Here is a 72089-nt window from a genome sequence, read left to right as displayed (position 1 = left end):
TGAGGCAGTCAAATTTGAAACGATTTTCGGAAAATATGCTTTTTTTGAGCCAATATAGAGAGTACATTAAGAACTTCAGCTAAATGTTTAAATAGGAAGTCGCTACCCAACACTCCAAGTTAATTAATATTGCCACGTCTAAACCATAAGCAAGTCTAAATCCGGTGCCAAGGTCGTAGTACTGAAACCATGTTTATGACTGACAGCAACATACAGCCAGAACAGAACTGACCTCTTGCCCAGAGGGTGCAACTATTTACACAAACACCGATTATTCCACAATGCTGTTATATATACAAACGGTGAATATAGAAGCATTACAAACCACAAATTTCAAGAAATGATAAGTTCTAAATAACAAACTATTGCTAGTGGTCGGGTTTGAAATGGCACTTCGTAGCTATAAATGCACCACAGCGCGCTAATATTGTAGCATGATTCCAGCTAACATCCTACAGAATGCATACCTAAAATGCAAAAAATGGCTCTGAGCACTATGGGACTCAACATCTTAGGTCATAAGTCCCCTAGAACTTAGAACTACTTAAACCTAACTAACCTAAGGACATCACACACACCCATGCCCGAGACAGTATTCGAACCTGCGACCGTAGCAGTCCCGCGGTTCCGGACTGCTGCGCCAGAACCGCTAGACCACCGCGGCCGGCCCTAAAATGCAAGATCGGATTTTAAATGTATGTGGCTTATTTGGTATACACTTATGATATTACATTAATTTTATTACCACATCAAGATATACACTGACGCACTAGAAAAACAGGTATAGGCATGCGTATTCAAATAGAAAGATATGTAAACAGGCAGAATACGGCACTGCGGTTGGCAACGCCTTAAGACAAAAAGTGCCAGGTGCAGTTGTTACATCGGTTACTGCTGCTACAATGGCAGGTTATAAGGATATAAATGGGTTTCAACGTGGTGTTATAGTCGGCGCACGAGGGCTGGGACACAGCATTTCCGAGGTAGCGACGATGTGGGGATCTTGCAGTACGACCACTTCACAAGTGTACCTTGAATATCAGGAACCCGGTAAAACATCAAATCTTCGACATCGCTGCGGCCGGAAACAGATATTGCAACAACGTGCCCAACGACGACTGAAGAGAATCGTTCAACGTGACAGAAACGCAACCCTTCCGCAAATTGCTGCAGATTTCAATGCTGGACTATCAGCAAGCGTGTGTGTGCGAACCTTTCAACGAAACATCACCGATGTGGGCTTTCGGAGCCGAAGACCCACTCGTGTACCCGTCACGACTACACGACAAAAAGCTATACGCCTCCCCTGGGTCCATCAACGCCGACATTGGACTGTTGATAGGTCGAAACATGTTGCCTGGTCGGACGAGTCTCGTTTCAAATGGTATCGAGCGAATGGACGTGTACGGGTATGGAGACAACATAATGAATCCATGGACCCAGAATGTCAGCAGGGTACTTTTCAAGCTGGTGGAGGCTTTGTAGTGGTGTGGACCGTGTGCAGTTGCAGTGATATGGGACCGCTGATACGTCTAGATACGACTCTGACGGGTGACACATACGTGAGCATCCTGTCTGATCTTCTGCATTCATTCATGTCAGTTGTGTATTCCGACGGACTTGGGCAATGCGGGCAGGACAATGCGTACGTAGGTATCTACCGCAAACTCTTTATTAGAGTCCACAAATGAAACTGCAGCCTGTAAACGAGTGCATTAATATTCATCTACTACGTATCAACTTAATGTTCAATGGTTCAGTCATCATATAATCTGAGAAATTCTAAGTCCCAAATCAATGTCCTCTTCTCGAGTCCTGTGATACTACAGATATTCCTCCCAAAGTAAATTATATCATGGCATTACAATTGCGTAACTCCAAAGAAAGTTTCCTTTTATCTCTGTCCACATTTGTAAGCTCGCATACACAAGTTTGCACTCCCCTCCCAGCTACCTCACTCCTCATTAGCTGGTGCTAACATTGCTCTCCTCTCAGCAGTACAGTTATTAGCGACTGCTAATCACTAAACTTCGTCCAAATTACTGATCTCGAGCCGATTTAAGTGAATGTAATATAATGAAAGTGTGCTGGGACACTGATTAATTTCGTACAAATGTAGATATGGTTTTGTAATTCATTATTCGTGTAATATTAAGTATGAAGTCCGTAACTTTTCCAAACTTGCTTTTCTTTCATAGCCGGCCGGTGTGGCCGAGCGGTTCTACGCGCTTCAGTCTGGAACCACGCGACCGCTACAGTCGCAGGTTTGAATCCTTCCTCGGGCATGGATGTGTGTGATGTCCTTAGGTTAGTTACGTTTAAGTAGTTCTAAGTTCTAGGGGACTGATGACCTCAGATGTTAAGTCCCATAGTGCTCAGAGCCATTTGAACCATTTTCTTCTTCCATAAAAATCTTTTTAATACAATTTATGAATTAACTGAGGCCTGTTTTCCATGACGATTTACATCATGCGGCTGAACATCGTCGTTTCGCACAATATCCAACTTGTTGGCTAAAGCAATCTAACTGAGTCTAATTTGCGTAGATAAATAATGTTTAAACACAAGGAAAATGCGATTTTCATGAATTAAGAAGAAAGGTCACTCTTTCTGCATGGTACAGAGTGCGAGTGCTAACCTGTCGTTATATAATGAAAAACGTTATTATTTCTCAGAAACTAGTGTTCAGATTTAACAGCTACACTATGTCATTAAAAGTATCCGGACACCCCAGAAACACACTTTTTTCATATTAGGTGCATTGTGCTGCCACCTAATGCCAGGTACTCCGTATCAGCGACCTCAATGGTCATTAGACATCGTGAGAGAGCAGAATGGGGCGCTGCGCGGAACTCACGGATTTCGAACGTGGCCAGGTGATTGGGCGTCACTTGTGTCATACGTCTGTACGCGGGATTTCCACACTCCTAACAATACCTTGGTTCACTGTTTCCGATGTAACAGTGAAGTGGAAACGTGAAGGGACACGTACAGCACGAAAGCGCAGAGGCCGACCTCGTCTGTTGATTGACAGAGACTGCCGACAGTTGAAGAGGGTCGTAATGTATAATAGGCAGACATCTATACAGGCCATCTTGCAGAAATTCAAAACCGCTTCAGGATCCACTGCAAGTATTATAACAGTTAGGCGGGAGGTAATAAAACTTGGATTTCATGGTCGAGCGGCTACTGATAAGCCTCACATCACGCCGGTAAATGTCAAACGACGGCTCTCTTGGTGTAAGGATCGAAAACATTGGACAATTGAACAGTGGAAAAACGTTGTGTGGAGTGACGAATCACGGAACACGATGTGGCGGTCCGATGGCAGGATCTGTGTATGGCGAATGCCCGGTGAACGTCATCTGCCAGCGTGTGTAGTGACAACAGTAAAATTCGGAGTCGGTGGTGTTAAGGTGTGGTCGTGTTTTTCATGGATGGGGCTTGCAACCCTTGTTGTTTTGCGTGGCACTATCACAGTACAGGCGTACATAGATGTTTTAAGCACCTTCTTACTTCCCACTGTTGAAGAGCAATACGGGGATGGTGATTGCATTTTTCAACACGATCAAGAGCTTGTTCATAATGCACGGCCTGTGGCGGAGTGGTTACACGACAATAGCATCCTAGTAATGGACTGGCCTGCACAGAGTCCTGACCTGAATCCTATAGAACACCTTCGGGATGCCCGCATCTCGTGGTCGTGCGGTAGCGTTCTCGCTTCCCACGCCCGGATTCCCGGGTTCGATTCCCGGCGGGGTCAGGGATTTTCTCTGCCTCGTGATGGCTGGGTGTTGTGTGCTGTCCTTAGGTTAGTTAGGTTTAAGTAGTTCTAAGTTCTAGGGGACTTATGACCACAGTAGTTGAGTCCCATAGTGCTCAGAGCCATTTGAACCATTTGAACCTTTGGGATGTTTGGGAACGCCGACTTCGTGCCAGGCCTCACTGACCGTCGTCGATACCTCTCCTCAGTGCAGCACTCCGTGAAGAATGGGATACCATTCCCCAAGAAACCTTCCAGCACCTGACTGAACGTATGCCTGCGAGAGTGGAAGCTGTCATCAAGGCTAAGGGTGAGCCAACATCATATTGAATTCCAGCATTACCGATGGAATGCGCCACACACTTGTAAGTCATTGTCAGCCGGGTGTCCGGATACTTTTGTTCACATTATATACTAGCATGTCATAAAATTTCGTTGTGTGCATATTTCCAGCAGTAAATGGAGGTTCAAGATCGACAATCTGGCAACCCTTTAATCACATGTACAGTAATTATCTCTGTCACTGTTATCACATGTACAGTAATTACCTCTGTCAGCACATCGGTTTGGCGCTGTGCAGGTGGTGCAGTGGATAGCGTTTAGGATTAGCACGCAGGAGGTCGAGGGTTCGATTGTGGGTCGAGGCGTATTTGTTTTTTCTGCCAATTTCCTTCAGCCAAAGAATACCGTAGTATATAATTGTATTTGATTGACATGCATCCGAAATTTACATAGTACATTCCTAACGAAATGTAGTGGACCTGAGTGTTGGGTTGGGTGGTCTTGACGGAGGAGGCCAGACAGCGATGGCATCGGTCTCAGAGGATTAGGGAAGGACGGAGAAGGAAGTCGGCCTTGCCCTTTCAAAGGAACCATTCCGGAATTTGTCTGGAGAGATTTAGGGAAATCAAGGAAAACCTAAATCAGGATGGCCGGACGCATGACTGAACCGTGATCCTCCAGAATGGGAGTCGAGTGTGCTAACCATTGCGCCACCTCGCTCGGTGGACCTGAGTGTGGTAGGAATAATAATTGGTACTAATCGATGGGACCACTGGGGAAGCACACATAGAAAATATGTTTGGGGTCTAGTAGATGCAATGGTGCGAAACAGTTCGCGCTCACGACGTGCAGAAGTTTCCTTAAAAACTAACCAATGAAGACGATTGTACTTCAGTTTCTCTGTTCGTAGTATGTAAGTGCAAATGTTTTGTAGAAGACTCACTGTAATCGTTGTACAACGATTACAACGTCACATGCCGTAACTTGAATAAGAATTGAACCATAGACCTCCCACATGCTAACCCAAAACGCCACCCACTGCATCAACTGCACAGCACTGTTCCTACATACGGATGGAGGTAGTTGCCTACATGTGAGTACAGTGCTGCCAGACTGACTATCACTGACGTCCATTTACTGGTGGAAATATGCGCAGAAGAAAATTTTGTGAGAGGCATTTTTGTATTGTTAGTACAGGGTGACAGTTATTGAACTGTATGAAATAAAATCATCATAACTTCTGAACGGGTTGTGTTAGGACGTCCAAATTTCACGGTTGGCCACGGGACGTGATGGGAATTAGTATGGTTTGGTTTAGCAACGAAGCCCACTTTCATTTGGATGAGTTCGTCAGTAATCAAAATTGGCGCATCAGGGGGGGGGGGCTGAGAATCCGCATTTCGCGATCAAGAAATCTCTTCACCCTCAACGCGTGACTGTGTGGTGTGGAATGCCCAGTCACGGAATAATCGGTGCGATATTCCTTGATGGCAAGGTGACTACCGAACGATACGTGGTGATTTCATCCGCATTATCCAAAGTGACCCTGATTTCGATAAGATGCGGTTCATGCAAGACGAAGCTCGACCCCACCGAAGGAGGAGAGTATTTGATGTCCTGGAGGAGCACTTTGGGGACCGCATTCTAGCTGTGGGGTACCAGAGGCTTCTGGCATGGGCCTCGATTGGCCACCATATTCTCCGGGTCTGAACACATGCGACTCCTATATTAAAGGCAAGGTGTGCAGCAATAACCCCAAAATCATTGCTGAGCTGCAAACAGCCGTTCAGGAGGTCATCGACGGCATCAATGTTCCGACATTTCAGCGGGTGATGTAGAATTTTGCTATTCGCGTACACCACATCATCGCCGATGATGGTAGACGTATCGAACATGTCATAATCTTAATCCGAATATCAGTAGTGACATTTACATGTGTAAATGTAATGTGTACGCGCCGTGGTTTGTAACTAATTTACATTTATTCTTCATATGATCCAATAATTGTCACCGTATGCGAGAGGAATCGCTTTGCGAAGTCCGAGTGTGCGAATTGTTACACATACCGAATCAGGACTTTCAGCAAATGTCAGAACGTCGAGGAGCACTTTTTTTGTTTGTTAATTTTCAAATGTTTCTAATGGCTCTAAGCACTATAGGACTTAATATCTGAGGTCATCAGTCCCCTAGACTTAGAATTACTTAAACCTAGCTAACCTAAGGACATCACACACATCCATGCCCGATGCAAGATTCGAACCTGCGACCGTAGCAGCAGTGCGATCCGGGCTGAAGCGTATAGTACCACTCGGTCACAGAGGCCGGCCGTTTGTTAATGTTTTAGCCATGATATCAATGGAGATATTTAACTAAATTTTGTTTTAATGGAACCGTATACCTTTTATAACTCTATTTGTTAGCTCTTGGGAATACATTTCCGCGACATGAAGTGCGGCACAACGTTTTCATATAGATTACGGCATTTTGATTGATGGCTTTTACTGATCACTAGCAAAGGCCGATTACCTATATTGTACTATTCTTTATTACTTTTTCATACTTTATCGCATTAAATTTTGTTAATCACAGAAAATATATTTATGTTTCGGGAATGTTTTTTATACTATTCTAAGCGATTCGAATGACTGTACTGCCTCAAACATCTGCGGCTCGTTTAAGAAACAAGTCGTATTTCTGCTGCATAGCACTGAAAATACGCAGGTTGTTCCCATCTTAAAAGAAGATGCCGACATAAATTCCGATACGTTGATGACGAGTGCGTTACAACATGACATAATAAATCATGGGATTTACTCATAAATAATAATGGTTCTGACAGTTCAGAACGTTGAAAATCATTGCCGAATAACTCTCCAGAATTAAAAGAACTTGTTTCCTTCTAGAAAGTCTTCCAGTAATGAACAGATCGGTCTAAAGTTTTCACTGAAATGGAGTGACAATGTATTACAATTTCACTGAGAGCCATTGTTGTCATTATGAGCAGAAAGAATTGTTTGTGGGGTTACCTCGGAGTTAAGGCCAAAATTTGGGGAGGTGACAGTTAGGGCAACTGCAAATGTCTCGTTGTCATTATAAATTGACTTAATTTTAAAATTTAACTATATTCATTACATACCTTTACTTATTTTTGCTGCTTGATGTTTACAACAGATTATAATATATTTTCAGCAGTTCGCAGTAAGCATACATTTCAAAACAGATTATTAGTAGTACTCAATAAGCTCACAATCGCGCACAGGAACTTTTCAAGCAGTCAGTTAGTGATTTCAAAGTAGTTCTTTCTTCCGAAAACACCTTGTTGCGTTTTTTTTCTTAGTGCATCTCTACGTTCCGTTAATATGGTCGCAATGTCCTTAATTCCACCTAGCAGCTCATATCATCCATTTTTATTAATTCAGCCAACGTCATTAACAAATTTCTCTGTTAGATTTGACAGTCTTGGTTACCAGTTACTAATACATTGATCACTATTTGCTCAGAAAGACCAACATGATATTCACAAATATCGAATCATGTGAGTCACTAATGCAACAATCGAGGAAAGTGCGACTGAGATGTTATTTCACAGGCATTGTAGAATAGACAAAGGCTCCATCACACAATAACTGCATTATACTCCGTATTGCTTGAAGAACGTCTTCTAATTATTCAACTAACGTATCCTCTTCCTACAGCCCAAAAAAAGTAAATAGAAATATTTTTAGCAATTGTGTAAAGTTATTCGTCGTTCCAAAAAAAATGGAGGAAAAACATTTCCTTAGTTATTCCTCGTCATGTTTGGGTTGATGTCAGTTGAACAGCCTTCCCTTCCTTCCGAGAGCAACAAGTTCTGGCGAGGTGAACGGTTGCTGTTTTTTGTGCTGCGAGCCCCGCGTTTAACTTTTTCCGCCAAGCCGTGGCTCGCTTGCATCCCCTGCCCCTCCCCGCAAGCCGTTTGAAGTGCTAATCGATATGCGGTACGCTATTGTTTCCAGCGGTGCACCGCGGCCGAGATGCCGCATCGCGTAAGCATGCCGTATCTGACGCCTCTCCTTACAAAGGAAATCGCTGTTTTCATCTTCCTGTTACTTTTAAACTTGCTGTTTCAGACAAGGCTTTGTGTTCTCACTGGATGTGTTTTACGTTTGCATCTTTTAGCTACTGTTTCGTAAATCTATTCTTTCATTTTAGGGTAAATCTTATTTTCAAAAGTATTAGTGAGGAATGTTTCGCATTCTTTTGGATTCGAAACTAGTTGAAAATATTTCTTTGCGTGGTTTCTATTAAGGATTAATCTGTATGTTCTTTGCCAAAGTTCTTTCTTCACTAACAGGTGTAAGAATTCAAAAACGAATATTTTTTTGATCATTCACTTATAGTAAGCGTGAACGGTAATTCCCATTTTTCGTCTTGAAATATATACACTCCTGGAAATTGAAATAAGAACACCGTGAATTCATTGTCCCAGGAAGGGGAAACTTTATTGACACATTCCTGGGGTCAGATACATCACATGATCACACTGACAGAACCACAGGCACATAGACACAGGCAACAGAGCATGCACAATGTCGGCACTAGTACAGTGTATATCCACCTTTCGCAGCAATGCAGGCTGCTATTCTCCCATGGAGACGATCGTACAGATGCTGGATGTAGTCCTGTGGAACGGCTTGCCATGCCATTTCCACCTGGCGCCTCAGTTGGACCAGCGTTCGTGCTGGACGTGCAGACCGCGTGAGACGACGCTTCATCCAGTCCCAAACATGCTCAATGGGGGACAGAGCCGGAGATCTTGCTGGCCAGGGTAGTTGACTTACACCTTCTAGAGCACGTTGGGTGGCACGGGATACATGCGGACGTGCATTGTCCTGTTGGAACAGCAAGTTCCCTTGCCGGTCTAGGAATGGTAGAACGATGGGTTCGATGATGGTTTGGATGTACCGTGCACCATTCAGTGTCCCCTCGACGATCACCAGTGGTGTACGGCCAGTGTAGGAGATCGCTCCCCACACCATGATGCCGGGTGTTGGCCCTGTGTGCCTCGGTCGTATGCAGTCCTGATTGTGGCGCTCACCTGCACGGCGCCAAACACGCATACGACCATCAATGGCACCAAGGCAGAAGCGACTCTCATCGCTGAACACGACACGTCTCCATTCGTCCCTCCATTCACGCCTGTCGCGACACCATTGGAGGCGGGCTGCACGATGTTTGGGCGTGAGCGGAAGACGGCCTAACGGTGTGCGGGACCGTAGCCCAGCTTCACGGAGACGGTTGCGAATGGTCCTCGCCGATACCCCAGGAGCAACAGTGTCCCTAATTTGCTGGGAAGTGGCGGTGCGGTCCCCTACGGCACTGCGTAGGATCCTACGGTCTTGGCGTGCATCCGTGCGTCGCTGCGGTCCGGTCCCAGGTCGACGGGCACGTGCACCTTCCGCCGACCACTGGCGACAACATCGATGTACTGTGGAGACCTCACGCCCCACGTGTTGAGCAATTCGGCGGTACGTCCACCCGGCCTCCCGCATGCCCACTATACGCCCTCGCTCAAAGTCCGTCAACTGCACATACGGTTCACGTCCACGCTGTCGCGGCATGCTACCAGTGTTAAAGACTGCGATGGAGCTCCGTATGCCACGGCAAACTGGCTGACACTGACGGCGGCGGTGCACAAATGCTGCGCAGCTAGCGCCATTCGACGGCCAACACCGCGGTTCCTGGTGTGTCCGCTGTGCCGTGCGTGTGATCATTGCTTGTACAGCCTTCTCGCAGTGTCCGGAGCAAGTATGGTGGGTCTGACACACCGGTGTCAATGTGTTCTTTTTTCCATTTCCAGGAGTGGAAATATATATACGGTCCGTGCTGTCGATCGTCAACCTTGAGTGTGCCGAGTTCAACATGTTGCTGAACGCGCAGAAACGATGCCACTTGTGTATACGGTACATGTTGTCAATGCAGTATATGAGATCGCAGCATCCGCTAGCGGCAGTTGCCGGCTGTATTGGCTCGCACATCACACTATTTACGAAACTTATGGGTGTAAAATTCCTACATTAGCTCTATTGAAACGCATATTTTTTCACTTGTCCATATGCTAGTCTTGTTGTTGCCTCTGTAGTATACATAAATAAGAACTACGATATCCATCGACATGTTGTAAGTCGAAAAGAAAAGTACCATGCCCAGTCGATAAGGATATCGGCTTAAAAAAGTTCCATTACAGTAGTTCTACACGTACATTAAAAATTATTTCACCATTCCCATTTTTTAATAAAATAAGTCATTGTTAACTGATCACTGCTCGTATTCAGCAGGAGTATCTTTACACAGCATGTGAAATATGAAACTGAAAACAAGGAGGTGCAAAATATCTTACTGCAAGTAAGGCAATCCGTCTTCTGTATTAATCCAATCGAACAAACTCACTTCTCAGAACGAGCACACTCATGTATACATAACATAAAATATTATAGAATATACTTTTATCACACTAATAAGAAAGTGTTAGAACCTATTAGGAGACGTGAAGGCTGAGGGGAAAAAAATTAGGCGCTTTAAAATACGAACCAGCAACCCACCACCCGATAACTGACAACTGTGCGACTCTATTTATTACGCTATACCGAGAATAAGTATCAAACAACTATACTTCGCAAGTTACAATTCTTTAACCACTAATACGACGATTCCCTTCATTTTATTACTACAAATCATACAATTAACGAAGGGATGTCGAGAGATCCTCAATTCTCTGATGCTTAGAAACGGCATGTACACATATAGGCTTCAAATGAAAGACAAAATGGCGTCTCGCGACTCTTTACTGAAGAGAGATGCGTGCTTGTGACATAGGTGACGTCCTTCAATTTCATTGGTCAACGTCCAAACGCACCTTCAGAACACCTGTAATGCTAGATATTGCTATGCACGTTCGGAACGTGCTTTTTCCATGCGATGACGTCAGAAACTCGACATGATTAACGCTGAACTTTCGAATGCGCTGCCCGTTTGCTGACATCTTAAGGCACAGCGCCCTAGCTTGCGAGACAGGGAGGTGAACCAGACCCGTATCGGTTCGGTACCGTAGATTAACGACTGTGGGCTAGTACACTTGTAACACAATAACACAGTGCCTAATAAATTTTTCGCATAATTAATTCTGTAACCATAAAGTAACTGCGATGTAATTCCTGTGATATGTACTTTTATTATTTTATTAATGTCATATAATTAAATGTCAAATAAAAAATTCAAATGGACAAATCAAAAATAGTATTATAATTGTGATGCAGTAATAAAGTTGGTGCAGTGAGGGAAGTACGTTTGAAGTATGGAATATGGTCGCTGGGTGCGTAAGTTCGGAGTTTGCCAAAGTAGTCGTCAGAGAGGAGTTGCTAGCGACAAGTGATCAAGTGCAGACGAGGTCCACGGGAATGTTAGGAATAAACGGCAAGATTTTTAATGTATGCTAGGCAAATTATGTGGTTATAAATGGGCCAGTACATTGTCATCAAGAGGAATCAATCTTCAAGAAAAGTATTGTGAGCCCAAACTTGTTATATGAAGCGTCGATAAGGAATAGCCTGTTGCCATACATTGTCGACGAATAATGGCTTATATCGCACCAACAGCAACTCTTCAGTGTAAGATCTGACCAGTTTCACCTTCAGATTGTGCGAGGCTAGCCAGCGTAATAATTTTTCTTAACTAGAAAGCAAAGCGTTCAGTGGAGCAGCTAGAATAGTGCATATGAAATTTACCTCTGTCATTTACTTAACAGGGTCCTCTCCTATAAAAATTATTAACTCAGAGAATACCACCAATAAAAGAATAGTAAATTATTGAAAGTAATGAGTTTGTATTTGATTTCGGTAACTAAGATACAGAAGTACAATTTACAAAACTGAGAACTATTTAAAACTGTCACTTAACATCAGTGAACTTTCTTGCATGGTAGAACAATTACTTAAAGAATAAAGCGTAACAATAAAAGAGCAAATGCATAATTTAAACGAATATTGATAAAATATTACTTCATAATAATACATTTCAAGTTTTTTGTGTGCAGTGCAGACTCTGCTCACATTTCATTGTAATAGAAAGCAGGTATTTATCAACAATTGCATTTCTAAAATCTGTAATACACTCCTGGAAATGGAAAAAAGAACACACTGACACCGGTGTGTCAGACCCACCATACTTGCTCCGGACACTGCGAGGGGGCTGTACAAGCAATGATCACACGCACGGCACAGCGGACACACCAGGAACCGCGGTGTTGGCCGTCGAATGGCGCTAGCTGCGCAGCATTTGTGCACCGCCGCCGTCAGTGTCAGCCAGTTTGCCGTGGCATACGGAGCTCCATCGCAGTCTTTAACACTGGTAGCATGCCGCGACAGCGTGGACGTGAACCGTATGTGCAGTTGACGGACTTTGAGCGAGGGCGTATCGTGGGCATGCGGGAGGCCGGGTGGACGTACCGCCGAATTGCTCAACACGTGGAGCGTGAGGTCTCCACAGTACATCGATGTTGTCGCCAGTGGTCGGCGGAAGGTGCACGTGCCCGTCGACCTGGGACCGGACCGCAGCGACGCACGGATGCACGCCAAGACCGTAGGATCCTACGCAGTGCCGTAGGGGACCGCACCGCCACTTCCCAGCAAATTAGGGACACTGTTGCTCCTGGGGTATCGGCGAGGACCATTCGCAACCGTCTCCAAGAAGCTGGGCTACGGTCCCGCACACCGTTAGGCCGTCTTCCGCTCACGCCCAAACATCGTGCAGCCCGCCTCCAGTGGTGTCGCGACAGGCGTGAATGGAGCGACGAATGGAGACGTGTCGTGTTCAGCGATGAGAGTCGCTTCTGCCTTGGTGCCAATGATGGTCGTATGCGTGTTTGGCGCCGTGCAGGTGAGCGCCACAATCAGGACTGCATACGACCGAGGCACACAGGGCCAACACCCGGCATCATGGTGTGGGGAGCGATCTCCTACACTGGCCGTACACCACTGGTGATCGTCGAGGGGACACTGAATAGTGCACGGTACATCCAAACCGTCATCGAACCCATCGTTCTACCATTCCTAGACCGGCAAGGGAACTTGCTGTTCCAACAGGACAATGCACTTCCGCATGTATCCCGTGCCACCCAACGTGCTCTAGAAGGTGTAAGTCAACTACCCTGGCCAGCAAGATCTCCGGATCTGTCCCCCATTGAGCATGTTTGGGACTGGATGAAGCGTCGCCTCACGCGGTCTGCACGTCCAGCACGAATGCTGGTCCAACTGAGGCGCCAGGTGGAAATGGCATGGCAAGCCGTTCCACAGGACTACATCCAGCATCTCTACGATCGTCTCCATGGGAGAATAGCAGCCTGCATTGCTGCGAAATGTGGATATACACTGTACTAGTGCCGTCATTGTGCATGCTGTGTTGCCTGTGTCTATGTGCCTGTGGTTCTGTCAGTGTGATCATGTGATGTATCTGACCCCAGGAATGTGTCAATAAAGTTTCCCCTTCCTGGGACAATGAATTCACGGTGTTCTTATTTCAATTTCCAGGAGTGTAGTAGTTATTACAGTGCATTACGGCAAAACAATTCATTACGCGAACAATTTAGCAAACAATAAACTTTTATCTGTATGGGTTCAGTACAGATTGTTCTGGTTGTCTGATTAACTGTAATTCATCGTATTACGTAACTGTGTGTCTTGCATTTGAGTTCGAGTCACTGGCTTCGGTTTCGTTCTGGCCTAATTCCAATTCAATAGATAGTTCGTATTTACAGTTTAGAAACAATATTTGCTCTCACAGTGAGTTGGCAACTATTCTTAGGTAATTTACAATCTGAAACTATAACAGATTCAGTTTATTTATTTAGATTTTCACTGTCGGTTTCTTATTTTTACTTTTCTTGTAAAAATTTCTTTTGATCGTTATCGTGAGAATGTTCGGTATCTGCACTTATCCTGATATTCGTTATTATTCTTTCTCAGACAACAGAGAATATTAAGTGCACGTGTCAATTAAAAATCCGTATTAACAGGAAGTAAAAGTCCGTTATACAGTGGGCACTCTGGTGTGTGGATTTTAGGTATTTTTCAACGCTTGCTTGGGTAAAAGCTCGGCTGGTTCCTCCTAAATTCCGTCTCACAGCACACGATACACTAACATAACCAAGTTTCCACGAGTCATAAACATATGGTGGACACGTCTTTGTTCTCTGAGGTTACCTGAATGACTGCAGTATCAAGAAGGGCATCTGGCAACAACGTTAAGTAATAAAACAAAATTTTCCATATCGTGACGGATTAATGGTAAGCAAAAAAAAGTAAGTTTCTATGAATGAGTCGAGTCATGACTATGTCCGGTTCTTTTCTCGCGGTGAGAAAATGTTTTGTGATTATTTACTGTTGACGTTTCTTGAACACTTCTGAATACTGGAGAGGCAGTTTGTAGCTAAACAAGAGTGGCATCCGGTACCCGTTGCTTCCTGGCCAGAGCTTTCTTTTCCTTTATTTCTGTATTTATGATCCTCTAGATTGAGCAACCCTCAAGACTGAATATTTATTTTCTAAACGTTTCTAAAATTTCGGAACAATCGAGTACTCATTTTCGAAAATATTAAACATTCTACTAAATACATAAGCGTCTCGTCTTAAATTAAAAAAAACTATGATACCAGTCATCTCTAAAGAATTATTAGGATATATAATACTGGCATGGAAATTCAATAATATTATGCATGTTAGAGTAATAGTAGCAAATAACATAGCTATATATAAGTAATTGATTCTAAGAAACAATATCAGTGATTATAAAGAGCTTGAAAACCTTTATTAGTTTATTTGCGTGACTGTGGTAGTGGCAACAAAATTTTTAAAACAGGTGATATCAACTGTGAGTTACTGTATTTCATATTTGAGGAAATCTGGTAACTACAGTTTCTGTGAGGAGGAATGTGTAATTACCACAGATAATACGTTGCAGTATCTACTGCAGAAAAACTCTTAACGCTTGGGAATGGTTGCTACTTGAGCTGTGAGTTGCTGTTTGCGGGACAAGCAAGAGGTTTCTCATATCAACTGCGGTTTCAGTAAATGTTTATTTTTAATTTAACCTTGAAAGGATGGGGTTCACAGCGTCAGAAGGGTTTAATGATGGAATTTACAAGTTATGGATGCAGCTTCGGTGACAGTGGTAGTTAGGCTCGTGGTTTCGAACATTTTCCGGCTTCGTGGCTACTGAAGAGCAATCTCAGAGTGAACATGTACTGATCAGCCAAAACATTATGACCACCTACCTAACAGCCGGTATATCCATCTTTGGCACGGATAACAGCGGCGTCGCGACATGGCATGGATGCAGTGAGACCTAGATAGGTCGATGGAGCGAGTTGGCACCACATCTGCACGCATGTCACCTAATTCCCGAAAATTCTGGAGAGAGGCGATGAGCTCTGGCTCCACGTTCAATCACATCCCAGATGTGTTCGATCGGGTTCAGATCTGGCGAGCTCGGGGACCAGCACATCAAATTGTACTCGCCACTGTGTTCCTCGAACAACTCTGCCACACTCCCGGCCATGTGACATGGCGCATTATCTTCTTGAAAAGATGCTACTGTTGTCGGGAAACATGATTGTCATAAAGGGGCGTACGTGGTCTGCAATCAGTGTACAATACTCGTTGGCCGTCATGGTGCCTTGCACGAGCTCGACTGGATCCATGGATGCACACGTGATTGTTCCCCAGAGCATAATGGAGCAGTCGCCAGTTTGTCTCCTACCCGCAGTAGAGGTGTAAAGCAGCTGTTCCCATGGAAGACGGTGTATTCACTGCCTCCTATAGGCATGATGAATAAGGTCTCGGGAATCATCAGATCATGCACCGCTCTGCCACTGCACCAACGACTTGCGCCGATGGTCACGTGCGTATTTCAGTCTTTGTTGCCGATGTCATGATATTAACATTGGCATAAGCATGGGTCGTTGGCTGCGGAGGCTCATCGTTAGGAGTGTTCGGTGCACTTTTTGTTCAGACGCACTTGTATTCTGCCCAGAATATCCAAATTTTCCATTAGTTATAGGTGGATATTTTAATCTGGCATCCACTCACTGGGAAAATTACACGTTTATCACAGGGGGCAGAAGCAAAGACTCGTGTGAAGTTATTGTAGGAGGGCTCTCTACATACAACCTTGAGCAGTTGGTCAGAAAACCAACTCGAGATAGGAATATGTTAGATATCTTAGCGACAAACAGACCTGATCTTTTTGAGGAAGTTAATCTAGAAGAAGGTATTAGCGACCATAATGTAATGAATATCTTCATAGTCAGCACCTAGCATTCACTGCGGGACACAAGGATACTGAGTGTCTTTGGTTGGAATTTAAAGGTATTGTCCACCACGTACTAGAGAAGCGTGTGCCTAGCAAGAGTATAGGAGAGAGAAAGGATCCACCTTCGTACAGCAAATATATTAGGAAGTTGCTGAGAAAGCAGACAATTTTGCACAGTCGTTTTAAACGTAGTCAGTACCCCGCTGACAAACAGAAATTATGCGAAATGAAAGCAGCTGTCAAGAGGTCAATGAGAGACTCTTTTAACGAATTTGAAAGCAATATTTTATCTGCAGATTCTAAAAATAACCCCAAAAAATTTTGATCGTACGTAAAATCTATGAACGCTATAAATAATTCAATACTTTCTCTTGCTGACAGTACGGGTAATGTAACGGATGATGATAAACAGAAGGCCGAAATCCTAAATCTAGCTTTAAAAAACTCGTTTACGGTAGAGGACTGCAGCAACATTATACCTTTCAATTATCAAACAAAAGCAAAGATGGCTGACATAGTGTTTAGTGTATCTGGGACTGTAAAACAGTTAAGATCCTTAGACGCCAGGAAAGCATCTGGCCCAGACGGTATCCCCGTAAGATTATATGTTGACTATGCTACACATATAGCACCATTCTTATCCATCATCTATCACAGATCATTGTAGCAGTGGAAGTTCCAGGGGACTGGAAGAAGGCCCAGGTCATAGCAATCTATACAAAAGGGTAGAAAACCGGAGGCACATAATTGCCGGCCAGTTTCACTGACATCGATTTGTTGTAGAATAGTGGAACATATTTTGCGTTCAATATATAACGAACTTTCTAAACTCTGAGAAGCTCATTTGTAGAAACCAGCACGGTTTTAGGAAACAGCGGTCATGTGAGACACAGCTGGCCCTTTGTGTGAGTGACAGGCTCTAGATACCGGCTCCCAGGTTGAAGCCATATTTCTCGACTTTCGAAAGGCGTTCGACTCAGTTCCGCACTGTCTCTTGCTCCAGAAAGTGCATGCTTACGGTCTATCCGATGACTTATGCGGTTGGATAGAAAGTTTTCTAACAGGCAGAGACCAGTATGTCGTCCTGAATGGGGTGACATCAACAGAAACAAGCGTAACTTCAGGTGTGTTCCAGGGCAGCGTAATAGGTCCGCTACTTTTTACGATTTACATAAAAGATCTGGTTGATTGTATTGACAGCGGCATTAGACTGTTTTCCGATGATGCTGTAGTCTACAGAAAAGTAGTATCACACGAAATTTGTGAACAAATCAACGAGGATTTGCGGAAAATAAATGCGTGGTGTAATGACTGGCAGTTATCTCTCAATATTAATAAGTGTAACCTACTCCGTATAACAAGGTGAAAATTCTTCAAGTATCTGGGTGTGACTATTCGAAATTATCTTGAATGGAATGATCAGTACACAAGTGATGCGTAAGGCGAACTCTAGATTGCAGTTTATTGGTAGAATCCTCAAGCGATGCTGTTCTTCAACAAACGAAATTGCTTACAATACGTTAGTTCGTCCAGTCTTAGAGTATTGTTCGTCTGCATGGGACCCTTACCAGTTGGGTCTCATTAAAGAGATTGAAAAGTTCCAAAGAAGAGCTGCAAGATTCGTGACTGGTACATTCATCCATCGCGAGAGCGTTACAAATCTCATAGGAAGTTTGAAGTGGGATACACTTGCAGATAGAAGACACGCCAAACGGAAGGGACTGCTCACTAAATTCCGAAATCCGATCTTCACCGATGATGTAGAGCATATTTTATTACCATCAACTTTAAAATCGAGCAATGATCACCATTCAAAGATAAGGGAAATTAGAGCTCGTACTGAGACATTCAGACAGTCGTTTTTCCTTCGTGCGATCCGTGGGTGGAACAGGGGGGGGGGGGGAGGGGGGAATATGACTTTGGCGCGAATTGTGTCCTCCGCCACACACCACTTGGTGGCTAGCGGGGTATATGTGTAGATGTAGTAATGTAGATGTAGAATTTAAGTCTGGTGTTAGTTCCGCCACAGTCCTCCGCCTATCCTGTTTTATGAGTCTGCCCAACCTACGACGTCCAACATCTGTAATGAGTGGTGGCCGCCCTGCCCCACGATACCTGTGCGTGGTTTCACCTTGGTTTCGCCACGTGTTGACGACACTCATCACAGCACTCCTCGAACACCCGACAAGTCGTCCAGTTTCCGAGATGATCGTGCCGAGCCTACGGACCATCACAATCTGTCCTCGGTCAAACTCAAAATGGTTCAAATGGCTCTGAGCACTATTGGACTTAACACCTGAGGTCATCAGTCCCCTAGAACTTAAAACTACTTAACCCTAACTAACCTAAGGACATCACACACATCCAAGCCCGAGGCAGGATTCGAACCTGCGACCGTAGCAGCAGCGAGGTCCCGGACTGAAGCGCCAAGAACCGCTCTGCCACCACGGCCGGCGGTCAAACTCAGATAAATCGTGCGCCTTCCCTGTCCTACACACGAACTGCACGCTCAGTGACGCTACATGCACCGTGCGTGTGTCGGACTAGCGATCATTCCTCGCCAGGTGACGCTGCTATAGACAGGACGGGTTTATATCGATAGTAGGCCGGTGGTCATAATGTTCAGGCAGATAGTTTGAGAGAAATGCATGATATCTTCGTGCAGTCGACCGGTCAGGCAAATTGTAGGGGTCGTAACACCTGTAGCCCAATATTCTGGCCTAGACGTTGGTACCAAAGCGAACTTGATATCCACGGTCGCGGGTGACGTGAGAGTTAACATCACACCAATGGTGGGCATTGTTCATATTGAAGACACACTCGCGATAGGACGCTGCTTTATCCGACCATCTTACGGTGTTCATGAAGTCATCGTTGGCTTCCATTTGTTGTTGGAACCATTGGATTCTGTCACGGACGCGTTACTTGGCTCGCAACTAGTCCCTGTCTGGTGCACAGCGCATACACTATGAACACGCCGTCAGTCCTGCGCGCTGTTCCACCTAATGCGTTTTACCTCTCTGACAGATATTGTTCTGCATGATTCATCCCGACTCCGCTAACTGTGAAATGTTCTGTTTCGAATTACACTGTTTCACTAATGGTAAAAGACCTGATTTATCTACAATCCCATTGATAGAATAATAATAATAATAATAATAATAATAATAATAATAATAATAATCCATTGAGATAGTACTAAACAGCATGAGGTTACCTGACTCAGTGCTGAGGCGCCTAATTAGAGGGACAATGGTAATAACACATATAAACAATGTTCGGATATTATTCGCAAAGCACGTTGCTAGTACACTACTGGCCATTAAAATTGCTATGGCAAGAAGAAATGCACATGATAAACTGGTATTCATTGGACAAATATACTAGAACTGACATGTGACTACATTTTCACGCAATTAGGGTGCATAGATCCAGAGAAATCAGTACCAAGAACAACCACCTCTGGCCGTAATAACGGCTTTGATACGCCTGGGCATTGAGTAAAACAGAGATTGGATGGCGTGTACATGTACATCTGCCCATGCAGCTTCAACACGATACCACAGTTCAAGAGTAGTGACTGGCGTATTGTGACGAGCCAGTTGCTCATCCACCATTGACCAGACGTTTTCAATTGGTGAGAGATCTGGACAGTGTGCTGGCCAGGGCAGCAGTCGAACATTTCCTGTATCCAGAAAGGCTCGTACAGGACCTGCAATATGATTTCGTGCATTATCTTGCTGAAATGTAGGGTTTCGCAGGGATCGAATGAAGGGTAGAGCTACGGTTCGTAACACATCTGAAATGTAACGTCCACTGTTCAAAGTACCGTCAATGCGAACAAGAGGTGACCGAGACGTGTAACCAATAGCACCCCACACCATCACACCGGGTGATACGCCAGTATAGTGATGACGAATACACGTTTCCAATGTGCGTTCACCGCGATGTCACCAAACACGGATGCGATCATCATGATGCTGTAAACAGAACCTGGATTCATCCGAAAAAATGATGTTTTGCTATTTGAGCACCCAGGTTCGTCAAGGGTAAGCGCAGCCATGGTCTCCGAGCTGATAGTCCATGCTGCTGCAAAAGTCGTCGAACTGTTCGTGCAGATGGTTGTTGTCTTGCAGACGTCCCCATCTGTTGACTCAGGGATCGAGACGTGGCTGCACGATCCGCTACAGCCGTGCGGATAAGATGCCTGTCATCTCAACTGCTAGTGATACGAGGCCGTTGGGATCCAGCACGGCGTTCCGTATTACCCTCCTCAACCCACCGATTCCGTATTCTGCTAACAGTCATTGGATTTCGACCAACGCGAGCATCAATGTAGCGATTCGATAAACCGCAATCGCGATAGGCAACAATCCGACCATTATCAAAGCCGGAAACGTGATGGTACACATTTCTCCTCCTTACACGATGCATCACAACAACGTTTCACCAGGCAACGTCCGTCAACTGCTGTTTGTGTATGAGAAATCGGTTGTAAACTTTCCTCATGTCAGCACGTTGTAGGTGTCGCCACCGGCGCCAACCTTGTGTGAATGCTCTGAAAAGCTAATCATAATATGAGGAGGGTACAAAGAAAACAGGTTTCGCATCTAGTAGATGAAGTGGTGCGAATATATTCATGCCCACAATGCGGAAAGGGCTTCTTTCATATCTGACCGGTGTTCCATTTCTAAGATCGTAGTAAATGCAAATGTTTTCTAGAGGACCCGCTGCAATCACTGTTAACGATTAAGATGCCAGATACCGTACCACCTGTACTACTCAATAAAAACCCCATGCCTCAACCCAGGATCGAACCATCGAACTCTTGCATGCTAACCCTAACCGCTGTCCAGTGCACCAACTGTACAGCAGCACCAAAATGTGCAGGCAGAGGTAGTTACCCTACATGTGGTTACAGTGTTGCCAGATTGCCACATTCTGCCGGATGTACCCGCCAGACGAAATTTTGTGAGAGACATTTTTTTATCGCTGGCATTTAAGGAGTCGCACTGCGAAGCCCGAGTGCGCGAATTTTGCTTCACCCTGTATATCACACTGACACAAGGGAAAATGGCTATCTGGAACTCAATCGTAAAGATAGTCGTCAAGACACTCCTTGGGTGTGGTTGTAAATGTTAAATACGAACCTTCGGATAATAGGAAACAGTTCGTCGTGAAACTTGGAAAGAATGCTACGGAGACTGAGGGTAAAGGGAATTTACACTGTGCGTACCACCCACAAGAAAATCCAACAAAGAGAATCATGAGGGACTTGGGAAAGCTTTGCCAGAACTGCAGAAACAAAAGGAATGACACTTGAGATGAGTACATCAAGGATTTCCAGTTAATGATGAAGTAGTTCCCTCACGACTCAACCAGGATGCAGCCGCCCAAAGCTCTCAGAAATAAGAGAACAGAATGAAAACGGTTGAACTTCTGCCGCAGCAGCCAGAATCAACAAAGCAACCTTACAGTAACAGAAAAGGAATGTGAGGAACATGACGCAAAGTTTCTTCCACACAGGAGAGAAGATGCTGATGTAAAACCACCACCTCTCCTGCAAGGTGAAGAATAAATAACAGAAGCTGTTCTCCCTGTACGTTGAGCCATTGTAGTTTAAGTTGGTTCAAATGGCTCTGAGCAGGCAGGATTCGAACCTGCGACCGTAGCGGTCGCGCGGTTCCAGACTGAAGCGCCTAGAACCGCTCGGCCCCACCGGCTGGCTCTAGTTTAAGTGCCTGGTCTTCGTAAACATAGCCATCATAGAGACAATACGCATGAAGGACGTAATTGGGACACAACACTTTTCAAATCTGGAAATATTCATACATTAGTGTTATGTTTAGTTAATGGTATGTAACTTGTATTAATTATGTACTTTTCTTTATTCAGTTATGTGCTCAGTACCCCTAAATTCTGGTTTGTGTTTATCAGTAAGTCTTTATGTAGTCCTTATACGACAGTTGTGGTTGCTACCCTTTGTGTATATATTTCTACCCTTTGGCGGAAAATCAGGCGTAGAATGATGCTTATGTTGTTGGACCTAGACACAGCATCTACAAAAAAATAGTTTTGTCGTTAAACTTGAGCACCAGTATGTCCACGTTTTCCGGCTATCCGTTTGCGGTGAAGCTCTCGTAGATGTTGTCCCTCAAAACAACTCGTGTGGCGCATCGGATTTTTCAGAGGATGCAAGCAGGCGAGCTGTGATTGTAATTGGTGGTGCGGGAAGCTAATTTATATGAAATAAATTCCGTGGTTCAATTAGGATCCATTTATTTGCAAGCACCATAAAACAGTAACAGTTCAGTATTATGAAACGATTTCTCTCAAAAAGTTAAGAAAATCAGAGAGCCAACTATTATATAGGAACAAGTTCTGCGTATGTCCGATCGCCGACTGTCACGTACGAACGGGCTCCAAGTACATCCTATCATAGAATGGCGAGATTGGCATGCGGCCAAAATCTCTTGCTTACATTGTAAAACTTCGTAGCTCTTCGTATATCTTCGGTAAGTTACCAGTATTCCTTTGTCTACCGAATTTACTGGTTCACTGCACAGCATTATCACTGTATTGAAGTTCTGATTCTCCTAGTACTAGTTATACCAAAAAAGGACTTTAATCATTAATATTTAATAAAGTAAGATCAATGTTTCACGCCATTACAACAGCGGTTCCCCTACGTATTTAATGTCGAGTAAGATCTGTTCTTAAGGCTCATGATCCTCTCGCGACTCTCGTGATTCACTTTTGCACCATATGGTCCGGTCGCTACCTCTGCCACCACGGAAACCAGCCTCCTACTCTCTGCCATCTTATTCTCCAGAACAGCTTTATGCAGCGAAATGACTTCACATGCCTACCAAGTTCCAGTACACACAAAATTTGGAAAAATAAATACGCTTCACACCAGAGGAAACGTCACAGATCCCCTTCGGTTGTTTCTTTTCAAAATTGGGGTTCTTTTGAAACAAAATTACAATTTTTGAAATAATAAAATCCAGATATTATAGTTCGTGGGAGTGTTCTGTACATTTTAAACCTTGTTTCTTTCCTACGCACTAAACTTAAGGTTTTTCCAGGTTTCAGAAATAGATATGATGTCTCATCGTAATCTGCCCCACACAAATTATTTTCTCTTTTTCATTTCATGGACTCATTGGAGAATTAAAAAAAATAATAATTTTACAGTATTACAGAATTACAAAAATCATAACCATTTACAGTTTTTTAATATTCAAACAATACTCTCATTTTATTTCCCATACTCTCATAATGTATATACCCAATACCCTCTTTAACATGAAGAACAATTAATAAAAAGAAATATATAAAGTGACATATTTTAAATTCAGCTTTACAAACAATGAAAAAAAGTTTGGAACATTCCTTTCGAATATATTTATTTGGTAGTGGTTCATCTCATTTGCTGATCCGGGCCTGGTGCCGTGTTTTTATTATGTTTCATCAATGACTGCAACCCTTAGGCATTTTTAAACTGCACATGTTGCTTTATTGACTGGGGGTTTCGTTTTGATTTCAGCTCTAGTCATTTTGTTATCGCGGCTTCATATCCCCGTGTTCCGGGCATCATGCATTTTATTACAGGAGCATGTAACAAAGAAACACATTTTAGACAGCATACACTAATAAGTTTTACAGTTTGCTTCATATTTGTATAATAGTAATCTCTTATTTTCCATGCCCCGAATAGCACAAAAATATTTTTAAATCTCCAAATAATTATTTAACGATTTTCCATCTTTAGTTACTAAATAATGTCCTACCTTTAAAAGGAGCAAATATTATTACAAATCACATTATTACGTAGAATATATATTTATAAACATCACTTAACGTTGTACGATTCACAGTTTTTAGTTACCTACATTGCATCTAGTCATTCGCCCCTGATTGTGTCACTGTGACATTCTTACGTGTGATGGCCTCGCTAGTTGGCCGCCGCGTCTAGAGAGGTAATTAGGATGAGGCCGACCACTTAGCTGGCTCCTTTTAAATGCTTCGCTAGACGTCACAGCCCTCTTACTGCATCGTTCAGGCAGTCGTCAATCCCTGGCAGACTCGTGTATGTTGACACACAGCAGACAGTACATTATGCACAATGGCCTTTTTGCAATCTCCTTATCATATTACACTGAGGAGCCAAAGAAACGGTTACACCTGCCTAATATCGTGTAGGGCAGAACTGCCAAATACCGTTTAGCGAGCGCGGCCGCTCGCAGATGCCCGCAAGGCCTGCCCCAACTCTGCCAGCCAGCAGTACCCCCACCTACCCCTCGCCTAGCCGAGCACGCCACTACACTGCGCGGGGCCAATCGTCTGTTACTTCCCGTCGTTTCTATTGTCTGTGTAGACATTGCGTTCGTTGTTCGTGATAAAACAGAACTAGTGGGTGGAAAATGGCTGAGGAGGAGTTAGGTCCTTTGAACCCATACTCGTTAATTCACAGAGGGGAGAAGAGTACTTCTTGTTTGAACGCAAAGCAAACCTCAGTGTTAGATTTGACTGCTTCACGAGAAGGATATAATCGGTTTGAATAATGTAGAAACAAAAGCCAAACTTATCGAACTGAAGTAGAAAAAGGAGAAAGTCGTACGTATACATGTAGATAATTATGACATTGAGTCTAATTATTACTGTTGTTTATAATATGTTATGTGCATTTTCCGTCACTTTCACCTTCTACGGCCGGCCGCGGTGGTCTAGCGGTTCTGGCGCTGCAGTCCGGAGCCGCGGGACTGCTACGGTCGCAGGTTCGAATCCAGCCTCGGGCATGGGTGTGTGTGATGTCCTTAAGTTAGTTAGGTTTAAGTAGTTCTAAGTTCTAGGGGACTTGTGACCTAAGATGTTGAGTCCCATAGTGCTCAGAGCCATTTGAACCATTTTTCACCTTCTACTGTACGTACTTACAGGACGGAAACCTCATCATCCACAACGATGCAGCGATGACAGTAAGCTATCTTGTAGCTCTTAAAATAGTTAAAAGAGCATGGCCCTTCGGCGATGGAGAATTTGTGAAAGACTGTTTTGATGCTGTCGCAACAATTATGTGCCCAGCAAGTCTTCCTGTTTTTGAAATCTTTCCACTTTCACGGAGACCGGTTTTCAGGCGCACTGAAGAAATGGCACACGATTTGGGAGCTCAATTGAGAAACAGGATCAAAGATTTGGTTTTCTTTTCATTAGCATTAGACGAAATTACTGATGTATGTGATGTTGCTCAACTTGCAGTCTTTCTGCGAGGAGTTGATGCTCAGTTTAATGTGATTCAGGAACTCCTCGATTTAGTACCAATGCATTACACAACAACGGCCGACGATATATTTTCGCACGTGGAACATATAACAGAGAAATACGAGCTATTTTGGGAAAAAATTTCATCGACTGCAACAGATGGGGCTCCTGAATTGATGGTCATTAATCTGGTGTCGTTGCTTTGATACGAAAAAAGTCGAAAGCAGTCGGTGTCTAGCAGGAACTGCCAGCAATACATTGCGTTCATCACTGTGTTAATTTGCTAACACAATGTGGCAAACTAGTTGGCGTCATGGACGCGGTTATAAAAAGAGTTAACGTTCTCAGATCGCACGGTTTCGGACACAGACCATTCAAATCGTTCCTGGCAGATCTCGAGTGTGAATACGGCGGTGTTCCATATTTTAGTGAAGTACGGTGGTTGGGTCGAGGTGTTGTTTTAGAACGATTTTTTAATTTACGTTAAGATATAGCGTTATTTATGGATCCGAAAGGAAAACCGGTGAAAGAATAGGACCACCCATAGTGGATTTTAAGACCTTGAGCATTAACTGACGTAACCAAGCATCTGAATAGGAATGTAGCTTTGCAAGGCAGAAATAAGGTAATTAGCAAAGTGTTTGACACTATTTTGGCATTCAAGAGAAAACTGCTTTTGTGGGCAAAGCAATTGTCAGAAATGTCGTGTGTACACTTCCCGAGCGTTGCACTGGTTTTTAGTGAAAATAATTTGGAACAGGAGCGGCTGAAAGAACATTTTGATGGGTTCGTAACGATGATACAGTCTGTCGAAGGCATTTTTGATAGTAGATTTGAGGACTTAAATCGCCTGAAATGCGATGAAACTGACAACATATAAGCTTAGGAGTAGTCTTACTGATGTTCCTCTGACTGGTGCAGTGCGCCTAATGACCAATAATTTCACACCAAATATCGATATGCTAGTTCAGAATCATTGTAAAAACATCCAGGGTGATATAAATTAATGCCTATGTCCTATTCGTACGTAGTACCCCTCTTCTGGACTACACACTTTTGTGTAAATACAAAGTAACATTTACAATACAAATGTGTTCGTTTCTTAATCCTTTACGTATGCATCCTATTTGTGGCCATGAAAGTAGAACTTTTGGCAATGGTTCGAAACTATGTTTCATCCGTATATGGCCAACCATTGCATGGCACAGGATACACAAACTTCGGGTAAGCATGTTTTACTCTTACGTCTCACACACGCATATTGTGCCACATATAATTAGACTCCCTGATAACCGCGTACCGGTGCCGTGTTCACAGACTCCGCATAAACGTGAAACGACCTCGGACGTACTTGTGTTCTGCATGCAGTATGTACGTTAGCTTGTCCATACTTAGCTGTGTGCGTGAAGCGCTCTCACAGCGGCACGGTTGCCCCCGTTCAGTGTGCATACCCAAGTGGCCAGCAACATCACACAGCTCTGCTACCGGCACTGCGTGCCCTCACAGGTGCTCAGCGTTGCCCTCGCGGCTCACGGTGCCCGCAGGCAACCATGCGGGCACTTCCCGCGAGCACGCAGAAGTGCCGCAATACGACGTGGCATGGACTCGACTTATGTCTGAAGTATCACTCGTAATTTCAAGATGGCTGGAACTGAGACGAGTGATACGAGTGGGCCCAAGCGTGCATCCATGATGCTTGATCCCTCTCCACAGGACGTGCTGGGACAGGCAGACGAAGAAACAGTTACACAGAGGCATGCGCGAATTACGATGCTCTTGGAGCAAAACATTAAAAACGGAAAAATAAGTCAAGCGGCACTGTCTATCATCTAACATGAGTTGGCTGCATGGGCTATTGCCAATGCCAAACTCGAAGGCCGCGTAGAGGAATTAGAAAAGTAGAATGACAGACTGAGGAGGCAACCGACTAAGACCTGGGCGGGAGCGGTTGCGCTCGCTAGGAATTAGCTCGTGGTACCTCGCTGCCACAATTTCGGAGACTTGCACCACATTCTAAGGCACTGCACCAGGGGGTCGGCGTGCTCCAAGTGTGGTGAAGAAGGTCACACCCGAAAAGATTGTAGGGCGGCGGGTGTCTGTATCCCGTGCAAGAGACGTGGCAAGAAATCTTGTCGAGCCACAGGTCGGAATTGCCCTACCTACCTGCCCCCCCCCCCCCCCCCCATGAACCATGGACCTTGCCGTTGGTGGGGAGGCTTGCGTGCCTCAGCGATACAGATAGCCGTACCGTAGGTACAACCACAACGGAGGGGTATCTGTTGAGAGGCCAGACAAACGTGTGGTTCCTGAAGAGGGGCAGCAGCCTTTTCAGTAGTTGTAAGGGCAACAGTCTGGATGATTGACTGATCTGGCCTTGTAACAATAACCAAAACGGCCTTGCTGTGCTGGTACTGCGAACGGCTGAAAGCAAGGGGAAACTACGGTCGTAATTTTTCCCGAGGGCATGCAGCTTTACTGTATGATTAAATGATGATGGCGTCCTCTTGGGTAAAATATTCCGGAGGTAAAATAGTCCCCCATTCGGATCTCCGGGCGGGGACTACTCAAGAGGATGTCGTTATCAGGAGAAAGAAAACTGGCGTTCTACGGATCGGAGCGTGGAATGTCAGATCCCTTAATCGGGCAGGTAGGTTAGAAAATTTAAAAAGGGAAATGGATAGGTTAAAGTTAGATATAGTGGGAATTAGTGAAGTTCGGTGGCAGGAGGAACAAGACTTCTGGTCAGGTGACTACAGGGTTATAAACACAAAGTCAAATAGGGGTAATGCAGGAGTAGGTTTAATAATGAATAGGAAAATAGGAGTGCGGGTAAGCTACTACAAACAGCATTGTGAACGCATTATTGTGGCCAAGATAGATACGAAGCCCACACCTACTACAGTAGTACAAGTTTATATGCCAACTAGCTCTGCAGATGACGAAGAAATTGAAGAAATGTATGATGAAATAAAAGAAATTATTCAGATAGTGAAGGGAGACGAAAATTTAATAGTCATGGGTGACTGGAATTCGAGTGTAGGAAAAGGGAGAGAAGGAAACGTAGTAGGTGAATATGGATTGGGGCTAAGAAATGAAAGAGGGAGCCGCCTGGTAGAATTTTGCACAGAGCACAATTTAATCATAGCTAACACTTGGTTTAAGAATCATGATAGAAGGTTGTATACATGGAAGAACCCTGGAGATACTAAAAGGTATCAGATAGATTATATAATGATAAGACAGAGATTTAGGAACCAGGTTTTAAATTGTAAGACATTTCCAGGGGCAGATGTGGACTCTGACCACAATCTATTGGTTATGACCTGTAGATTAAAACTGAAGAAACTGCAAAAAGGTGGGAATTTAAGGAGATGGGACCTGGATAAACTGAAAGAACCAGAGGTTATACAGAGTTTCAGGGAGAGCATAAGGGAACAATTGACAGCAATGGGGGAAAGAAATACAGTAGAAGAAGAATGGGTAGCTTTGAGGGATGAAGTAGTGAAGGCAGCAGAGGATCAAGTAGGTAAAAAGACGAGGGCTAGTAGAAATCTTTGGGTAACAGAAGAAATATTGAATTTAATTGATGAAAGGAGAAAATATAAAAATGTAGTGAATGAAGCAGGCAAAAAGGAATACAAACGTCTCAAAAATGATATCGACAGGAAGTGCAAAATGGCTAAGCAGGGATGGCTAGAGGACAAATGTAAGGATGTAGAGGCTTATCTCACTAGGGGTAAGATAGATACTGCCTACAGGAAAATTAAAGAGACCTTTGGAGATAAGAGAACCACTTGTATGAACATCAAGAGCTCAGATGGAAAGATGGAAACCCAGTTCTAAGCAAAGAAGGGAAAGCAGAAAGGTGGAAGGAGTATATAGAGGGTCTATACAAGGGCGATGAACTTGAGGACAATATTATGGAAATGGAAGAGAATGTAGATGAAGACGAAATGGGAGATACGATACTGCGTGAAGAGTTTGACAGAGCACTGAAAGACCTGAGTCGAAACAAGGCCCCCGGAATAGACAACATTCCATTGGAACTACTGACGGCCTTGGGAGAGCCAGTCCTGACAAAACTCTACCATCTGGTGAGCAAGATGTATGAAACAGGCGAAATACCCTCAGACTTCAAGAAGAATATAATAATTCCAATCCCAAAGAAAGCAGGTGTTGACAGATGTGAAAATTACCGAACAATCAGTTTAATAAGCCACAGCTGCAAAATACTAACACGAATTCTTTACAGACGAATGGAAAAACTAGTAGAAGCCGACCTCGGGGAAGATCAGTTTGGATTCCGTAGAAATGTTGGAACACGTGAGGCAATACTAACCTTACGACTTATCTTAGAACAAAGATTAAGGAAAGGCAAACCTACGTTTCTAGCATTTGTAGACTTAGAGAAAGCTTTTGACAATGTTGACTGGAATACTGTCTTTCAAATTCTAAAGGTGGCAGGGGTAAAATATAGGGAGCGAAAGGCTATTTACAAGTTGTACAGAAACCAGATGGCAGTTATAAGAGTCGAGGGACATGAAAGGGAAGCAGTGGTTAAGAAGGGAGTAAGACAGGGTTGTAGCCTCTCCCCGATGTTATTCAATCTGTATATTGAGCAAGCAGTAAAGGAAACAAAAGAAAAATTCGGAGTAGGTATTAAAATTCATGGAGAAGAAATAAAAACGTTGAGGTTCGCCGATGACATTGTAATTCTGTCAGAGACAGCAAAGGACTTGGAAGAGCAGTTGAATGGAATGGATGGTGTCTTGAAGGGAGGATATAAGATGAACATCAACAAAAGCAAAACGAGGATAATGGAATGTAGTCGAATTAAGTCGGGTGATGTTGAGGGTATTAGATTAGGAAATGAGACACTTAAAGTAGTAAAGGAGTTTTGCTATTTGGGGGCAAAATAACTGATGATGGTCGAAGTAGAGAGGATATAAAATGTAGACTGGCAATGGCAAGGAAAGCGTTTCTGAAGAAGAGAAATTTGTTAACATCGAGTATAGATTTAAGTGTCAGGAAGTCATTTCTGAAAGTATTTGTATGGAGTGTAGCCATGTATGGAAGTGAAACATGGACGGTAAATAGTTTGGACAAGAAGAGAATAGAAGCTTTCGAAATGTGGTGCTACAGAAGAATGCTGAAGATTAGATGGGTAGATCACATAACTAATGAGGAAGTATTGAATAGGATTGGGGAGAAGAGAAGTTTGTGGCACAACTTGACCAGAAGAAGGGATCGGTTGGTAGGACATGTTCTGAGGCATCAAGGGATGACCAATTTAGTATTGGAGGGCAGCGTGGAGGGTAAAAATCGTAGGGGGAGACCAAGAGATGAATACACTAAGCAGATTCAGAAGGATGTAGGTTGCAGTAGGTACTGGGAGATGAAGAAGCTTGCACAGGATAGAGCAGCATGGAGAGCTGCATCAAACCAGTCTATGGACTGAAGACCATAACAACACAACCGGATGTTAGAACAAAGACTGATTTCTAGGATTGATTAGGGTTGAGTACGTTAAACAGAACAGGATGCCAAAGCGGAAATCCCCGAGCAAAAGGAGGAGGGATGCCATAAGGGAGAATGAATTTAAAGAATTCTTGAGGTCGCTCTCGAGCGTCACGAAAATTGAGTCAGTCGACAAAGGTGTTCAAACTGAGCTCCCAACCACGGACAGATGCATTCAAACTGAGGCCCCCCCCCCCTTATGGTCACAACTCCCTCCTCTCACAGCCGGGGAACCAGGCCGGTCAAAGACCAGCAGCGGCAAGGGCTTCTTGTGGTAGTGGCAATTCCGAAAGATGAAATCAGTAAAGAAGAGCAGAAACCAGTCCAAAAAAGCACAGTAACCAGCTAAAGTGCTCATGTAACCACACAAGATACCTCTGTAGGAAGGCTACCGCTAGTTGACCCGATCTGAGTATATCCCAACATTGAGCATACGATAAAATTGGCGCAGTTGGGGCAGCCGGCTATCCTGAACACGACATGTGGTTCGTGTGGGACACGAGAACGGCAGAAAAGTCACCTTAGCGGTAATGGAGGCTGTAGACAGAATACAACTAAAGTCAGTGAATCTCCCCACCGATTTCGGAGCCTGCGCGATTTACTAAAGAAAGTCTTTGAAAGACGAAGCGAGAAATTCGACCTCAATGACATTTACGAACAATCTCTGTTGGCAAATGGACGAATTACGTTCGACTGGAGTAAGACTTGGCCTAACAATCACATCCATACGTACTTTCCATAATGACCAAAATTACCATTGGCCAATTTAATACTCACAACACCAGACTAGTGATGCGGGAGGTGCGTAAGGAGGTGGAAGAGAGGACACTGGATGTGCTCTGTCTGCAGGAGCCGTACTCCCAAGCTGGAAAAATAGCATTTGTAGCCGCGACCTGGCAGGTTGTCAGCCGAGGGGAAGACCTGAAAGCGGCGATAATAATAACAAAGTCCTGAGAGCTACGATACTCTCACAGTACACAACTAGTCACTGCAATGTCGTGGAGATGCAATCTCCCGTGGGAGTAATCACACTAATTAACATGTATTTTCAATACGGTGGCAACATCGGGAGACATATTGACCACCTGACCACAGTAACCACGGCGTTGCAGGGACGAAAACTGATAATAACCGCTGACATCAATGCATAATCCCTCCTATGGTACAGCGGTACAAGGGACACAAAGATACAAAAGGTAGAAGAATTCATCATGGCCTCGCAACTAGTGGTGACCAACAACCCGGCAACCCTCCCACCTACGCTGCGGGAGGAGGACCAGGCACAAACATTGATGTGACCTTAGTAACACCAAACGCAGTCAACATCATCCAACAGTGGAAGGTTGAAGAAAATGCCACCACTAGCGACCATAATCTCATAACTTTCACCCTAGGTGATAGAGAGTGCCGGTGGGCCATGGGGTGGGAGGTGCAATTAAATTATAAAAGAGCTGACTGGGAACGCCTAGCGAGGGAGTGCGACATTCGTGCCTTGCCAGAAGGTGACATACACCATGACATAAACGTAAACGAGAGAGCTGAGGAAATGGTGAGTGCAATAACTAGAGCGGTGAAAGCAGCTGTACCAACTAGGAGGAAGGCCATGGCGGCCTCTCTGTCACCATGGTCGGCCGAACTCGAGGACACGTGCCAGTCTGTCAGAAGGCTGAGGAGGCACTACCAGCGCAGTGTCGTCTGGCTGGAACCGCAAAGGTGGCTGTTGCAGTATCGGGAGGCCAAGCTAAGGTTCCAAAAGTAACTAAAAGCCGTAAGAACAAGAAGCTGGGAGAGCTCTGTCCAGAATCAATTAGCATTAGACCCTTGGGGCGCACCTTATAAGTTAGTTAGAGAAAAGATCCGCTCTCCTATGGAGTTGTCAACAGTCAGGATGGGGACGGGATGACGGAATCCTGGCAGGAGACTGCAGAGGCCCTCCTCCAGTCCCTGCTGCCTGATCATAGCGCGGATGGGGAAACTGAACGACAGTGGCAGCTACAACTTGATGACCTCGGTGAATACAACAATAACAAGTCAGTCTACTCCTTTTCTGAAGAGGAGGTGGCTGCCCACATAAGATATTTAAGGGAGGTAAACTCCCGAGCCAGACGGCATTGTCGCGAAGGTGAAGCAATTCTTAGCTCCCCAGCAAACTGCATCACTCACGCACCTATATAACGAGTGCCTTAGACGAAGGAAGTTCCCGAAGATCTGGGAGACCACGAATGTTGTGATCATCAAAAATGGACCTGATAAAGACCCAACAGAAACAAAATCACATAGAACCATATGTTTGTAGGACCTACTTTGGAAGATACTAGAGAAATTACTGGCTGACACACTGACTGCACACAGAGTGCTCTGTGGGATGAGCAGTAGGCAGTACGGATTTAGGCCTGGGCGATCGGCATCTGATGCAATCGCCCTGGCGGCTGAGGTCTGTGGCTCTACCCCGCACAAGTACATACACTCCTGGAAATGGAAAAAAGAACACATTGACACCGGTGTGTCAGACCCACCATACTTGCTCCGGACACTGCGAGAGGGCTGTACAAGCAATGATCACACGCACGGCACAGCGGACACACCAGGAACCGCGGTGTTGGCCGTCGAATGGCGCTAGCTGCGCAGCATTTGTGCACCGCCGCCGTCAGTGTCAGCCAGTTTGCCGTGGCATACGGAGCTCCATCGCAGTCTTTAACACTGGTAGCATGCCGCGACAGCGTGGACGTGAACCGTATGTGCAGTTGACGGACTTTGAGCGAGGGCGTATAGTGGGCATGCGGGAGGCCGGGTGGACGTACCGCCGAATTGCTCAACACGTGGGGCGTGAGGTCTGCACAGTACATCGATGTTGTCGCCAGTGGTCGGCGGAAGGTGCACGTGCCCGTCGACCTGGGACCGGACCGCAGCGACGCACGGATGCACGCCAAGACCGTAGGATCCTACGCAGTGCCGTAGGGGACCGCACCGCCACTTCCCAGCAAATTAGGGACACTGTTGCTCCTGGGGTATCGGCGAGGACCATTCGCAACCGTCTCCATGAAGCTGGGCTACGGTCCCGCACACCGTTAGGCCGTCTTCCGCTCACGCCCCAACATCGTGCAGCCCGCCTCCAGTGGTGTCGCGACAGGCGTGAATGGAGGGACGAATGGAGACGTGTCGTCTTCAGCGATGAGAGTCGCTTCTGCCTTGGTGCCAATGATGGTCGTATGCGTGTTTGGCGCCGTGCAGGTGAGCGCCACAATCAGGACTGCATACGACCGAGGCACACAGGGCCAACACCCGGCAACATGGTGTGGGGAGCGATCTCCTACACTGGCCGTACACCACTGGTGATCGTCGAGGGGACACTGAATAGTGCACGGTACATCCAAACCGTCATCGAACCCATCGTTCTACCATTCCTAGACCGGCAAGGGAACTTGCTGTTCCAACAGGACAATGCACGTCCGCATGTATCCCGTGCCACCCAACGTGCTCTAGAAGGTGTAAGTCAACTACCCTGGCCAGCAAGATCTCCGGATCTGTCCCCCATTGAGCATGTTTGGGACTGGATGAAGCGTCGTCTCACGCGGTCTGCACGTCCAGCACGAACGCTGGTCCAACTGAGGCGCCAGGTGGAAATGGCATGGCAAGCCGTTCCACAGGACTACATCCAGCATCTCTACGATCGTCTCCATGGGAGAATAGCAGCCTGCATTGCTGCGAAAGGTGGATATACACTGTACTAGTGCCGACATTGTGCATGCTCTGTTGCCTGTGACTATGTGCCTGTGGTTCTGTCAGTGTGATCATGTGATGTATCTGACCCCAGGAATGTGTCAATAAAGTTTCCCCTTCCTGGGACAATGAATTCACGGTGTTCTTATTTCAATTTCCAGGAGTGTAGTTGGCATCATGGTAGATATCAGTGGCGCCGTCTAAAAGCTGTGGTGGCCTTCACTCTTCTCCTGCTAGCGGGAGAAAGAGTGTCCAGGGCCGCTATATGGTTGCCTGAGGAGCTATTGCGAGGATCGAGAGGTCTGGCTATCATCCCCTAGCGGGAGAGAGAGAAAATCAATAACAAAGGGATGCCCCCAGGGTTCTGTATTAGGACCACTGTTCTGGGACATCCACATGAAGCTGCTAGTCGACAACTTGCAACAAAGGGAAGAAGTGCTAGATGCGATAGATTACACAGATGACCTCCTCCTGTTGGTTGGCAGCCGTAGCCTCGAGGACATAGAGCCCAAAACAGAAAGGGCTACGGATAAATTGCAACTGTGGTGCCAAAACGCAAAAATGAAAATATCACCAACTAATTCAACATACCTATTACTAAAAGGACAGCTAATCAGAAACCCAACTGTAAGAATCGAGGTCACACCAATGATCAGTGATTAAAGGTGGAACTTCAGGAAACACATTGACACTGTAACCCAGAAAGCCCTCCAAACACTAAAAAATCTCATCTCCATCGGACATAAAAGATTTCATCTTCCCTCTCCCCTCATAAAACTATATCACAACAGCATCTTAACATCAATAGTGGGTTATGGCTCGGGAGTCTGGGTACACAGGGTCACAAGGGTTGTGTCCACCATGACAGTGAGAAGGGTTCAGAGAAACATGATATTGAGATCCATGGGGGCCTGCAGAACATCTCCAGGGGGAGCCCTATAAATCATAATGGGGCTCTGCCCCTGGACATCAAAATTCGAGAACAGGCTGCGTGGTTCTGGGCTAAAAAAGGGAATACCGCGAAGATAGAATATATATTAGGCATTGGGGTTGAGGATAAGGGTGAGATAAGGCGAAGAGGCGAGCAGTTATGGCAGGAATTATGGGAAGCAGAAGAAATAGGTCGCAGAACATTCGAACTTCTTCCTAACGCCAGGGAACGACTGGTCATGAAATACTTTGAACCCACCCGAGAACTGATCCATTTTCTCACTGGTCATGGGCCACACCAGCATATTTATGTCGGTTTGGAAAGAGGGCCACACCCGCATGTGCATGTGGTGTATCAGAGGGTACTCCCGATCATGTGGTCTACGAGTGTCCCCTTTTCAATGATGTAGCATCCACATTACGTGACCAGTTACCCAACCATGACAACTACCACTTACTCAGACGAGAAGACACTTTTCAAATTCTCAACAAATTGGCTGACGAGGTTTAACGAAAAGTGTTAAAGGAATACCTGAGGGACCTAGTTTAACAACCTGAGACATGTCAAACACTAACTGAATCTAGTGTCCTATTCCTGTACCGCCTGTGCGTGGACAGGCCGACTTCCCTCACAGTCTGGAGTCCGCCGTGTATAGGACTAGGGGGAGTGGGTTACAACATCACCGATACAGGACAAGCACCGGACTTGACTTAGATTAGAACTAGTTAGTAGGACTTAGATTTAGGAAATTAGTTAGTTAGGAACCTGCAGCGAATACCATTCTTGGCCTGCCCAGTGTCAGGGGCACGCTCATTGGGATTAGCTCGATGAGCAAGGCTCAACAAGTAGGTTTATAAACAACTGACACACCTGTGACGCTGCAGGCAGTGAATATTAGTTAAGCTTAGGTCTTACAAGGTAAACATTAATAATAATAATAATAAATTAGTTGCCCATTGTTATCCAGTTAGAGCTATAGCTCACCCAATTAATTTGTAATTAGCTGCAATTAATGTTGGATATAAGTAAGACCCACTATTCATTTAAGGAAGTGGGTTAAGATTGTATAATTATTATACAGTTGTAAATAAAGATTTTTTTTAAAAAAAAGTCCGAAGTAGTGCTGGAGGGAACTAACACCATAAATCCTACAGGGCTGTCCATAAATCCGTCAGCGTGGAGATTTCTTCTGAGCACCACATTACAAAGCACTCCTGATATACTTTGTAATGTTCATGTCTGCGGAGTTTGGTAGCTAGCGGAAGTGTTTAAACTCAGAACAGTGTTCCTGGAGCCACTCTGTAGCAATTCTGGGCGTGTGGGGAGTTGCATTGTCCTGCTAGAATTGCCCTAGTCCGTCAGAACATACAATGACCATGAATGGATGCATTTGATCAGACAGGATGCTTACGTATGTTTCACCTGTCAGAGTCATATCTAGACGTGTCAGGGGTCCCATATCACACCAAGTGCGCTAGACACACAGCATTACGGAGCCTCCACCAGCTTGAACAGTTTACCGCTGACATGCAGGGTCCATGGATTCATGAGGTTTTCTCCACACCTGTACACGTCCATCTGCTTGATACAATGTGATACGAGACTCGTCCGACCAGGCAACATATTTCTGGTCAACAACAGTCTAATGTCGGTGTTCACAGGCCCAGGCGAGGCGTTAAGCTTTGCATTGTGTGTTCATGAATTGCACACGAGTGGGTCTTTCGCTCCAAAAGACCATATACATGATGTTTCGTTGAATAATTCACATGGTGATGTTTGTTGATAGCCCAGCATTGAAATATGATGCAATATGGGGAAGGGTTGCACTTCTGTCACACTGAACGATTCTCTTCAGTCGTCATTGGTCCCGTTGTTACAGGATCTTTTTCCTGCCACAGCGATGTCGGAGTTTTGATGTTTTAACGGATTCCTTATATTCACAGTAAAATCATGAATTGGTCATACAGGAAAATCCCTACTTCATCACTACCTCAGAGATGCTGTGTCCCATCACTCATGTGCTGACTGTAACACCACATTCACACTGACTTAGATCTTGATAACCTGCCACAATTGGGACAAGGGGGACATTGGCGAAAAGTACTGTTATCCAAGATGGTGGCGATGACGGCATCCAAGGTGGTTGCCGTGACATCATATGATGACATTATGCAAGACAGTGGCTTTTGGCGGGAAGATTGAATTTTGGCGGGAAGATAGGTTAATAGGACTACCTCCACTAACCTAATCCCCTCTCCCCTCCCCTCCTCCATAAAATGGCGCGAAGTTCAAATTCCATCAGGACAATGCAACATATCTCTACTAATCTAAGAAAATGGAGGGAAAAAGGTCACTTGGGGTACCTCAACTAACCTAAGTCATCCGACTGCCACCTCTTCCTAGGGATTGATGGGAAGTTAGAATTTGGGAGGGAAGATACTTCAATTGGACTACGTCTACTGACTTAAGAAAATGGCAGGAAAGAAATGGCACTTGGGCTACATCCACTAACCTAAGTCATCCCAGCGCCACCTCTTCCTACAAAATGGTGGGGAGAGAACTCAGCCTGTGCTGGGCTGCTGGAGAGAGGAAGGAGAGTACTTTATTTAGTCTGGAACAATTTATTTAGTGATTGATTTTGAAAGATGGTATATTTATCGCAGTGATATAGAACACACGCTCTGACATGCTTGGGGTCACACCACAAAGCATACAGACCTGTAAACAACTCATAAATTACCCATGTATAATGTTCTGCAGACGCACTTGTTAATTGTAATCAGCCAAAAATAATGCATTGCACAGCCTACAGACATGCAAACCACTGGTAAAATAATGAAATACATTTATGTTCAGAGACCCAAAGAACTCGAAAATCATCGAAATAGTAATCCATCTAAAAGACTCTGCAAACATGCTTGCTAATCGTCAGCTCTTGAAATCATGCACCAGCCTTTATTTAATCAATTTTAGGCACTACACCAATCCAGTGTGGTCGCCATGGGGTCCAGAATCCAACTGACCTAGTACACAGTACTGCCACAAGAGGGCGATGTTGTACATCCCGTGACGAAATCCAAGATGGAGAGGAGAAATGGCGGGAGACACCGTGGTCACCACAGGGACCAGAGGGCATCTGACCTAGTACACATTACCATCACCAGACGGCGCTGTCGTCCGTTTCCTGATGTAATCCAGGATGGTGGTTGGGGGGTGGGAGTGAGGGAAAATAGTGGGAAACTGTGTTGACCACAAGGTCTGGTGTCTAAGTGGCCTAGTACACAGTACCACCACCAGAAGGTGCTGTTGCCAGATCCATGACATAACCGAAGATGGCTGTCTGGAGGGGAAAATGTGTCAGCCTGCACTGGGCTTCTGGAGAGAAGAAGGAATGTACTTTATTTATTTAGAAACAATTTATTTAGGTGTGGATTTTGAAAGATATTATATTTATCACACTGATACAAAACACATGCTCTGACATACTTGAGGTCACGCCATACAGCCTACAGACCTGCAAACTACTAGTAAATTACTGAAATGCTACAGACATGCAAACAACTCCTAATTTACCAAAATAATTTCCATACACAGCACACAGACATGCAAACTCCTCCTAAATAAAGCAGTACACTGATGTGCAGACACGATATCAACTCGTAAACTGTCCAAATGACACCTAGTGCAGCCTACATGCGTGCTTGCAAAATAATGCAACAGACGTGCAATCAAAGTGTGCAAGCACCGCCTGCTGCCCCTGTCCACTGGACCGCACAGGAGGCTACCGGCAGCCGCCCCCCCCCCCCCCCCCCCCATCAATTGGAATTGACACAGCCTTCAGCTGCCAAGCCACGCACATGTGCCCATTCGGGTTCCTCAAGCATGAGGCGACGGTCCTGGATTCTTTTGCTTCTGCCTTTGTCCACCAGTTTTCGCAAGGTTGGCAGGGTTACTATCGAATTTGGCATGGTTAACTGCCACCACCCCGTACCCTCGCCCCAGGATGGAATCAGTGTTCCCCAGCTGTCTGCGTCTAGTGTAAACCATGAAATAGTGCGAACGTGGTGCAAATGTCTGCAAGTCATTCAACGAATGGGATGTGGAAAACCGCCTGAAAACCACATCCAGGCTGGCCCGCATACCGTCGTTAACCTGCTGGGCGGCTTCGATCCGGGGCCAGCTCGCCTACCCGAGTCCAGGAAGCAGCTTCATCAGTTTTTTCATCGAGAGAATTTATTTTTTCATATATTTCGGCCGACGTCTTTTTCGTCCTCTCCTCAAAACTTCTCACTTTTTTCTCAAGACTTTCCCAATCATCATCGATGCCATCCCACATACGGCATATATTCCTACCATATTCGTGTAATTAGCGCTCTCGGCTAACCTATCGGGTAAACTACTTCTGTCCTCTCAATGACATTATATACTTTGCCGTCATGCTTCAGCACATTCATAATTTTTGAAAATACATCCAGACGCTTCAGAATCAAATTCTTTATTCTTATTTTTACCATTTTGTTAATCATATTATTCTCCTTCACTTTTCGTTTGATCACAAGACCATCTTTTTACAATGGCACATAAAGATGCTACCGATTCCAGTGATCACTACTGTTTCACTTCTACTAACATCAGCCCTGACCCTAAATCGATAATTCTCATGATGCTCATCGCTTACTTCTTTCCTCTTATTCATATTTCTTTGACCTTATTATTACATTGTCTGTTATTGTGAAATATTGAACTCACACCAAAGTTTTTTCTAAGAAAATCGTTATTTTGTTACAATCATTGTTTTGATTACACTCGTGAAAAGTAAACCGTTTCATTTGCCCCCTATTCCGTTTCTGGATATGTATTACCATATTTTCATTTTCATTCGTGGGAACACTGCTTTCTAGGCGCGCAGTCCGGAACCGCGGGACTGCTACGGTCGCAGGTTCGAATCCTGCCTCGGGCATGGGTGTGTGTGATGTCCGTAGGTTAGTTAGGTTTAAGTAGTTCTAAGTTATAGGGGACTGATGACCACAGAAGTTAAGTCCCATAGTGCTCAGAGCCATTTGAACCATTTGAACACTGCTTACCTTGTTACTGCTTTCGTTCCCACTACTCTATGATTTCCGCTTATGCTGTTCCAACCATTATCTATAGTTGCTTTTTCTGAAAAAGAAACCTCCTGATATGAAGTCTTCATAATATTCCCAGTTTGTTTCTATGATTCCTGATATGGAGCACTTTCCTTTTAGTGACCAATTTTTCAAAAGTAAAGAGCTGTCTTCATCAACATCTATTTCTTTCCTACTGTTGTTGTTATGAAGTATCCTTACTCTTAGTGAAGAATTTGCTGATAGTACATATTTTTACATAGTGATCTTCTTTGTTAACATTTCCATTATGACTTCTTACCTTAGACCTATTTCTCTTCAAATGGTTGAAATGGCTTTCCGACCTATGGGACTTAACGTCTGAGGTCATCAGTCTCCTAGACTTAGAACTAATTAAACGGAACTAACGTATTGACATCACAAGCCGGCCGGTGTGGCCGTGTGGTTCTAAGCGCGTCAGTTTGGAACCGCGTGACCGCTCCGGTCGCAGGTTCGAATCCTGCCTCGGGCATGGATGTGTGTGATGTCCTTAGGTTAGTTAGGTTTAAGTAGTTCTAAGTTCTAGGGGACTTATGACCTCAGTAGTTAAGTCCCATAGTGCTCAGAGCCATTGACATCACAGACATCCATGCCCGAGGCAGGATTCGAACCTGCGACCGTAGCAGCAGTGCGGTTCCGGACTAGAACTGCTCGGCCACAGCGGCCGTCCCTACTTCTCTATTTTGGATTTAGTTTGTTCTTTGCCCATTCAGCAGAAAATTCAGTGTCTATGTTAGTAAAATCACTGATTTACGCTGAATACCACCTACTTTTACAACCACCTCCTTTGCAGGCAATTTTGTAATAGAATCTATTTTAAGTGATGGTGTCGTTTGTATCTGCAGACCTGTGATTATTTTATACTCTACGTCAGAGACTGCCGTGTTACATTCTTCAGTCTCGTCCCTGGCATTTTGTCGAGATTAACAGCTGTTTACCCTTCGTATACATTTTAGTTAGTATTGTCCATATTACCGAAAGTATTCTACCACATGCTCATTTATTTGCATAAAAATTGTTAGTATCTTATTGGCTTCATCAGTTTTTCCATCGAGAGAAATTATTTTTTCATAAATTTCGGCCCACCTCTTTTTCGTCTTCCCCTCGACACTTCCACTTTTTTCTCGAGATTTTCCCAATCATCGTCGATACCATCCCACATGTGGCATATTCTCCTACCATATTCGTGTAATTTTCAGTATTGGCTACTATTATTATTGTTGATAGTCCTGACACATGCTTCTAATTCACCAGTCTACCACTAATGGTTAATATCGTACTCCTCACTAGATTTCTATTCATTTTGTTTAGGATTCATCTGACTGATTGATAGTAGTCTTACTGAATTCTTTCATTTCAGTAAATTCATCCTTAGCCATTTGATTAGTTTCCCTATACCATTTGTTATTTGATTCACTGATTTAATTCGTTTTAAGAAATTCATACGCCATAAATTTAATATGGCCTTGCGAGAACGTTCCTTGTAATATATTCCGCATTTTAACCTTATTAGTTTCTTCTTCATTGCTAGCAAGCCGAGTACTTGCTTCAGCAATGTATGCCCTGTTGAGTCCACATTTACATGAGAGATTTCCTGCTCTTCCATTTTATCTAAATTACATTCCTTGTGTGTCATTATTTTAACTGTTGTAAGGTAGACTGTACACCGCGGTATATAATTACCAAATTACAAACACCCTTGACGCTGATGTACATTTTGACTTACGTTAAGTAAGTTCCTGCAATCTCCCGACAATGCAGGTGATAGAAGCACGTGCCGATGTCACGCCCGCTTGTGCGTGCGTACATCAACCGCATCCGAGGCTGCGCTAGTTAAGACGACCCTTCCACGGATTATATTAGTAAATCAGCGCATAGGATTTCCTCCTACCCGTTCTCTGTGAAGCTCTCGTAGGTGTTGTCCTTCAAAGCAGAGCTTTTAGCTCCCTGGATTCTTCAGAAATTGCAAGCAAGAGACCTGTGATTTTAATTGGTGGTGCGGGCTCTGAGATGCCATTACGATGCATTTATTTGAAAATATCATAAAATAGTAGGTCAAAAGATTAGTTTTATGAAACGATCCCTCTCAGAAAGTTAATAATATCCGAGAGGGGACTATCAGGTAAGAACAGTTTCTGCATTCGTCCCATCGTCGACAGCCACATATGAACAGGCTCCATGTACATCCTATCGCCAACTGATGAAACTGGCACACATCCAAAAGCTCTTGCTTGTATCCTAAAACTTCGTAGCTGTTCGCACGTCTTCGACAAGATACCAATATTCATTTGTTTACTGAATTTACCGGCTTATAGTACAGCGTTAGTATTTAATTGAAGCTCTGATAACCTGTAGGCTTCGCCTAGTACCAGTTATTCCTAAGAAGGATTTAAGTTATTAATATTTAATAAAGTAAAATCGGTGTCTCACTAGTGTTTGCCGTAAGTACTTCCTGCCGGTCAACACCTATTCTCAAGGCTTACGTTCCTCTTCCCACTTTTGTCATTCATCATTCCTCCATATGGTCCCGTCGCTTCCTCTGTCTCCATGGGAACCAGCTGCCTGTTTGCTGCCGTCTTATCCTGCACCACTGTTTAATGCAGCGAAATGACTATTGGCTATTTGCGGATTTCCAGTAAACGTAAAATTTGGAAAACTAAATACACTTCATAACAAAGGAATCCTCAAAGTTTGTCTAAAATTGTGTTCTTTTTATAGTGCCGTGCCTCTTTTTCTTTTGGCTTTCTGTCCCTGTCATGTGCAATAAGTTTTGTTGTGAAATGGTATATCTTTGTTCGAGGAAAGCACTACTTTCTGTCAGGTGATTAAAGTTCAGTTCTGAAAGGGATAGCAAATCATGTGACGTGAGAGGTAACTTTCATTTGTGGCATGAGGAGGATAATGGAAATTTCGGTTCTGTGTGGTCAGTGAACGCACAGCAGACGTTATTTTGAGATTTCTTTTGGCTTACCGCCAGATGTAAATTACGCCCTGAGTTATTTGCTGAGTTGTTTTGAAGAACTGTGAAACGCCAATTTATAGAGCTCTGAGTGATGCGGAAGACACTTATGTTAGGAATTGTGTCCTCCTCTGTCTTTTTCGTATCGCTGGAACGATTTAGTAACGAGATATGAGTAAGGTAGTGAATAACTATGTCGGGATTTGCACTTAATTTTTGCTGCTTAAGCTATCTGTTGATCTGATTTGATTCTTGAGTAAACTGAACTAAAATATCGAGCAAAAGTACTTGTATATTAAGTTTTGCTTGCTTGCACAGTCACATTCATTCTAAGGTTGAGTCATTGTGATAGAGATTAACAGGAGCAGACGAGCTTCAGGGAGGTGGGAGAAGCGAGGAGAGTCTTGGAGAGCAGTTACAGAGGAGGTGAACGACCAGCCCACATGTTAAGTTACAAAGCAGGCGTCAACGTACACTGTCCACTGGGAAGCTCTAAGCGAAAGAGGTAGCCATCCTTTAAACTAGAGTTGCCTTTCGTGAAGCGAGCTGTGTCTCGGAAGAATGAAATTATTAAGATACACCGTTTATCAAGCCCACGTGAGAACAATCTATTCTGTGGAGAACGAGTTGACGTTCAAACACAATTAATTTAATTAAAACACAATTCTTCATAACCATTAATTTTTTAAATGTAAACGAAGTGGCAGACGCCACCATTTAGTGGTGAAGCTCATGCCCGCATCTGCTATTCTGTTGGTCATATTTAATAAGCAACAATTAAATCGAGTCCTTTTAGGAGCCATTCGAGTGTATTTTTTAACTATTAGGGAATTTCAATTATTTTATCTCTTTTTGCACACAGTGAGTAAAGAGGATTTGGAAGAACTTCAGTTGCCTACCATTTACTCTACAGGAGACATCCTTGGAAAGAAACTAGAGACAATCAAAATTACTACAAGTGAAGAATCAGCTACGAAAGCAAGATGCTACATATGGTTTAAGAATACAACTACTCACGGATCCAGAGATAACATTACAAAAATTAAGCTACTGTTTGGAAGCTATGGTCGTCATCTGTGTAAGAATGATTTTGAATCATCGTTTTGTGTGCAGGTGGTAACTGTCATCAATAAATGGCAGTATCCTCTCCGATTGACGAATGTTGCTTGGGAGTTTTCAATAAACCGTAGCATAAATTTGTGCAAGTGTTTTTACTTCTGTTTTTGAAACTTTTCGTCAAGGACAAAAATGCATTATTCAGTTATTAGAGCAAAAGGTGTATGAAAATTTCGGACAGACTGGATGTTCAAGTACATAAATTATGCTTCTAGTTCATACAAACATTCTGCCCACTCTTGCTTGTTATACTTCACAAAGGAAAAATAATATAGTAACTTATACATTTTAGAACATCCTAAATTACGTTTTTAGTTATAATGTTATTGAGCCCTGTTCAGTTGATCTAACAATGGAAACACGGTCACTTAAAGTAGATAAATATTACAACATTATGGACTACAATAACAGGAGAAGTTTTTCCCTTGGTTGGGACCCCATTTAACCTAACAGAATGTGGTGCTCCTAGGATTATTTCACCCATTAGATTCATCGATCTTATTGTTAATCTGTCTTAAGTAATTAACAGCTTCTTCAACCTTATCATCCAGTCCTGTGCAAAAACTTAGGCATATATCTCATTCCCTGAGACTATTGTTTTCCGTTATTCCAACATTACTCTCATCATCACTGGTTGATAATTCTACTGATTCTACGTGACTTACACTGTCATTAACCTCTGGTTTCCCATTTACTTTAAAATTTTTCTCGTCTGCCACATTATGAAATTCACTCTTTGCCTCAAAAGTTTCGTTATATGCTACATTATGTGATTCAATTACAAATAGCAAAGTATCGCTCTAATTGCTAAACAGCTCATTAATATTGTCCCACCTCACCCATATTTTCATTCATAGAATTCATCTTACATAATTTTCTGTATCAATTATTTACAAACTACAAATATTATAATTCCTAAAATATCGAAATTAATCCCATAAAACTATAACAAAAGTTCCTTTCTTTACTAATAATGTAAATACAACTTATATTAATTAATGAATAGCCATCAGCCGCCTCCCTGTGGTCACGAAGCTGAAGCTACGCGTGTCGAGCTGCTAACCTAGCGGGACCTCGCAAGTTGCCAGTAATATGCCACTACAACCTGCCGAATCGATGTCGCGCACGCCGTCACCAAGTTCACCCAGTGCTGCCGATTGGATTTGTTGGCTGGATCACCGTTAGTAGGCAGGTAACTCACCCCTGCCTTCGTCGCACTTGTAGTCGTCCACATCGTCCAACTCCACAATAGTCTTCACGCCATCGCCATATTAAAAATGTCGCAGTTAACGTCCGCTCACACTTTTCCTAGCAATTCCCAATATTGCACAATAACAGTCCATAACCAACGTCCTCTACTAATGTTCACTGTCTATAATAAAGATCGCCACATGTCATATACAGCAATATTCAGTGTCACTGTTTACTACAATGCAACCCTCATTTACAGTTAAGTATCAGAAATGTCTCCTAACGCTCAATGTTCAACATAGTAATATTTTCCACACTCAATATTAGTTATTCAAAACACTTTCTTCCGTAGCTATTATTCATTGTCCAATAGTAGTTTATAAGATTCCTATATGATATTCAGTGTTCCTAATGTTTCGTTTCATACTAATGAATTACTTTTACTAGCTATTTTCCAAGTTCATATGCAATATACACTGTTGAGACACTTCTGGTCGTGCCAATTACGCGCTGTTCAATGGCTGATTCCTAAATTCACACGTATATTCCGTAGTTCAAAATGTTTCCTTCCACATCAGTTCAGCTTATTTGCAGTTTCCAAAATTCATATGTAATGTTCACTGCTTAAAACACTTCCTGTCACACCGATCACTAACAGTTTATTAACTATCTTTCCCAGAAACGGATGCCAAGTGTAGCGTTTCCTACCTATTCCTAACGAATTAACTAACTAGGTAAGATGTTGAATGTTACTGCCATGATACGCCAATGCGTCAGACATGCTAACAGCGCAAGTTGTTTTTCGCGAGTTATTGTAGGTACGTATGCATGTTGACCAGTTCGTAACGAGAAGGTACGAACGTTGACCAATTCGTAACGAGAAGGTCAAGCAAATTTCTTGCAATTTCCTTAGCTCAACAGGATGCTTTCTTACTTTGTCTCTTGTAACGCTGTTTCGATGTCCCCATTGGCTCTCTTCTCCATTGGTCACAGATTCTAACATTCGTGCAGTAACTTGTGAATGATGGAATGGCAAGTGGGAAAGCCTCAACGTCATTACAAGGAGAGTCTCCTTATTTTATTAAAATTGAGCAAAAATAGTGTTTAGAGCCGGTCTGACGGGAATACTTGAATCCAAGTTCATTGTGCCTAATCTTCACTTATCGGGCACCACTGCAAATTCACAAAATCTCCGCATTAATTTACTTTCCATGCGAAATCGCACACTCGTAAGATAGAATACAAACGTCTTCCAAGGCCGACCAATACTTTTACATAAGTTAAATAGCACAAAATATCCACAACGGTGTCAGCCTGAAAGGTAGTTCGAAACAGCTTGAATGCTAGTGAAAGACAGCGTGGTGAGGTAGCTTCAGTGTTCTGTGACTGCCAGTATAGGGTGCACTTCGATTGCTCCGTTCAGGCAACCAATGGTTCACAACATTAAATAATAACTCTAATTAATATTCCCGCTTGATTTTGGAGTTCCTGAAATTATGATGAGGAATCTGTCTGAGTGAGTAATGTCGACAGCCTAGTTCGAATTGTATATATATATATATATATATATATATATATATATATATATATATATATATATATATATATATAGAGTAAGTATTATTAAAAGTATCTATTCATTTGCTGCCAAGCCTTGCAGTGTGAATCACCGTATTCCCTATAATCTCCAGTATGATGCTACCCGCCGCTTGGTCCTCACGCTACACGTCCATCTGTTGCTTTACGAGATGGGGGAGTGCTAGCGATCTTAGTTTCTTGCTGGCTTACAGCAGCAGGAACATTTCTATGCTGAAGAAGAAATATAACAAAATGTGGGCTGGCATAGGTCATAATTCTCACAAGGTTCTATGTTGATTTCGCTAATGCATTGCACTGATTTACAGGGTGGGGCGATTAAAAGTGACCCAGAGAACTGAGTTCCAGTGTACAAAGAAACACAGCAGAGGAAAGGAAATACAGTGCTAACCTGAATATAATAAATGTTGAAAGTGACTACCATTCCTCTCTTGGCACTTGTGGGCCCTGGTCAGAAAGTTGCTGAAGGCCGATCCCAGCTGGAATGCTGGAACAGCTGCAGTATCGTCCGACATGTTCTACTCCATTTCTTGAAGCCTATGAGAGTTGTTGCGATACACCTTAGACCTGAGGCCTCCCCATACAAAGTAATCGCACACTGACAGAGCAGGTGACCTGTGTGGCCAGCTAGCGCCGCAACCTGACTGACCTCTGCTAACAACTCTGTCAGGTGTGAAGATTGTGTAAATGTGCTCCAAGGTTCGACCGGCTGTGTCGGCAGTTGCTCCATTCTATTGGAAGCAACTATAGGTTTCTTCCTCCTCCGTTAATGCTGCCACAAATGATTTCAAAATGTTGGCAATGTAACGCGTCGAAGTCAGTGTCTGATATAAGAAGATGGGACCTATGATGCGGCGTGCAGACACTGCATACCGAACCCAACCTCCTGACCATGCAGTGGTGTTTCGTGGGAGCTATGCTGATCCTCCGCTGCCCAGAACCTGTGATTATCTGAGTAGACATAACCACTCAGATGAAACCAGGTTTCATCAGACGTGAAGAAAAGATCTATGTCCAAGCCATTCATTGTTGTCTCAGTGAACAGTAACTCACAAAAGTGGAAGCAGTGAGGAGCATCTGCTGGTTTTAATGCATCAACAGCAAACACTCAGCAGCGACGCATGTGCAGGTCCAGGCGGAGTATTCATCTGCATGGTTGACGTGATGTGCCGGTCTCTTGCGACAGGCATCCAGTTGATTTGATAGGACTTTGAAGCATTTTCTGGTTAACAGCAGCCACATTATCTGGTTTGTTTCTGACTTGTTCAAAACAGATCCTGTATAAGCCCATTTTCTTACTAAGAATTACATGGCACTCTTTGCTGACACTTTGACACCATTGAACTTCTCAGAAAACAACTGACCACACCGTGTCCAGGACTTTGTTGTCATGCACAAACACCTGCTGCTCCACTGTGAGTACCATCGTCCCCTTTGCATTCTTCCATTCACACTGCCACAGCCTGCAATGCTCTGTGAACCAGTGTGCCGGCCGATGTGGCCGTGCGGTTCTGGGCGCTTCATTCTGGTACCGCGTGGCCGCTACGGTCGCAGGTTCGAATCCTGCCTCGGACATGGCTGTGTGTGATGTCCTTAGGTTAGTTAGGTTTAAGTAGTTCTAAGTTCTAGGGGACTGATGACCACAGATGTTAAGTCCCATAGTGCTCAGAACCATTTGAACCAATTTTTGAACCAGTGTGGATCACCTGGTAGGCATACATGTTGTGTGCGCGTCACGCAGTGTGGTTATATGCATACATGCACGTCCAATCGTATCCACTCGTCCGGGCCACTTTCATTTGATCCCCCATGTACAAAGCTGAGGTAGCATATTTATTCTCAGATGCCAATGCAGTTTTAAATGAAACAGTCAATATGATGCCTAGCTTTTTCCATTAATCCTGACAGACGACTGTTAGGGGTCGTTTTGTGATTACGGCGCTTGCTTGGGTTAGTTATTTTCTGGATGCTTTAACCAGGTTGCAAACGAGATTTACTGTCCTCGAAGTTTTTATTATTTTTGAAAGAGGGGTGAAAAGGTGATGCGAAAATGTCACAAATTGCTTCGCGGTACTGATTAATTTCTGCCACCGTTTCGTGGATAATTTTATTCAGTCTACTGGGTACATCTGCTAAGAGGAAAGCTTTGCCTTTTTATCACTGGCAAGGTGTTCTCCCTGAGTGGTCTATGGGATCTCTTTGTTAACAGGAGGCGGTCGGTGAATCACATTAGAAAGGGAAAAGGTCCTCTGGGAGCTTTGCGGTTTTAGCGTCAGGAAGTCTATGGCCGGCTTCGTGCTTTTGTCAGTAGTGCTGGCACATATCGTAGCGCTGAGTGAATGTTGCCGTGTTGCCATTCCCATTCCCAGAGTATAACTGAGAAAGACATTTTTGCCTATTGTGTTTAGACATCAAAGGACGAGACATTGAGAAACCAGCATGGAAAGGTTCATTAATTTCGCTCCAAAATTTACTGTACCCAATCGAGTTAAGTCACCCTGCCACTGTGATGGGGCGAAGAAGCCGACCTATCATCCTAGTATCAATCCCTTAATTCTTAATATGCGTTTTATAAGCTAAGGATGGGAAGTTGAGACAGCGTTACCCTGTTTTTTTTTATGAAATAAGCGATTTTCTCGCTCGTCACATTAGCGACAGCATTAATTCGTCCCCCATATAGTGAGTTTCTTGAGAGGAGAGAGGATGTAGAGGGAGATCTATGTTTCATGGTCTTTTGATAGCTGCCTGCTGTGAGGGCCTCTCGACTCCTGGCCGCTATCTGGTGCTGAGGAGCCCATGGTTTTCCGAACTTGGGGAAATCTGTCACAACTGTTGTTTCGAGGTCCACATTCTAAGGATATTGATACTTGCTTACTCTGCCACTCAACTTGTGTTGCTTAGATTGGGTATAATTTGCGGCATTTTGTTGTATCATCAATTTTGATTTAGCGAGTTGCCCAGACGAACAGATCTTGTTGCTCTTTCTCCATACAATCTTACACACTTTTTTGTAGCTCCCCTTAGTGTTCGCGACTTTTTGAAATTTTATTTGAGTATTATAAAACCGTTTTCTACACCTATTTTTATTGTGATTTTTGTCAATCATTAGAGCAAATAAATATCAGTTAATCACAGTCTTGATTTATATTCCTAGATCCTTTACGTTGTCTTACAACATTTTTATGGATAAGCGAACCACTAATAATAAATATAACCTAGTGCACTCCTAAGCTTGTTGTTCTCACTGTTGTGGCGTTATTATTGTGCACAATGGCCAAACTCAATGATCAGTTATATTAAGAATTGTGAGAAAAGAACGAGAAATGCACTCGCCCATCTTGTGTGACCAAAGATTTGTTTAATACGAGCACTGCACTTACTCTCCCCGACTCAAATCCAAAACAGCGACTCAAGTTTCAATAATTCATTAGAAATGTTTTGGGACCACTATATTTGTCATTGTAGTTGGTAGTAACTGGTCATGAGCATTTTCAGCCATTATCGTTCACAGAACCCCTTCATTAATTTTGTTCATATTCAACTACGTCTGTTGTGTTGAATAACCCTTATTATCATCATTCAAGATAGCGACAGCAGTAAGAACATTAACAAGCAAGGAAGTTTACCATCATAAATTGTCCTATATAGTTATATCACTTCAGTAAAATGTGATCTCTTCCATATTCGTGGTCAGTAGAAAGAAAACTAAACGATTCCCAAAATGTTTACGTCGACAACGATGCCTGAGTACAGAAATGCCTTTTGTTAATTAGCGAAGTTTTATTTAAAGGATCGAAAAAAATCACTTTCACTTAAGAAAACATTTGAAGAGGTAGCTGATAGAGCAAGTAACAAATGGTGTAGCTAGACTTTTAGGAAAAATTGATCATAAAAAGAGGAAGAAAATAATGTTATGTGGGCATGGCTCTAAAAGCGCTGTATTTCCATGTTAGAGCTCATTTTCTACTTCTCTCGATAATCACATTAATCATGAGAAATACACAGAAACAGAACGTACCAGTAACACATGAGACGTTTTCTTACGTGAAATGATCAAAATGTCCTCTAGGTTACGTTTGGTTGGACTGCACAGTAAATTTTATTTCTTAGGTTCACCGCCACTGTTCGTCGTTCCAACTGAACAAAGGTACTGTTAACATGTGACTCACTTCATTGCTTGTGTTGACATGTGGCTAACTTCTTTGCTGTACCAGCATAACAGATTCCATGACAGATGGATAGGAAGATACACACCACTTCCTTTGCCGCCACGCTTGCAGGACCTAAATACACTAGACTTTATGTGAGGGGGCATTTAAAAGCTCTTACGCACGGAATCTCAGCACGAGACATACAGCGTGTTCATACTGGCGTGTGAGGAACGTTTACTGAAAGTTTAGCCACACCTTTTCCTTACATTCTACATATTGTTGAATAATAAGCGACTCCGCTTCCTCTTGTGGCAATTATAAAACGTCCACTTCAGAACATTGATACTCCAGTAAAAAGTTAATGTGATGTCAACTGGAGATTATTACATGAGTAACTCAGGTTTGATTGCTAGGTTTATATGTCGTAAAGGTCTAATAAGTAATACTTAATTGGTATTAATGGGGTGTGGGATAGCGGCCCGTAACTGGAGCCCTGTCTTTTGCTTCAGTATTCTTACCAATTGAGAGAAATGAGCACTCTTCATGATCCGTCTCGAAGTTTCAGACCGTTAGAACTACTCCCCCTAATTACATAGCTGTACAATGGCGAACCATGTTAGTTTTATTATTGTGTGCATTCTTGTAAGAACTGCATTCGGGAAAAGGACTGGCGATTGTGCTTTAGTCATATTTCGCCATATCTTCTTTCCCAGGACAGACGATTCGATAAGGTGTGATGTGGAGCTATCGGAGAGAACTATTGGAAGACTGAATTCCTTCGGAGGGTCTTGTGGCTTAATTGGAAATCGCGTTGCCTGCTTTTTAAATAAGTGGCACCATGCGTCTGAATTCAACATAATTACAGTCTAACAAATCAAAACGGCGTTTTTTTCTATTGCAAAATAACATATCATTTTTATAGCTACTGTGAAAAATGTGCATTTCAATATATTATTTACGTAAATTTAATTTTAAATATAAGCTTCTGAAGAATATCATACAGTTTTGCGAGTAAGCATGCGAGTGTTTGCTAGCTGTCTCGTCGTTCATCAGGGCTGTTCGGCATCCCACACAGGTATAAGTACTACATTAGTTCGGGTAGAGTAGCTACAAATACAGTTACAAATACAGCTGTTTCCATATTCTTGTTTGCAGTTGCAACAGCAGGGCACCACCGCTTCGCAATTGCGTCACCATTCTAAAAACGCTTAGAGTGAGAAATTGTTCTGACAAGATGGATTACTGGTAGAAATATTAAAGTTGGTGGAATAAAACCCATAATTTCACTTCACACGTGTACCAATACATAATAATAACTCAGCTTTGACAAGTGCATGTCAGCGGATTTAGTTGTAGACATAGCAAGAATTTAGTTCCTCTCACTCTTTTTGAAAAAATGCGCACATATTAACGTTTTTGTCTGATATACGCATGTTCTACCATCTGCTCAGCTGTCTGTTGCATTGTTCCCATATTTGAATGCTCAGCTCCGGATTCGCTTCAGTTTCAGAATGGACTATAAGTCATGTGTGTCAGAGGCAGCTTCTGTAGTGATCGTGCTTGGACAATAACCAGCTAAATAAGAAAACAATTCATTGCTCCTTCGCGTGGTGAACTGCTAGTGAAACAGGTGGAGCAACACAAATAGGGCCCTATACAACACGCCATTATCTGGACCGTGGTCACAACATGAAACGACGGGAGGTCTTATCGCGCTCTGTCGTCTGTAGCTTAATAGAGCTGCCGGCAGGCGGAAAACAATTTGCGTGTCCCGCTGCTTCCTGTAAATGGAAAGAAGGGACTGCACAGAACCACCGGCCGGAATTAATTGAAAAAGACAAATTTACTTCCAGCTCCTTTCTGAAATTTTTCGCTTTTTACTGTGAGCGTTGGCAAAGAGATTGCTTTACCAAAATGGACGTTTAAACTTATACAACGATAGTCTGTTATCGTTACTAAATCTTCGAAGCGCTCGTACACCTCTCAGGAAAATCAATGTGTTTCCTTTAGGTTTCAAAAAGTGGCTCTGAGCACTATGGGACTTAACTGCAGTGGTCATCAGTCCCCTAGAACTTAGAACCACTTAAACCTAACTAACCTAAGGACATCACACACATCCATGCCCGAGGCAGGATTCGAACCTGCGACCGTACCGGTCGCGCGGTTCCAGACTGTAGCGCCTAGAACCGCTCGGCCACTCCGGCCGGCTTTAGGTTTAATTTTTGTTCTGAATTTAGCTTTGAAATACTTCCTGCAGTAATTGCAGTGGATGAAACTAAATTTAGCGAGTTGTGCTTCACCGTATCAGCCATTATAACTGAATCAGAATCGACATTAGTAAACAACTGTTCAGTTTCAGAATGAATGTTTTCGTTTACTGTATTAGTCGTGACTCTACCGACAAAATTTCAGGCGTTGTTTACTGAGTGATTTACGCTGTAAGAATCTCTTGGTCTTCAGTAACCGTCGAGAAAAAAACTCGAGAAAGGACTGAACAGTACACAATCGAATTACAATGGAGAAGAGGCAATGGAACGTTACATGCTGTCCTCAATAGTTAGAACCGTGTATCAATGTAAAGGAACATTATTTTGTGGTTTACAGTTTCTTGTGTTCCTTACTCTACAACAGGATTAATTACAATGTTTTTATCGTCTGCAAATAGCATTAACTCGTCTCTCTCTCTCTCTCTCTCTCTCTCTCGAGCACCATATTCGAGACAGACTGAAGCTACACAGTGGTGAGCAGACTGAGAACAAAAAATTGCCAGCTTGTCTGAACCTTAATATATATCCGTCATTCAGATTCATACATTATGGCAATTTTTTGTTCTGTCTGCTCACCGCTTCGTAGCTTCAGTCTGTCTCGGATATCGTGCGCGCATGTACGGCCATCTTTGCGACTTGTTTTAGTGGTGTTGTTTTTTGTGCAGCTTTGCATAAAAATGAGTGACTTTATGCGTAACATACTTTATGATCTTCTAAGAGAATCAGTGAATAAGAAGGAGGACAACAATTTTTCTGTAACTACTGAGCAACAGGACATTTTTTTAAGTGAATTGAAAAATGCAAAAACCGTTGCCCATAAAAAATCTGTCCACTACAGACGTTTGAGCCGATACGATGTTCTCAACATCGGAGGTGAAGAGAAACTCATAGCACCAGTGTCTGCTGGAAAAGTAGGAATTCTTTATTGCGTTTGTTTTAATGAACGTAATACAGGAGACCCATATTGCTATAGGCCACGGCGATCGAGCTCAGATGATTATGGAACTGAATCACTAGTACAAGAACGTGACTGTTGAAACAGTTTTTACTTATTTGAGGTTACGTGAACCATGTCACAAAAAACATTGAAAAAAGGTATTGTACTGAAACCTATTATACGCAGTGAAATGAATTCACGATGCCAAATTGTCTTAATCAACATGCAGACAAACCCAGACTATAAGTCGAAGTTCACAGTTCATACCAGGATCATTTCACAAAGCCGCACGGGATTAGCCGAGCGGCCTAACGCGCTGCAGTCATGGCTGTGCGGCTGGTCGCGGCGGAGGTCCGAGTCCTCCCTCGGGCATGGGTGTGTGTGTTTGTCCTTAGGATAATTTAGGTTAAGTAGTGTGTAAGCTTAGGGACTGATGACCTTAGCAGTTAAGTCCCATAAGATTTCACACATTTAAACATTTGAACATTTCACAAAATTTGTTACCCTCAGAGCAGCACTAACTTCGAAAAGATCTGATGAAGTAGCATTTCATCTTTTGGATATTTGCACCACCTTCGGTGCCCCAAGTATTCTTCATTCTGATAATGGTATAGTTTTGTAACCAAGTCATCCAAAGATTATGTGGGTTGTGGAATGATACAAAGATAGTGCATGGGAAGTCGAGATACATTCACTCTCAGGGATCAGTCGAAAGGGCAAATCAAAACATTGAAAATATGCTATTAATGTGGATGGAAACAAATAAAACATCAGAATGGCCTGAAAGGTTAAGGATTGTGCAATCAATGAGAAACAGTGTTTATCATGAAGGGATCAGATGTTCACCATACGAAGTCATGTTTGGTGTTCTAATGAAAACGGTCATTGCCCGCTCAGTTATTCCCGTGATTTCATAAAAAATGTAAACAGTGAAGAAGATTTAGAACAATGGTAAACACTAAAGCTGGTGACTCACAAGAAGGGGAAGATGACGGTCGGGGAATTGATTCCAGTGAATCAAATACGGGAACAGAAGGAACGCAGCTAGAAAGTGCGGTTGCTGTAGATGAAGAGGCACCAGAGACACAGGATTTGACGACACTTAACATCGAGACACCGGCACCTACAGGTGCTTCTGACGAGACACTGACAGGTTCCAACAGTGTTAATAAAGTGAATAGGGCCTGAGAGTGAGCCGAAGAAAATCTTCAGTTGTAAGCAAAATTCCAAAACGTTCAGATGGACAGAATGTGAGTAACAGTACCTGATGCAATATCAATGACAGCAGTGATCATAAATGTTCAGGATAACGTATTTTATCAACTTGGTTCCAGAGCTCCCAAACTCAATGCATTGTCCACTAGCAACCAAATTATATTGTGCGGGGAAAATTTTATTAGCGTGGAAGAAACACGAAGAAAAAAGAATAGTATGTGGGGAGTGAGTGCCAAAATATCTTTCGTTGCTGGGCAGTGATTCACAAAAACCAATTGTTTAAAAAATTGCTCAACTAAAAAAATCCTTGTGCAAATCGTATCCAATGTTACGTAAAACCAAGTGAAATTGATGTGGAATACTGTTCGTCATAATCACACTGGCAAAAGTCTTTAAAGAATGTAATTTTACCGACAGTACAAGCTATTTCAATAATTCCTGAGGTGTTTTTTTTAATGAATATGGTTTTACCAGTTTGCATGAGTAAATCGTAACATTTACTAACGTCTCTCGGTAAAAGTCCGACATCTACGCATATAATAAGATGTTTCTGACTATTATAACACCGCCATTATAAATGTTAGGTTTTACCGGTAAACTCTATGGCTTACCAATCATCCTACATTTACAGTAACATATTCACCGCTGAACGCCATGAAAAACTGCAACACCACAAAGAAGGCTTCCAAAAATGTCAAATTAGCATGACGTGTAGTGTAGTCTTACATATTCAGATGATGAACATTACAATGCAACCACACAAAGTACGTTGTAGTAACGCCATCTACATTATGTATATAAGGAATGACTGTACAACGGGTTTCTCATTCCGAAATCGTATTTGAATGTTGCTTGTTTGTGAGATTGTTGTGGTATGCCCCACGTACGAGAGAGGAACGTCTCGCAGCACACGCTGGAATTCGACAGCGGCAGTATTTTACGTTATCGACAGTGAGGTTTATCGTTCCCCAATGTGTCTGCTAGGGTTGGTCAGAAGCTCAAAAGACTGCCATGTCAGTGTGGAATCTATGGGTTTAGGAGGGCCACACTGAAAGCTATGCGGTATCTCGATGGCTCCACGTCTCCACACATACTGTGCGACAACGGCTAGTACACCACGGACTGTCGTAACTGTGTGACTATTGGTGGCGCTTCCCTCGACACTGCAGCACAAACTAGATCGCTTAAAGCGGTGCTCCCAATGACAACACTGGACACTGGAATGCACAGAGACTTCTTTTCAATTTCTCTGCCTCGTGATGACTGGGTGTTGTGTGCTGTCCTTAGGTTAGTTAGGTTTAAGTAGTTCTAAGTTGTAGGGCTCTGATGACCATAGCTGTTAAGTCCCATAGTGCTCAGAGCCATTTGAACCATTTGACCCATCCATGACTCCCGAACATAAACAACGACGACTGGGCTGCAGTGTAAAACGCGAATAATTCTTTTTCGGAAAAAATCATCATAGATGCCGAGACTTGGTGTTATCAATACGAACCTACCACAAAACGAAAAAAGTACATAAATTCACGTGAAGGGACAACTCTTTGCCGCGCGGGATTAGCCGAGCGGTCTAGGGCGCTGCAGTCATGGACTGTGCGGCTGGACACGGCGGAGGTTCGAATACTCCCTCGGGCATGGGTGTGTGTCTTTGTCCTTAGGATAATTTAGGTTAAGTAGTGTGTAAGCTTAGGGACTGGTGACCTTAGCAGTTAAGTTCCATAAGATTTCACACACATTTGAACATTTTGACAACTCTTTGACGACATAACCACTATTCAAGTCAAAGTTAAGCGCGCATTGTACAACATTCCAGAGTTTTTCTGGCGGTTAAGCTTGATTGTATGAACGGCCTATGTGTTGTACTCTAGTGGAGTGACAGTAATGGAGCACCTGAAGCATTAAAATCGCCAAGGCAACAGTACCTTTTTTGTGAATCCAATCTTGAAACTTTTTGGACTGGTGGAGTATCATCGACATCTCTGTGACGTTTATCACGAAGACCACATGTTGCCTTTGCTCTTCCGACCTACACCGATGTAAAGGCAGTACGGCTGTTACCATAGCCAGTACGTGCTCTTGATCTCTCATCCTTCGAAAACATCGGTTCACGAGATGCTGAAAGACTGACACACCTCCATTCGCCATCCGCTGCTACTGACCAACTCTGGAACAGAGATGAAGCAGCAGGGAATGAAGTCCTTGTAGGAATCATCCAAACTGGGTTAAAGCCAATGTTGCTGTCAGATTTTCCAGCTCTATATGCTTATTTTGGCACACAGTATACCACAAATCCCCTCCAAATTTAACTGCTATACGTACAATAAGTAAATTTTAGGCCATTTTATCCTGCATGTCGTTAATACAACCTCTTCAGAATTCTGTTCGAATTTCCGTCAAGACGTGCAGAGGTTTTTCCAGAAATTTTATAAATAATTTAAATTAATTGAAATACACTCCTGGAAATGGAAAAACGAACACATTGACACCGGTGTGTCAGACCCACCATACTTGCTCCGGACACTGCGAGAGGGCTGTACAAGCAATGATCACACGCACGGCACAGCGGACACACCAGGAACCGCGGTGTTGGCCGTCGAATGGCGCTAGCTGCGCAGCATTTGTGCACCGCCGCCGTCAGTGTCAGCCAGTTTGCCGTGGCATACGGAACTCCATCGCAGTCTTTAACACTGGTAGCATGCCGCGACAGCGTGGACGTGAACCGTATGTGCAGTTGACGGACTTTGAGCGAGGGCGTATAGTGGGCATGCGGGAGGCCGGGTGGACGTACCGCCGAATTGCTCAACATGTGGGGCGTGAGGTCTCCACAGTACATCGATGTTGTCGCCAGTGGTCGGCGGAAGGTGCACGTGCCCGTCGACCTGGGAACGGACCGCAGCGACGCACGGATGCACTCCAAGACCGTAGGATCCTACGCAGTGCCGTAGGGGACCGCACCGCCACTTCCCAGCAAATTAGGGACACTGTTGCTCCTGGGGTATCGGCGAGGACCATTCGCAACCGTCTCCATGAAGCTGGGCTACGGTCCCGCACACCGTTAGGCCGTCTTCCGCTCACGCCCCAACATCGTGCAGCCCGCCTCCAGTGGTGTCGCGACAGGCGTGAATGGAGGGACGAATGGAGACGTGTCGTCTTCAGCGATGAGAGTCGCTTCTGCCTTGGTGCCAATGATGGTCGTATGCGTGTTTGGCGCCATGCAGGTGAGCGCCACAATCAGGACTGCATACGACCGAGGCACACAGGGCCAACACCCGGCATCATGGTGTGGGGAGCGATCTCCTACACTGGCCGTACACCACTGGTGATCGTCGAGGGGACACTGAATAGTGCACGGTACATCCAAACCGTCATCGAACCCATCGTTCTACCATTCCTAGACCGGCAAGGGAACTTGCTGTTCCAACAGGACAATGCACGTCCGCATGTATCCCGTGCCACCCAACGTGCTCTAGAAGGTGTAAGTCAACTACCCTGGCCAGCAAGATCTCCGGATCTGTCCCCCATTGAGCATGTTTGGGACTGGATGAAGCGTCGTCTCACGCGGTCTGCACGTCCAGCACGAACGCTGGTCCAATTGAGGCGCCAGGTGGAAATGGCATGGCAAGCCGTTTCACATGACTACATCCAGCATCTCTACGATTGTCTCCATGGGAGAATAGCAGCCTGCATTGCTGCGAAAGGTGGATATACACTGTACTAGTGCCGACATTGTACATGCTCTGTTGCCTGTGTCTATGTGCCTGTGGTTCTGTCAGTGTGATCATGTGATGTATCTGACCCCAGGAATGTGTCAATAAAGTTTCCCCTTCCTGGGACAATGAATTCACGGTGTTCTTATTTCAATTTCCAGGAGTGTATATTGTTACCACTTGTAGTTGCTCAATATTTTGTGAAATGAAATTTAAAATATATTCCCTTGCTAATTTAGCTGAAGAAAGCGAGCCCACTTTCGCTGCAATATGCAGAATGTGACTGAAACAATGTTGCAGCTTAAAAATTAGTAGTCAAAAGATTTCAATTCCGTTTAACTGTCATACTGTCTTGTGCAATGATTGGTTGTCGTGTCTCTAATTTCATAATATGCTTTATAGTTTCAATTTTATCAGAATTATTATTTTCCCACTGTATGAGCACATTTGTAGACCTCTTAACAACCTTCGTTGGACCATACAGAAAATTTTGTAGAAAGCAAATAAGGTAAGATGTGTAGTTTTGCTGATTCAAATAAGTTCCCATTGTCCTTTTAAATGATACGTTGAACCCGTAAACTGTGCGTGGTTTACTTGTCAATTTTTTTTCTTTTGTAGAATTTTCTGGGGAAGATTTTAGGAAGCCTACTTTCAAATATTATAGAAATGCTTGGAATTTCATGTCAGCATTATTATTCCATATAAAACCTAAATATTTTCCGCCCTTTTCGTCTTATAATAGCATTGTACCTTAGAACCATAAATAAGCATTACTGTTTCGTATGAACATCTGTTGAAAGAATATGGTTTACACAGTTTTCTTTCACAATCTGCGTATCTTTGTTAGTTAGTGGGTTAACAAGAGGGTAAAAGAGATTTTTTTCATTTGGAGTACTACGTAAGAAAAAGTTGTCAGTCAGGGTCCTGCTATCATGCCGCACATTAACAGGAAAATTAACTATGGAAATCAGATTTTTACAGCCAAATACTTTCCTCAGTTAATTTTCTCTGTTAGAATTTTTGACATAAAATACGTTGAAATCTTCACAAACTGTTAGATGCATATATTTGTGTGGCAGTTATTTTAACAATGAATCCAGATTTCCGTCACATAGCCGAAAGTTTCTTAATAGCTATCTATATACTGCTGCAATTACAGACATATTGGGCAGCAGGAACTCTCAAGTAGATGCTTCTAGATTCTAATTTATGCGCAAACTATTTTTTCTTTTAATTTTAGATTTTATAGTCAATATTTACATATGTTGCAACTCCTTGTTTTTTCATTTCACTCTACACAAATATGATGCTAGTCCGTAACGACTTGTGTTACACTTCTCTTTCTCTGTGGTTATAAAGTGTTCATACAAGCTTAGAAAATCTATCTCTTCGGAATTCTCCAAACCTACTAAATATACAAGTAGTTCATACACTTTCTTTTTCAGCTCCTTAGTGTTCTGATGAAACAAACTAACCTCACCTTTCCGAAAACTATAAGATATATTATGGTTGTATTCTGTACAGATTTATGTCAAGTCTACCTGTCCATAATCTGAATCTGACAAAAAAAAAAAAAAAAAAAAAAAAAAAAAAAAAAAAAAAAAAAAAACGTAACCATCTGACTGCAGTAGCTGCAGAGATTTCACATCCTTAGTATGTAGCTCCTCGTATTATGGCAAGAATAATTACCTCATATTCAGTTACGGGCGATGGTAGTTTTATTTCCATCTCTCAAGCGTAGCTACACATACAGCATAGAAATGAGACTGTTTCAATCAACAGTAATCAAATCACCTCGGTATATAAACTGCTGACGGCTATGTTACCCTAGGCCTGGTTGTGGCACTGCAAAATCTTCGCAAAATAAACGCGAATGTGTGCTATTGCTGTTCAGTTCCATCCACGTCTCCTTTAGTATCATTATGCAAGTAATTAACCATAATGTCTCACGCTCCTTCTACTGTGGACACCCGTTCTTTACCATCAAAATGTTTTTTAGTTAGTTAGACTCAAGCTTCATAGACCACTTGACAATTATTTACGAAATTATGTGGAACGTGTCAGTTAACAGGATATGTACAAAAAGTGATGACTAGTTTTAACATTAATAAACATATTATTTTTCACTCCTACTCATGCAGTTAGTCCTAAAAATTAAGCTTTTTTACTGGATACATGTTTTTAAATAAGAAATCGTCTATGGAGTACACGGAGCTGTCCATACTATCTGGTTGTAGGTTACATTTAAGATTAGCTTTGCTACCTTTCAGACATTTTATGCTTTTGGCCAAGTGAAGAGAATTTCGTATTGACGTATGTCGAACTCACTTCTGAGCCGCTGGCTTGCGATCTGGTATTCTACATCTAACGTCTCCTGTAACGTGTCGCTTACAAATCTCCTGTGACAGTTATTTTGCAGCAAAATATTTTCGTACGGCTAGAGTTTTTATTCAGACCTAATCTTAATGTGATTCTCTTTTACTTTACTCCACATAGCTTTCCCGTAAATGTAGCTGAGGGCCTTCTCCACCTTTTTTGGATAACAAGCGAAGTTGATTGCTAACTGGAATTTCAAACGTGATTTCTCAACTTTTCTCCTACGCGTTGTTACAGGTTACTCTTTTCTTGTTACCACCGTCTTTTCCTCTTTCAGTTTATCTAATATGCCCTTTACAATTTTCGTGTTCCACGATTCCTTTGTCTCGCCTGTACAATTTAAAATCCTACAGGAAACATCATCTGGTATTTTGCTAACCTCCCCAACACACTAACCCAAGTGAAAAACGGACCCAGGATCTTCAAATTTTTGCTCAAGACTGACTACTCTACGGCAACGTTTACATTTATCACACATGACAATGTTACAGTAACAGAAAAAATCTAGTACACATTTTAACTGCTGTCAGACATAACTACCGACTATTTGACAGGAAACCGTACTTATCTGCCGAAAAGATGGACGGAATTTGAAGGGAACTAACTGTTTTGTCTGATGAGCTTTCACGGTGTTATCTGAGTATCGTATCTAGTATCAAATATGTTATTTCAACAGAAGAAATGAATAGATAATATGCTTCAAACAGCATGTCAGGCCTCCTCGTTCAGAGGATGTCATTACGGCAATTATATTGAGAAGACTATTTAATATGCTCTTATTTCAGGTTAGAATGGCCCTTTGAATAGGCCGATTTCCTTCCACTGGACCTTCTTCCTGAGCTGCACATCTAATGACCTCGTCATCGGGTGGAAGTTAAACTTTATTCTTCCTTCATTCATTTAGTATTTCAGAATTACCAACTTCTGGTTCTCTAGTTAATTACAAGACGGATTTGGTCTTGAACACAGCTAAGAATTCCTTCAGTTGTATATCCACCTGCTTTTCCTGAGCTGTGAAAATGTCTGCAAACGCCCTTGTTTGTAACATGAATATATGCAAGCATTCGGTCAAGTGCCTCTGGCGCTTGGAGCATGGCGGTGGCCCTCAACTGTCAGTCAGGCCCCTTGCACAATTGAGCGGATGGTCTGCACTCCGCGTTCCGCACGTGGTTTGCAAACTCGCGTCGGTGGTTTTCACAGTCGAGTGGGAGCGTTCTGTGCCGTCGAGCGAGTGCGGAATTCTGTGCTCTGTGATTTGCGCTCTAGCACATCGTGCTGTTTGATCACAAGTATAGAGATGAGATCGCTGTAATTAAATGTGATTTCGGATTATCTGATACAGAAACAGAGAAATTCCACACGCAAGAAAAGACTTTTGGGTATGAGGCACAGCGCTTTTGCAGCACTTCCATAGCAGTTCATTTTTTACTTAATAAATTACTGAATAACGCTATCTATTTTTGATTGCTTCATAGAAAAAGACGCGGAATAGAGTGGGTTTATACTGACAGAGTGTGTGCTGTAAAGGCTCTCATCCAATGAAAAGAGAGATGATTCGCGCGTATTTTGTGAGTTAAAGAACTGCTTTGTCGAGGCTAGAGAATTTCGGAGATCAGCCTTCGTCAGATTCGGACGCGTGTGTTAGGAGCCCTGAATAAATGTGCTAATTTTTCGAAATTGTACGAAATTATGGGATAAACTTGACCTTGGAGTGCCGCAAAGTGAACATTAACGAGTGAGAACCCACGACAGTTCACTTTTTATGTGCGAACTGTGACTTTTGAAATAAATAAGATCCTTGTGTGTATTGCGCAATTCGGAACCGAGACCTGAACATTCAAGGGGAAGTGGAGTATTCGACTGAGCATTCAGTCACCGGCAATTAGTTTTGTAATTTTTGCGATAACAGGTTTGTTTAAAAACCATAAACTGCTTAAATAAGGGTGTCTCTGATTCCATGTGAAAGATGAATCTGTAACTTCTAATTATAAAGGACTTAGCTGTCATTTTTTTAATTAAAAAGTGAGAATATAGCGTAATTTTCATTCTAAAATATTAGTTTTACTCACTAGATCAGTTAACCTGAAACTATAGAAAACTTGCTACACACTTTACACACGGTTATTGCAGCTGGTTCTACTACGGCCTGCCCAGTCGAGCAACATTGATTTGTTTCTAACAGGGAAGACGTAAGAGACGCTGCGGAAGAAGAGATCACGGAAAGTTGAGTGGACAAAAGCTGTAGTATATGGAAACCGCTATCAGGAATAGTTCTGAAAGCTCAGTGAGCGAAAGATAGCCTGAGACACTGCACAAGAAAGTAGAAAAAATCAGCGCCAAAACGACTGAAACTTAACGACTAGAAACGGATGTCAAACATCATCAGGACGTTGGAGGACGCATCGTAGAATTTGACAAGATCGTCACAGATGCAATAGCAGCCAGCGCAGCAGAGCGGCGCAACATACTATTCGGACAGGGTCCCAGAACCAGATGTACCCGAAAGCGGAGGTTGTAACCGCAGAAATGACAGGCCGTAGCAACAGCAGACAACTGGAGCTACGTTAAGTGTATTTTATTTATTGTGTTAAAATACTTGTAAGAAGATAAGGTGACAATTCTGTAAATGTGAAAGATGGGGATATGGTTCAGTTCAGTGTGGGTGCCATTCAAATGAGCACTCCCTAAAAAATATAAGCAGGTGATTTAATAAACAATGATGTTTGAACTGGTCATTTACCTCACTTATCTTCCATTGTGGAAGTAGAATTGGAACAAAACGTTTCAACAAATGTAATTATGGAAGGTAGTCTAAATTCGGACAGTAACCAGTTGATTTATTTTATTCATACTGATTTATATGAAGTTAGTCAGTTTAATGTAAACGCACAGGAAACAGTGGAAGGAATTACAAAACTTGACATGTTGCCTGTAAAGCAAACTGAACAGGGAACTGTACCGGCGGGAAAGGGGGAGGGGAAGGGGTATAAACCATAAAGCTGGCAAGAAATGTTTAGGATTAATGTTTAACATGAACAAATATTTTTCTGAAGTAAATTAAAATATGGAGCAACAGACTAGTAATCGGAATAGTAAAATCGAACCAGAATGTAGTAGGCTAACAGTCTGACTGGTGTGCTAATAAAATTAAAATCTGAATTTAATGTAAAACTGGAAAACCTTTCTTCTGACTTAAAGAAAATGTGGGAGAAAGATTTGCATTTCTTTGACGTCTAGGCTGATGAAAGAATTTCCCAAGATGAGAATAAATGTAAGCACCCCTCACAAAAAGTGAAAACGATCACGAAACTCTGGGCAGTAAAATAAATACCGAAAGTGCAAATCGTTCGAAATCTGTAAAGGTTGTCTCTGATCGTGTGGGTGTGGTAGAATTCGATACAGACGGGATAACTAAACCGCTTGACACAGTAAATTCTAAATTGCATTGGTGTGGCAGCCGTGTGTCTAAAGTAGAACACAACATTAGAACTCGTACTAACAGCAGGTGTTACTATTTTGTGACGGAATCATCTGTAGTAGTTTGTATTGTAAATGGAAACTATTACATTTTGGTCCTTCAGAAAACGTGCATCCAAAAAATTTTAGAATGATTTTGGAAATGTTTTGTATAGTTTGTGGGCTGATAGGCAAAAGATCGGTTTTATTACGTAGAAACTTTAAGGTGAGGCTAGGATTTGGGCTGTGACTGTTACTGAGCAGTATGATACGTCGGATAAATTTAAGAAAGCCTTAAAAAAAACATTGGCTTAAAAAAACAAATGGAGTTGCAAAATAGGTTCTAGGCCGGCGAAAAGTTCAATCGTAGGAAAGAGCGTAGAGATATTTTCTTTATAGCGCGTTACTAACCTCTCATATTTGACGAATAAATTACAGTCAGAACAGATAATAATGGGGTTGGATGAAAAGTTGGTGTTACAAAATTACTGCTGCTCCTTGGAATGATATTAAGTTTATTAACTATTTGGAAAGGGTTGAAAAATTGCTGCAGGAAGCGAAGCTACTAAATAGGAGTTCTAATGCCCCGGGAAATGTGAAAACCCACCAGAAAGTAAATGCAAACAGAATGGCTATGTACCGAAATGAGGGCAGTAGAGGTAAAGGGGGGGGGGGGGGGGGTGCAACGGCTAACAGACCAGTCAACAGACAGCAAGGATCTGCGTATAGGTCGCTCTCTCCAATTAGCGACGATAATGCTTATCAGAATACACATCAGAATAGACCAGCAGAATCACAGAGTATGGGAAACTAGATCCCGTCTGTGAAGTGGCTAGCATTTGCAGTAAGGGTAGCTGTAATTTGAACCCGCTAGTCATGCTCTTTGTGTACGACAACAACCAAATATTGGATGCTCAAGGTAATAACAGGTGTAGTGCAGCTGAGGTTAATGAGATTCATGAAGTCAGGATATGCATGTTTGACGGTGGACTGGACCAAGGTTTGGCTGGAACTGCTCGAAGCAAATATTGCAGTATGGCTGATTCGATGGATAGTTCAAAGGAAAATGACGAAACATGAAATAAGATTGGTGTTACAATGACATGATACACGATTCTCATGGACAGATATTAGCGCAATGCGTGCAGTCTTCTTATGAATATGCTCGGAAAAAGCTCGCGAATGGAGATAAATATCGTTCTGCTATCAACTTTAAATATAATTTTAATATATTTGCTATGTTGTGTTCGCCACCAATTTCCCTCAGTTATTCGCGCGGAGTATAAATGTAATCCATTGTCGTTGTAAACGTTATTTTCTTATTGCTGGCAAGAGTGGCGAGGCTGAAATTCTCCGAGTCTGGCGTTCTTGTTCCAACTTCTACCTACAGTAAGTGGCGCGCGCCGTCCTGCACGGATCTTGTCATAGGAAAGCCTTGAGTGTTCCCTGTCGTGTTTGGCGCACACGTGTACTCCACGCGAGTATCGAAGTACCCTCACAAATTTTATACGGCAAGTAAAAGTTTTTATTTCCATTATATTTGAAATATGTTTGGACTGCTATTGTAGTATTAATTTATCGTTATTATTTAGATACAATGGCAGATCGCACTTATGATGAAGGGATTTGGACGCAATGGCTAGAGGAAGAACTGCAGACTGATGAACCTTCCGATTGTGATTCTGATCTGTGCGATGGATATACAAACGAGGATGATAATCAACCAGACGAGTAAACTGGAAACAATAACGTTGAAGAATCAGAAGACAATGTGGACATGGAAGAGAGCTTCAACAAGCAAAGTGAAGGAAAATCGGAAGCCAAAAGGAAAGGCAACAATGCAAAATCTGAAATCGATTGCATTAACTTGATTATTGATGACAGAATAATAGAGTTGATCGTGAAAAGTACCAGTATTTATATGAAACAACCAGGCACAAATTTTCTAGAGAATGAGATGCAAAATTTACAGATCAATGTGAAATGCCTGCCCTTCTTGGTATACTTTTTTCAGTGGTATGCTAAAGTCTTCCAAGCTGAATACTTGCAAAATATGGGACAATGAGAAAGGCGGTGATATTGAAAGAGTCTGACTGTGTCGAGGAATATACTTAATTACTTGTTCGTTGCCTCTGATTTGATGACGTAAGCACCAGAAATGAGAGAAAAAAGCTCCACAAATTGGCACCAATACGAGAGCCTATGGATTTGGTGTTAGAAAACTCCTGTGGAGTACCTCACAGTTGATGAGCAGCAGTTTGGTTTTCGTAGAAGATGTCCATTCAGACAGTTTATACGTAGTAAACGTGCTCGTTATGGCCTGAAGGTGTCTGCATTAGTGGATTGTAGAATAATGTATACTGTGAATATGGAAATTTATTATGGAAAACAGCCGGCGGCACCTTTTTATGTAAGCAATGCAGGAAAGGAGGTCGTCATGAGAATTGCGAAACCAATTTTAGGCACAGGACGTAACATCACGGACGATAATGGTTTACTAGCTATCCTCTGCTTCAAGAACTGCCTGAGAAAAAGCCAACTAATATTGGAACAATCACACACAACAAAAAATAAATACCCCAGGAATTCTTACCCAGTAAATCTCGAGTAATGAACACTTCTGTTTTCGGATTTAGACATGATGCAACACTTGTATCCTGCTGCGACAGGAAAAAGGAAGTAGTAATTTTACATTCAAGTATGCACAATGATGCAGCGATTGACGAGTCCACCAGGTCAAAAAACAAACCAGAGATTGTTACATTCTAGTCACACAAAAGTTGGAGTTGACGTACTCGATCAAATTTGTTCAAATTATGATACAGGAGGACCTACTGAAAGTTGACCAACAGCAATTTTTACAATGTTTTAAATATCGCTGCTATCAATGATTTATGCATTTATTCAGCAGACAAAAAATATGTCAAAGTGAAACGAGCTGATTTCTTTGACGAAATTAGTTGAAATCAGTTGACAAACGGTGAAACCGCTGATTCATGAACGAATGAAACAGTCCTTGATACCCAGACAACTAAGTATTGGAGGACGGATGTTGTTAGGAGAGGACTCAGAATAAAAAATGGAAACAGCTAAATTAAAGAAAGAGGGCAAAGGACGTTGTAAAATATGTTGGAGATCGAGAAATAAATGAACACGAAGAGTGTGTGCAAAATGTAACGAATGGGTGTGTGGAACATTCGACAACTAGCTTTGTTTGTAAGAACTATATGTGGTTTGTTACTGCAAATATCTACTGTGATTACTTTTTTGTGTATTATGAGCTTCTTCATTAAAATTATTTTGAATAGTTTAATTACTTCTTGTGTAATGTAGTATGTTGTGAGTAATAAATGAGTTGAGTGACAAATACTCAATTTGCGTTTAAAAAATTAAGTGTTTAATTGCTTCCCTCGTTTCAAAAGTATATGAAACTAATTTACTCGTGCATCTCAAAGGACGTAAGAAACAAATAAAATAATGGAAAAGAGGAGAAAATTATTTTTAACAAAAAAAGTGGCGGAGTACATTTGCACTCCGCGCGAGTATCTGTGTCCTCAAAACCCGCACGAGTAGAGGAGGTATATGTATCCTGAAGCGAACCATACGTGAAGTCTAGGCAGTTCTTTTTTAAATCTGCAAACTCCTAATCCTTTGTGCAACGATTTACTTGATATGATGCGGTATAGTAACAGTGACGAATAACGGAAAGAAATTTAGTTTCTTATCGAATGAAGGCATTCAGTTTTAAGATGCGAAAGAATCAAATTTTTTCATTGCACTGATTTCTTACCCTCATGTGATAAGTATTATACAGCGGGTGGCATGTCTGGCGAAGCACCTCGGCGATGATTCACATAACGTGACACTTAGGACGGAGTAACGGCATCGCATCGATCCACGTTGAACCGCACGAATACTCATGCATCCCCACGGCGCATCGATTTCGCGTCAGATCTCTCGTGTAGAGAGACGTGCTAAAAACTGGCAATTTGGTCGCGCGGCTAGTCTGTGTGGTTAGGTCGTGTTCTTCATTGAATATGCAGTTTTTCTAAGGTAGGACCGGCGAAGACGTGCCATACTTCACGCGTGCAACGTGTGGGGCAGCGTCCTGGCCAAAGACCGGCCTCTCACTCGGCGTTTCTGGGTCCTTCTCGGAAGTACACGGCACAGAGCCGACATTTCATTTTACATTCTGGTTCGACATGTTCATGTCGGCACAATTCTCTCTGAGTTCAGCAGAACTGTGCCGTAATTGCTGTTTAACCTTCGCTATTTGTTTGTAATATGAAGGACGCTAATAGCAGTCTAGCGATATAACGTCGCAGTCATTATTTCAAAGACGAAGAGAGAGATGAGAATTCTCAGTTCGCTTAAGCGACAGGTATTGCGTATGTGCTATGTAACGACATTACAATATCATGCAGAAGGAAATTAAAGATTAATTGATAACGAAAAAGCAAAGAATTACAACAATCGAGAGATAGGATTCATTGTTTGGTACATAAAAAAAACACTTTGCGCTAAATTTGCAAGCTAGCAGCACGAGGAGAAATTGGTGGTACCAATAGTAAAATATCTGAAATCACAGGCATTATTCAGTTGTCAGTTGCAATCATTTTCAGTGGAACTGAACGAAGAGTATGGAGGTTTCATACATTACTGCAAAGTATGTAAGTTAAGTCAACGGTCATGCCTTTCGATTTCAAATTCGCTATTGTTAAATTCATGAACTCCCCCATGAACCATGGACCTTGCCGTTGGTGGGGAGGCTTGCGTGCCTCAGCGATACAGATAGCCGTACCGTAGGTACAACCACAACGGAGGGGTATCTGTTGAGAGGCCAGACATACGTGTGGTTCCTGAAGAGGGGCAGCAGCCTTTTCAGTAGTTGCAAGGGCAACAGTCTGGATGATTGACTGATCTGGCCTTGTAACAATAACCAAAACGGCCGTGCTGTGCTGGTACTGCGAACGGCTGAAAGCAAGGGGAAACTACGGCCGTAATTTTTCCCGAGGGCATGCAGCTTTACTGTATGATTAAATGATGATGGCGTCCTCTTGGGTAAAATATTCTGGAGGTAAAATAGTCCCCCATTCGGATCTCCGGGAGGGGACTACTCAAGAGGATGTCGTTATCAGGAGAAAGAAAACTGGCGTTCTACGGATCAGAGCGTGGAATGTCAGATCCCTTAATCGGGCAGGTAGGTTAGAAAATTTAAAAAGGGAAATGGATAGGTTAAAGTTAGATATAGTGCGAATTAGTGAAGTTCGGTGGCAGGAGGAACAAGACTTCTGGTCAGGTGACTACAGGGTTATAAACACAAAGTCAAATAGGGGTAATGCAGGAGTAGGTTTAATAATGAATAGGAAAATAGGAATGCGGGTAAGCTACTAAAAACAGCATAGTGAACGCATTATTGTGGCCAAGATAGATACGAAGCCACACCTACTACGGTAGTACAAGTTTATATGCCAACTAGCTCTCCAGATGACGAAGAAATTGAAGAAATGTATGATGAAATAAAAGAAATTATTCAGATAGTGAAGGGAGACGAAAATTTAATAGTCATGGGTGACTGGAATTCGAGTGTAGGAAAAGGGAGAGAAGGAAACGTAGTAGGTGAATATGGATTGGTGCTAAGAAATGAAAGAGGAAGCCGCCTGGTAGAATTTGGCACAGAGCACAACTTAATCTTAGCTAACACTTGGTTTAAGAATCATGATAGAAGGTTGTATACATGGAAGAACCCTGGAGATACTAAATGGTATCAGATAGATTATATAATGGTAAGACAGAGATTTAGGAACCAAGTTTTAAATTGTAAGACATTTCCAGGGGCAGATGTGGACTCTGACCACAATCTATTGGTTATGACCTGTAGATTAAAACTGAAGAAACTGCAAAAAGGTGGGAATTTAAGGAGATGGGACCTGGATAAACTGACTAAACCAGAGGTTGTACAGAGTTTCAGGAAGAGCGTAAGGGAACAATTGACAGGAATGGGGGAAAGAAATACAGTAGAAGAAGAATGGGTAGCTTTGAGGGATGAAGTAGTGAAGGCAGCAGACGATCAAGTAGGTAAAAAGACGAGGGCTAGTAGAAATCCTTGGGTAACAGAAGAAATATTGAATTTAATTGCTGAAAGGAGAAAATATAAA

This window comes from Schistocerca cancellata, chromosome 4 (genome assembly GCF_023864275.1).
Source record: "Schistocerca cancellata isolate TAMUIC-IGC-003103 chromosome 4, iqSchCanc2.1, whole genome shotgun sequence".
NCBI lineage: Eukaryota > Metazoa > Arthropoda > Insecta > Orthoptera > Acrididae > Schistocerca > Schistocerca cancellata.
This window is presented reverse-complemented; position numbering follows the sequence as displayed.